Source organism: Ixodes scapularis, unplaced genomic scaffold (assembly GCF_016920785.2).
Source record: "Ixodes scapularis isolate PalLabHiFi unplaced genomic scaffold, ASM1692078v2 PGA_scaffold9__187_contigs__length_104089568, whole genome shotgun sequence".
In the NCBI taxonomy this organism is placed as follows: domain Eukaryota; kingdom Metazoa; phylum Arthropoda; class Arachnida; order Ixodida; family Ixodidae; genus Ixodes; species Ixodes scapularis.
This window is the reverse complement of record NW_024609884.1, coordinates 82,757,946-82,823,323: the sequence shown is the minus strand read 5'-3', so window position 1 is coordinate 82,823,323 and position 65,378 is coordinate 82,757,946. Positions and strand designations below refer to the sequence as shown.

At 47.1% G+C, this 65,378-nt stretch overlaps 1 protein-coding gene across 1 annotated transcript; it reads left to right on the top strand.

The window, feature by feature from the left end:
- The first annotated feature begins 16,808 nt into the window (after positions 1–16,808).
- On the top strand, positions 16,809–33,616 carry LOC8032318. Its single transcript, XM_029992935.4, has 4 exons — positions 16,809–16,917; positions 17,146–17,237; positions 24,844–25,168; positions 33,089–33,616. The coding sequence occupies exons 2-4, from the start codon at positions 17,149–17,151 to the stop codon at positions 33,245–33,247; spliced, it is 573 nt and encodes a 190-aa protein (XP_029848795.3). The 5' UTR covers positions 16,809–16,917; positions 17,146–17,148; the 3' UTR covers positions 33,248–33,616.
- Positions 33,617–65,378: the final 31,762 nt, after the last annotated feature.

Here is a 65,378-nt window from a genome sequence, read left to right as displayed (position 1 = left end):
AATCACCACCCTTTAATCGATTAATTAATCAATTAATCGGTCTCGGTTATTTTCATGCATATTTTTTTTAAATCATTAAGATTTTTTTTTTTTTTTGCTGAATATGTGGTCAAGTGCGCCATATGCAACTTTAATAATGAATCAACCTCGATGTGTGTTTCAAAACATGTTCAAAGGCACTCGCACTCGCAGATTATCACTTCAGATGCATGAGACAGAAGTTCCTTGATGCTCTCCGGCTAGAGCGACCTCCTTTGATTGTTCACTAAAATCTCGGGTGCGCTAAAGGGGCACTCTAATGGCGTTGGAGTGACCGGGACACGTGCGAACTTCTGCGCTAGTCAGGTGCTGCCAATCTTACCCCTACACTTTTTTTAGGCAAACATTTGACCCAAAGTTTTCCTTTCATACAGATGCACTCGTCCACGTCTGCATGGTGAAAACGTGTAATTTTTACTTCCTTTTGGTTCGTCAAAATTTTACCGATGAACCGGTTAAAAAAATCGCGATTACAGCAATAATCGATTAATCGGTAGGTTAATCGATCAATTGCCCAGATCTAAAAGTGGGTCGCTCGCAAAAATCGGTGACTGCATGTGGCAATCTAAACTTTTCGTCAAAGGTATATTTCACTTCGTTGGTTTTGTCTTGTAAAATTACAAAGTGTAGCTCCCTTTCTGTAAAAAATGAGGCAAAAAAAACTTGCAAGAAAGGCTAACGAAATCTGTCAGCAGCAAAAACGGCGTCGTTATGCAACCACGTTTTTTTCTTTTTTTTTTTTCTTTTTTTGCTTCAAGTTTTGTTTTTATTGTCCGCATTTATTTTTAAACCAACGATACATTACAAAACGATTTTGTTAATTATAAAAGACCACGGTCGTCGCGAGTAGCCTCGATAAGGAGGTAGCGCCATCTGTCAATACTTGCGCCAAACGCGTCCCGCCACCCGCCACTGTCGTCTGCGTCGCCGTTCACCGTTGATCCTGGCAAGTTTTTTGGTCCATTTTTTACAGAAAGGGCCACGATTGGCCGAATGCTGACAATGACGTCAGCAAAGGATTTCTCATCGACGGAAATAAGAGGAATGTAAGAACTTCAATTTTGACGGTGTTGGCAGTGCTGCTTTGAGAGCGCTATGATTTGAGACTTCCGCCATGCCCATTTCAAACACCATTGAACTTGTTGTACACAAGGTAATGACGTCACGAAAGGTAACCATACGAGGGCGCCACCGAAACATTTCCCCGCTAATTGCCGCCAGTAAACACTCCCTATTTGCCCGCCCGCCCGCCCCCCCCCCCCCCCCCCCCCCCCCGCCCTTATTTTTTGGCAACAAAGTCAGTGGCGCCGTTTATTGGGTAGCTTCGGCACACTTCCGGTCTGTGTATATTTTTTTAATTTTTTTTACGCGCCATTATTTTAACGTAGGAGTGAATTATGTGTGACAATGGCATAAGCGAATATTTGCTTCAAATTTAGCGTGCAGATTTCATCTCGCAAATATTGCGAAACCCGCCGTTTAGTTCAGAACCGGAAGTGTTTGAGGGCTCTTTGCACACTGGCGCCACCACATTTTACCTCACGCGAGAAAAAGCGAATATGCCACACGGCATAGAGTCATCGGATATTACTACTAAGTGAGATTGTCACGCGTTGACGCCATCAAGCGGCAACGCTCGCAACTACAGTACCCTTGGCCGTGCAGGAGCCCTTGACATCGCGAGCGAGATACGAATTGCGCTTCTCTGTGGCCGGTTTTGAAGCGAGAGCTCTAGAGAGTTTGCGGTGATGTCATTTTCGTCTCCGCACCCGTTTAAAGCGCGGTTCGCACGGTGAAACGTCTTTTACTGCGTTATTCCTGCGATAGCAGTTTAGTGAGACACTTCGCGGGTTTCACGCGAGCCATTTTCGGCACTCCGCCCAAAGATTCCACATGGACATCACGCCGCTCAACACGACTCTGGCGTCACGCCGTTCATCACGTCACCTAAACGATAATAATCCCTGGAGAAGGGAACTAGGGGGGACAAAGGACAAACACCAATCTCCGAACACAACTCGGTGACTGGTGCGCGCCTACAACCGGTCCTGGTATGGAACCAGGGACTTTTTCAATTCCAGTGGAGCGCTCCACCGACTGGGCTAACCAGGAGGACGTCAGTAGAGCAAACGGGTGTTAACAGCTGCCATCAATCTAACACCAACAAGGGTGAACGGCCTGCATTTTAAGGTTGTGATGTTAAGGCAATTAATACAAAGTGTATTATCACGTCACCTGTCACCTTGCGTCAGCTAACACCATGACGTGGCATTGTCAAGTCACGTTGCACAGTGACGCCAGGCGACTTAATGACGTCGGGTGACACCGTGAGTCACGTGATGTCATGACTTGACGTGACAGTGCTACGTCACGTGACATTCAGACGTCACGTGAGAGCATGACCGCATATAGAAACATAAACATGAGACTGCTGATAATGGACGCAATAAAAACAAAGCGTTTTCGCTAATTATGCCAAAAAGGTTCTCGGGCGAAAGAACTAATAAAGTTAGGTGTAAAGCCGGTGAAACCACGGGCGTTTTTAGGATAACAAAATATGGTAGCTTCGGCGCTGGGACTGATTGGAACACCCGCGTGCCACCCCCAAAATCAGTATACCCCCTCATTCACAGGGGAAAATAAAGGTGTCCCTTCGCAAGCGGCCAGTGAGCTCTTGGATCACGCGGAGGACCACGAACGGATTTGCCGTCGACCATAATTGGGTGCCTAACTTACCTTTTTGATAACGTCCACGGGAAAACAGGTCAGCCAAACAGGAGCGTTGCTGGATCCAGATCTGGGGCAGAGCGCGTGATATGCGCGCGCTCACATTCTTTTTTTCGGGTCAGTCGTCCGTGCGCCGTTAAAATTAAAAAAAAAAAAAAAAAAAAAAGTAAAGAGGGCGCGTGTACAGCTTTCATCGGAGGTTAAGGTGTGCGAGCAAGCGGCCGGGCACCCAGCTCATTGCAACATCGAAAGTTCGCCTTCTGTTAGTAGTGTGAACACCCAACATAATGGCGGACAGTACAGATAGAGTGCAGACACCGCCAGAGTTGGAACTCTACAATTCCATTTCACCGCCACCTAGTGATTTTAGATTTGCACGTTCCGCGGTGTCGGTCATTCCGCCATTATGCCGTGCTTCTGACCTTCTGACAATCGGCACGTGACTCTGGAAATGGGTCTATTAGCGGCGAAAAGTTCTGGTGGCGTCCTCCTCGTCGCCAGTTGTTAGGATAACAAAATATGGTTTATAGCTCGCCGGAACAGCAGCACTTGCCAAGCCCCTCTAGCCCCGTCGTCCTTCTCTTCTTCTGGCTCTGCACCAGCTAGTCCCTTCACGTGCGGCTACCGCCGTAGTCAGCTGCAGATCCCTGGTTACAACTGTCACAGGCGTGAAATTAGGTGGAGCTACACGCTTGAAGCTTGAAGGTGCGACTTTGGAAGTGCTCTTCAGGTGACCACAAGGCGGTGTTTGTTTGTGTCCAATAAAATTGCATAAGACGTTCAGGCAGCCACGCCAACGACAGGGAACGGTTCATGCATACACATACAGTTTCGTCGTTCCCTGGATTTCAAAAATTGGGTGCGCGATTTTCGAAGCGTTCTTCAATTACCACGAGGCAGTCCTAGTTTGCGTCCAATAAAATTGTTTAACGGGTTCACGATATGCTCTGTACTTGAGTTATGTCTGAGCTGTGGCGTCGGAGCCGCTAAGGCTCCGACGCCACACTTCAGCTGTCGTCGTGTTTCACCTTACGGGCGTAAATGTGTACCAATTTTTATTTATTTTTTATTAAAAGAAATGAAAAGATGCACACTCAAAAGTAGGTCTGCTAACATACTCCCTGGGTTCTGGGGGATGCTAGAGCCAGCTATCATAGTCGTAGGTAAATTATTTAATTAGATAATTAACTAATAAATATCACCACGGGCCCCCACGAAATTGGTCATGGCGAGATAAAGTGTGCCCTCGGTTGGAAGCTGTTATGTCCCTGCACAATAACGGACAAAAAAAGAAAATGGCCAAAGTTGGAATTCTATAGAAACTTCTAACTTCATTTTGTCGCCATCTAATGTAGTTTTAGACTTGCACGTTCCGCGATGTCTGTTGCTCCGCACTTGTGCAGTGGTTCCGACGATCTAACAACCGCCATGTGCCTTTCGTAACACATATTTGGGGAAAGAATAGAAACAGACAAGCAGACATGTCATTTTCATGTTCGTCCATCCGTTTCTGTTCACTCCCCGCACGTAACACATTTAAATTGCATTTCCTTGGAATATAGTACACCAGGGGCCATATATGCTACATGACGGGACCAAGAGACCGGGACAAAGCCGTCTGCTGCGATTGGTCAGCGGCGTGGCGCTGACCAGTCGCAGCAGACAGCTTTGTCCCGGTCCCTTGGTTCCACTTGGTCCCGCGGTGTAGCATAGGGCAACTCAAACGCACGGCCGCGGGCCGCATGCGGCCCGCGACTCGCTGGGACCTGGCCCCCAAGCGACAAGTGGCTGCGAACCTTCGTTTCCATGTCTTAAGCCGCTATATGCGTCATAAATAATGGTTTTATGTCGTCAGTTTATTTACGCTTAAAACGTAGCTCTGCACGTATAACGTTTTCACATATTTTTCTCTATTCCGCTTCCTTTTGGGCTCAGTATCGTTTTACCTTAATTTTTGCTTTCGAGCTTTCCCTCATATTAATCACCTGTACGACAATCCCACACTCTAAAAAAAGTCCGTGCGTCTGCTTTCCCGCACGACACTCGGAGAGCCAATCACCGCAACTTACGGAGGCAGATCAGCGAATGACGATGCCGAAACATATGTTTAGACCGAAAAACGCAGTCTGAGTTGTGACATTAAGCAATGCAAGCGTGAACTTTAGAATTGCTCAATGACACAACTCAGACTGCGTTTTTCGGTCTAAACATATGTTTCGGCATCGTCATACGCTGATCTGCCTCCGTAAGTTGCGGTGATTGGCTCTCGGAGTGTTGTGCGGGAAAGCAGACGCACGGGATTTTTTTAGAGTGACTATGCTACAAGCTCAAGCTCTTCAGGACTCCCCTCGGCTGCACGAGGTCCCTTCTCAAGAAAATCTGTAATGGGGCACTAAAAAACTTGGCTACTTCGCAAAAAAAAAAAAAAAAAAGTTTTTTTTCGTTTTGTTACAGAAAAAAAAAAAAAAAAAACTGCCGCCCCCCCCCCCCCCCCTCCTCCTTCCCCTTTCTCTTGCGCTTGTCCTCGACCTTTGGGTGGGTGGGATGAGTTTGTGACACGTTGTGTATAGCGCCTGAACTTCGTAATAGACAGTTTCTTCGGGGTTAAGGCCCATTCACACAACAACGCTGGCTTAGGTTTCTTTTACGTAACGTTATGAGCACGGCGTTATGAGTCACCAGTATATCCATGCTTCGAGCTACTCCTTGAACTCGTTGCGACGCTTCATACGAAGCTCCGATGCTCTGGTGATCCCCGTCGTAGCAGACGTAAGTTCCCGTAAGGTCGCGCAACAAGGAAACGGAGTGAGCGGGGCTTGAGGCGTGCGGTGGCCCAAATCGTTGTGCTCAAATGATAATGCCTCTATAAAATTATGCAGGCGTGCGCTGGGACTAATTGGAACACCCGCGTGCCACCCCAAAAGTCAGTCCGTATACCCCCTCTTTCACAGGGGAACCTAAAGGTGTCCCTTCGCAAGCGGCCAGTGAGCTCTTGGATCACGCGGAGGACCACGAACGGATTTGCCGTCGACCATAATTGGGTGCCTAGCTTACCTTTTTGATAACGTCCACGGGAAAACAGGTCAGCCAAACAGGAGCGTTGCTGGATCCAGATCTGGGGCAGAGCGCGTGATATGAGCGAGCTCACATTCTTTTTTTCGGGTCGGTCGTCCGTGCTCCGTTAAAATTAAAAAAAAAAAAAAAAGTGAAGAGGGCGCGTGTACAGCTTTCATCGGAGGTTAAGGTGTGCGAGCAAACGGCCGGGCACCCAGCTCATTGCCACATCGAAAGTTCGCCTTTGTTAGTAGTGTGAAAACTCAACGTAATGGCGGACAGTACAGATAGAGTGCAGACACCGCCGGAGTTGGAACTCTACAATTCCATTTCATCGCCACCTTGTCATTTTAGATTTGCACGTTCCGCGGTGTCGGTTATTCCGCCATTATGCCGTGCTTCTGACCTTCTGACAATCGGCACGTGACTCCGGAAATGGGTCTATTAGCGGCGAAACGTTCTGGTGGCGTCCTCCTGTGGTTCCCTCTCGTGATGTCATGACCTTACGAACAACAAGTACGATGGTATTTGTAATTATCATGATGGGAGTTTTAAATCTTTGCGCTCTCGAAGCAGCACTGCCAACACGGTCAAAATTTAAGTTTTTACATTCCTATTATTTTCGTCGGTGTGAAAACCTTTACTGACATCATTGTCACCATTCGGCCAATCGTGGCAGGCCGACCACACCGACGCTTTTGATCGCGCACGTCTCCTGTTTCCTGTCGTTTTTCGGTCAGGTGGCTTCCGTATCTGGTATTGCGGATGAAAGAATTAATAAAACATTTTAACCTGGAATATGCGAGAAAATAGAGGTGAGTCAAAAGAAGAATGTGTGACAAGCACGCATTTTTCGTAAACACCTTCCAATGAGCAGAAAATGTGTCTATCAGCACGCAGCCGCCCGGCAGATTTACACAGGTTCAACATGGCTGATTTGGAACTTCCGGTGGCAGCATTCGAGGAGCAGTGAAGCGCAGCAAATTTCATCAGTGGTAGGGGTTCACTCACTTCATCCCAAGACACTTCATGCCGCAACAGTTCATTCCGACACTTCATACGAAGGGTATCCCAGGACGTTTGCAATCTCTTGTTGAATCTTGATATTAAACATTTTGGGATGAAATGTCTTCGGTATGAAGTGAGTATCCCCTGGGACGACATTACGCATACCCGCACGCACACCATCACTTCCAATAGGAAAAAAGCAGACATAACTCAAGCCCCGACCAGGGCTCCCCTAGCGGAAAATAGACAATTTTCATCGGTAGGTCCTTTTTAGCTGTTGCACTCAGATCACGTTCACTCACGTTTTGCGCCACGGAAAAGCCTTGCAGAATTTGCAAGAACCTTAAATCCCTTCGTAATAATGACGGATACACTATACTTCGTTCCAGCTTCGGTCCGAGCGCGGCCTATGTTATGAGCCGAAGGGCCAATCATACGGCACAAAAAGCGCAGCGCCCATGGCGCGCTCTCTGCGCTTTCTAGAACTAGCCGGCAGGGGAGCACGCACAGAGAAACGGCGAATACCGGCTGGTCCTATCAACTGCCGAAAGCACGCTATGACGTTGTGCCTCTTTCGCTGTTTGATTGGCCCTTCGGCTCATGACATCGACCGCGATCGGACCTAAGCTGAAACGAAGTATAGTCCTGCGCGCAATTCGTCACAATTGCTTCCCAACAAGTAGGCGGCGACAACCGCTAGGTGGCAGCGAACAATCAGAGAGCCTGTAATACAGAGAATATCCAACTGCTGGGTCGAGGTCACGTGGTTTATGGGCCGTGTTTGCAATACGAGCTACAGGTGACAAACGCGTTGGTCGTCGGCGCGTGAGCTTCTCTGCCTTTCCGCCTACTTTCCTTCTAGCCACGCGATAACGCCGCGCAAGCGCACTTGCAATCAATCTCCGATGGAGGCGTCCGCCATTAAACTGCAAACGCTCCCCATAGTTTGAGTTGGACCCTCTCTATCAAGGAGGTTAGAAGTACTAGGAGGGGGCACGTTGCAATATTGGTGAAGCCTAGTCATAAAAAGTTTAAACGATTTTGTGCCCACCGTGACCGCAGATCTCTCTGGCGATTGGTGCGCGTGACATGTCACGTGTGAGGTGGATGGTTGATTGTACAAGGGCTCCTTGCAGGCTTGCGCGCGCTCCGTCCGGTAGGTTTTATCAGATCGAAGGTTAGACTGTGGTGTATTCTAGTACCCATGGCAAGTCCAAGGCTAGCTACGGTCACGTGATGTGGTCGCGTTAGCATGGTAAGTGAGGAGAGTAAGGAGGAAAATGAGAAAGAGGCGAGGCGTCAAGGGAGCATGGCTTGTGGAGGCTACGCGGCCGACGTCATGACCTCTCCTATTCTTCTATCCTCCTTGCTCTCTATAATCTAGGCTCTCTACGAACAATAGGCGACAGAGGCGCCGCCGCCGGTGTGCTCCTTTCCTATGCCGAACCAGTCAATGAGCAAACCTCCCCCTCCAGCTCATTCTGTATAGCGCCTCGCATCGACAAGGGACCAACAACACGCATCAGGTTCAGGTTCAGAAAGCGTTTATTGGCCTTAGGGAAGGAAGGGTGGGGATCAGACCGGTACCTTACGAGCTTGGGTCAAGGCCGGGGAAGGGGGTTTTGGGTACTTATAGATAGATAGGCTGTCAGCCTCGCCTTGTGGATAAAATCCAAAAGAGTGTTCATGACAGCTCGACGTTTGTCGGGAGGACCCTCAGGATGAGTCCATTCCTCTAAGCTGGTGACGTCTGGTGGTAGGTGTTTCCGTCTGATCTCGTCCAACTCTGGGCAAGCCCAAAGGAGGTGGTACTGGTCGACAGGGATGACGGGGTCGTTACAGAAAGTGCAGTGGGGTGCTGTGTGTCGCGCAGACCAACGTGCCATGCGCGCCGGTGTGCATGCTGTGTTTGTTACAATCCTCCGGAGCAGCACCGTGTTTCCCCTGCCCAACTCGCTCGGGAGCGGATCTACACAGGGAATCAAGGCCGCCCTCAAGGTCTGTCTCGAGGTTTGTTTGGCTATTTGCTTCGCCTCCTCGGGATCGTAGTCTGGTTCATCGCCGTCTTGACCGAGCTCCGGCGCGAGCGAGTACCTGTGGTCGTGTAAGTGACTTTGCACACTCTTCGGCTCGCGGGGGATATCTAGCTGCGCGAAGCCTTACCGCTCATTCACACTGGAAGCGGATCCGCGTTCGCAAAGCGGTTGCGAACGCGGTTGTATAAAGATCCAGTACAATTGCACGCGCACTCTATGACATCAAGTGCGCGTGCAGTTGTACTGGATCTTCATACAACCGCGTTCGCAACCGCTTCGCGAACGCGGATCCGCTTCCAGTGTGAATGAGCGGTTAGAGTGAGCTTGTTCATTGCCCTTTATGTCCGCGTGGGCGGGTATCCATGACACTTTGATGGTTGTTCCGTAAACAAGTAGCTGAGAGGCCATCCGCCGGATCGCCTTAACCCTCTTGTTCGGTGATTGACGGTTGCGGCATTCCGTGAGGGCTGCCGCAGAGTCAGTAAAAATGTGGAGGTGTTTGGGGCGGACCCCCTCATCTATGATGACGCGTAGCGCAAGTTGGATGGCTCCAAGTTCTCCACCCTTAACCGATGTGCCGCCGGGCAATGTCTCCGCCATAGAAAGTTACAGGCGGGGAATTACGACCGCGACGGAGCAAGCCGGCGTGGGGGAGGGGACGAAGGCAGCGTCAGTATGGACTGCGAGTCTTTCACTGGTGTCCGTCCATTCTTGGACGAGTTTGCAATGTTGACGCACTTGGCATGCTTGCTTGTCAGGACGGCTGGGTCCCGCTCCCCTGGGTACCGGTCGGTCGTCCACGATGCAAGCGTCGTCACTCCAGGGGGGATCAATCTCCGGAAGTGAGGGAAGGGCTCGGTTGTCAGAGCCTATCATTTCCAGGATCTGACGTCCGGGGGCTGAATGCTGAAGTCGCTCTAGGTGAGCACGGGCGCGCTCTTCCACGGTTTCCTGAACCGTGTTGAGCCTTGCGTGTGCCTTGAGTATGCTCAGCGGGGTGTAACGGGGAAGGCCGGTGATAACGCGCGCTGCGTTGTTGTTGAGGACTTCCAGTTTCTTCCACTGTGTCTTCGTGATTCTGTTGTGGAGGGCGCCATAGCAGATTCTGGATACGATGAGGGCTTTCACCATTCGGCAAGCCACCTCTTCGTCAAGACCACCTCTGGTGCCACAAAGCCTTCTTTAGACGTTGAGGGCCGCCTGGCATTGCTGGGTGACCGTTGTCAGTCAGGTCTTGGCGGTGCCATCTTCGTGAAAATAAAGTCCTAGAATTCGTACCGAATTCGCCGATTTGATTGGGCGGCCGTCGAGGGTCAAGTGAAGACGAGAGCTGACGTCTGCATCTCTTTCCCTTTTGGGGGCTACGACGACGTAGCTCGTCTTCTCCGGCGAGGCGGTTAAACCTACGCTTTGAAGGCAACTTGCCACGACGTCGAGACCACGCTGAAGGGTCCGTTGTTGTTGTTGAATGTCACCGTGTACTGTCCAGAGTGAGATGTCGTCTGCGTATATAGTGAATCGAAGGTTGGGAACCTGTTGGAGTCGATTAGGGAGGCGCGCCATTGCCAAATTAAAGAGGAGTGGGGACAGAACAGAGCCCTGTGGGACTCCCACTTCGTTTGGCTTGGGCGCTCCAACGTGCTTGCCAATCCGGACCGCAAAGGTACGGCCCTGAAGAAATGACTTGATGAAGTTAAGGGCGTGGCTTCCTACGCCGAGTGCTTGCGCTTCTTGGATGACTGCCCAATTTGGGACGCTGTCGAAGGCTTTCTTCACATCGATCGCGACGACTGTTCGGATGTTGAATTTTTGTGGAATAGGCTTCGGGATGAGATCTCGGGAGAGTTGGAGGAGACTTTCCCGCGTCCCCATGCCTGTCTCACTACTTCTTTCTCTTCTACTACTACCATCAAAAAAGTCAAATTTCGATTGGATGCGGTTGCATCCATGCATGTAAGCGTAGTCATAGGTTACATTTACATGAATGCAGTCGTAGCGCATCGAATCGAGCAGGGACCAATCGCACGCAGCCTGTCTTCCTACTTCTTCTTCTTCTACCCAACTGCTACCAGCCAAAATAGTCGAACCTCGATTCGATGCGCTACGGTCGCATCCATGGAAATGCAGCCATAGTGAAACCTTGGCGATGTCCACGCCTCAAACTTCTCAATATTACTATATCCCCGGGGGGAAATTAGATACAGCGTTCACGTAGCTGAACGCTCCAACCAATAACATTTCTTTCACATATTTTCTTTTACATAAATATAAAAAAGATCTGACCCGGGTCATCATTGCATGAACTGATGTAAAAACAACCTCGCATACACGCCTTGCACGTGACGTCACGCTACGGAAGGACGGAGCCCTGCGCTATGCATGGTGGTGGACTTCACACCGCGCGGATGCGCTTGCCGAGGCGTAGGATGCCGCTAACTACCCGGACATGCGCTGACATGCACCATATTTTCATCGAAGGTACCTATACTCGTTTTCACCTCAAGAAAAAAGGAAGTTTTGCGTATTGTTCATACGCCGCGCGAAATAGTTCTTACGATATTTGCTTGTCAGAGGAAGAAGCGATACTTTTGGTGTTTGAAACGTGTACGTCTTGATAAGATAACATATATCTGATCTAAAATACACTTACACATATCTTAATTCTTTATATAAAGGGGAAAATTAGTAATTCTCTGCGAGAAGTCGGACTTTTTTACTACGGTTCTTGAGGTGAAAACGAGTATAGTTGTGTTGCATGTGAACTTGGGAAAGCATGCCGAGCTAACGATGATGACGTTTAACCAGTACGTACTGCATGTTTCGACAGTGGTGCGATTACGCTACGAGAAGAAAGTTTCGATATGCCGCCGACAAAATTTCGAAGCAAAAAGCTGTCGTGTCGGAAAAAAAAAAAAAAAAAAAAAGAAAAGCTTAATTGCACGTTTTAAAATTTTACGAGAGGCTCATTGGAGTCGTTTGTAGAAGAATTGAACGATTTTGCGAAATACTGGTAAACAATGCAAGGTTGGCGTCATAATCTAAACCCTGATAGAAGGATAAATAAAATAACAGACAACCCTCATTGTCTCAGGGTTTATATTATGATGTTTCCTAACCTGCTCGCAGTGGCGTAGCCAGAAAATATTTTCGGGGGTTTTCCAAGGTGCTGGTGCAAACACACACACACATATACACACAAAAAAAAATATACGTACTATAATAAAGTAAAATTTCGGGGGTGTTCTGACGCCTGAACCCCCCCTGCCTATACGCGCCTGCCGGCTCGTCTTCATACTTTCGCACCTTGCAAATGTTAGCGTCTCGCGGACGGCACAAACCGATGTCCAGGCGGTGGGGTCTCGGCTAGGGAGCGAGAGTTGCGCGTTCACCCCCGGAGCGCCGTCTTTCCTGCACGGCATGCGGAGTCGGCTCCTCATGCGACTGAATTTGGCGAATAGCGGCGCCGCGCGTTCGAGCCGCGCGGCGCGCTCAAAAGCAGGGCTACGTACGCCGGGGCGCGCGCTGCGTCTTCTTTCCTGCACGACACTTGATCCGGCTCCTCACGTGATCGGATCTCTGCGAATAGCGACGCGGCGGCCCGCGGAAAACAGAAGCGGAACTCTGGCTAGTCTCGGCGAGCTTGCACACGGAGGCCACCGCCAACCGATCGCCCCCTGGCCAGACTCGCGGCGTGACACCCGCCCGTACTCGGCCGGGAGCTGCGGGAGCCCCGAAGGTGCGCTCGAAGCGGGGAAACGGCCTGATATAACGAAAGGCAAAGGGCATCTACACGTCCACACCGCGAACTGGCAAAAGCCGATGCAAAGGCGTGCGCAAACGTAAACAACGGTAGAAAAGTGCCGTCGCTCGCCGCTATGAAATGCGTCCCGCAAACTCGATAATCCGCGGCCGTATCCCTTTCCTGCCACTCGTACTTTCACTAACTTGACAGCTACTCTGTCTCGCGGTGCATGCCGACAAAACGATCGTCGGGATACGTAGTAATTGCTACAGCCGAGCGCGGCGCAGTTGCTCTCGCTGCGAAGGGCCGCCGAGTCAACCACCAGCATGGTGGTTACCGGCGTTCGACGTCATCATGTGACCAGTGGTGGGTAAAGTACAAAGTAAATGAGACGTGATGTACTTCAAGTAAAGTAGTAAGTACACTGGGTGCAATGTACTTGAAGTAAAGTACTATAAATACAATGTACTTCCAAAGTAAAGTACAAGTATTTTAAAACAATTTTTCCTGGTGCCCTTTCATTCCCTTTACAGTGATTTTTAAACTGGTATGCATTGCCCAGGGGTAATCAGGGGTGCATGACCTATTCTCAAAAAACAGCGGCGAATATTTGATGAAGCCAAATGGCCATTGAGCAGTTATTTTCAGGAATGGAGCCAAATTCAGAAGTCCCGCTTCTGAATTTGGCGCCGCTTGCCACTGGCTTGTGGCACCCAGGGGGGCTAAATGTACTAGGAGAGAGTATTGACATCAGCCCCGTAGTTTCCGCAAGCAATCCTCCAATAAAGGAGTGTCCTTTTCTTAATGAAAAAACAAAAAAAAACAAAAAAAAACCAGTGAGTTTGCAAGCGATCTGGTGATAATGAATCATATTGTGACACCTGAGATTGGGGTGCGAAAAAATTAAGGAACTTTCAAGTCGAAGGAAAACAAAAAAGAGAATATCTCAAAACATTGTGGCGTTCTCTGTTGTGTTTTTCTTCGACTTGAACGTTTAATTTTTTCGCACCACAGTCTCAGGTGCCTCATCATATTTAATTTTGCTCTCCTAACATTTTAAGCCTCCTCGCTTGCGCTGACCTACCGCGAAGTAGCGATAGTTCAAAAAGCTACGGGAAAGCCGCCCCCAGAACAGAGCGATGCGTCGTCTGCTCACGTTTCTGGTGAGAGTAGAATATCCCTCCCGGTATTTCTTCGGAGTTGACAAGGCGTAATTTCGTGATACAAATTTAACAAAACCAAATTTGGGGAATGTACTTTGAAGTCGGGAATTGTACTTTCCTCGGAAAGTACCAGAAAAAAAAAAAAAAAAAAAAAAAACAACTTTAAGTAAAGTACAAGTATATACTCGGAGAATGCACTTCAAGTACAACTTTCCTAAACCTACTTAAAGTACTACTTTAAGTACACTGTACTTAAAGTACTTCCCAACACTGCATGTGACGTAGGTGCAAGGTATGCATAGAGTGTATTCACTGGTAGCAATAGCTGAGTCGGCGGTTGCTGAGCGCGTTCTGACGGCGATCTTCCACATTGGTTTTGCAACGTGCAATCCACACCATCAAGATTGCCAGTCTTAGTTGATGTGAGCTCCTTCTGAGCATGCGCTGTTAATAGCGCATTCAAATATGACGCCCAGTGAATACCTCCAGTTTTGAGCAGCTCTCCGGGCAATCGCTATCAAATGCAAGGTCGCCGTGATTTCGCCCTCTGTCTCATTCCCACGCGCTGTCGTGCGAAGGAGACACCAAACGAAGCCAGCTTTAGGAGTGGTGGAACGATATTCAACTGGAATGTTTTTCACTTTACACGAGCTTACTGGCACTAGTGGGACTCAAGGATACTCGCACGCAACGCCACTGGCCAAGAAACTCCTTTGTTGCGGTGTAATTTCAAGGACAAAATCGATCATTTTCATTCAATCTCACCTTCGCAAAATTCGATGACGTAACGTGGGGATCGCAGTACACCCCGATGACGATATTTGAATGCGGTTCATGGATTGGACCCGAGCGTTGCGTGGGCACTCGATTCGGGCTCGTGATAATTACTAGCTCGAGGAGCATTCGCATAGTGACCCGTGTCCAATCGCTGAAAAACAATGTCTGGAACTCAGCGCCTGTCCTGTGCTTTGCAAACCCCATAGAGATCATATACTAAATCTAGAGGAAAAGGTCCGCCATTTTCCCATACATTCTGGCTGCCGCAAGCGGCGGACCATGCAGGCAGACCCTTTGGGTCCCAAACACGGTTACATCATCAGAGCAGTTTCGTGAACTTCAACAATCCACGAACTTACCGGTGGAAAAATACTCGCGTTCCTTTCGAAGGTTTCTTTTTGCATAGCGCGCAGATGTACGGCCTCGCGTTAAAGGCCGACCTACAAAATCATTTTCCGCGAGAGAAGAGGTTTCCTCCTTGCCACCCAGAGAGGAGGAAACCCCATCTCCTTTCCACGGAGACTAGCTTCCGGACCCGCCCTTTTCAGGGGAGGAGGAGGAAGGAGTGCGAGAGGGGAGGGAGCGAAGGTCGTTGGGGAGCACTTTCCTACCCTGCGGAAAATGGTTTCGTAAGTCGGCCTTTAACGCTAAACTAAACCATATACCCGGCTTCGCTGGTGGGGCGCGGCTGGGCGCGGTTGAGGAATACGAAACTGCGCAACCACCAGATTTCCGAGATTTCGACAGAAGGGAAGTTAATGCAGCGTGATGACTTTATTGCTTTTTATAAGCGTTAGAATAGCTCAGAATTTAGTTTACAACGTTAAATTATCACTGTTTATATTGCTGAGAGTTTACACTCTTCGCGTTTACCGCGTTTACCATGGCAACGTTGCTTTCTTTCTCTCGTGTTCTGTCGCTCTCTTTCGCGATCGTTCACTCGGGACCCAGGATGTCGGCGCACGGGATTTGCCACTCCTCCTCACCCACCTTTACCCCCCTGGCAAACCCCCAGCGCGTGGCTATGATCAACATTGGCGGCATATAATCGGCTCCAGATCACGTGGCCGCTTGTTCTGGCTGCGAGTTGAGGGGGTGAAGGCTGCTCGTTTTTATTCAATTTTTTTTTTCTGGGACTTCTATTGCGTGGGGTGAAAAACCAACGTGTGTTTTATAGGTCATTAACGTCAGGGATCCGTTCTAAGCGGTATTTGCGCAAAGTACAAAAATTGTTGCATCGCCCCTTTAAGTCCAAAGGCTACAAGCACGAGTTTCGGGATCTCAGTGTCCCTGCCATGCACGCGCACTCGTGCAGTGCAAGCGCTGTTCAGTGTCACATGCTCGCGCTTGTAGCATCGGCTGCGTCTGGACTTAAGCTGAAACGAAGTAGAGCGTTGGAGCCCTGCTGAAACTGATCCTCGCGCAGTGACAGCGCCGTTCGAGGCCAGATTCTCGCGCTTGCACGTTCGGCTTTGATCGAACGCAGAGAAGCTTCCCTTGCAGACAGTCCGAAAAGGGGTGGGGTTCGAACATCCGAGGGCGCGTATTGGAGCACGTCTTTTGCTTCCTGTAGTATTCGAAAGGACGCGCGTTACTCTCAGACTGTTGGCGTTATTTGTGTTTCTGATTTTCTTTTTTTCTCTTTACTCGCCGAACGTGGCCGACAGTGCCATCGCTGGATTGAACGAGAAGGGGTAGCAAGACGAAATCACGCCAAGCACCGAATACTAAAAATCATGGTAAGTATCTCTCGTGGAATGCGATGTGCCGTTTGGACATCGGGCCTTGCTCGCGTTGCAGACTTTGTGGCAGTCTCAAACATTACGGGGAAGCTTCGGGTCGAGCCTCGACGCTCTAAATGAAGGAATTCGATGAAGATGGCCGACTCTGGACATACGAGGAAACGAAATTCGAATCCGAGCTCCGGTTGTTCTCAAACTCAAGTGACGTTTCCCCGCCACGCCGGTGCTTCTTCTTCTGAAAGCGTACTTAGCGCCGCTTCAATTGCCCTTTTCGCACAGGCTCGTCTCTCCAACCAGCCGATGGGCAGAAATCAGGTGAGCCCTGTGCGGCGGCACGAGTTTCCCGCCGAGCATCGCGATGCCGGTTCACGCCGATCCCCAAATCCCCCGCCGAAGCGGGACACCCCGCCGCGGGACGCGCCTCTAGCGCCGGGCCCGGGGTCGAACCCCGCGTTGGGGAGACCGCCGCTGGGAGCGTCTGGCGCGGCGGCCGATCGATCGCCAGCCGCGGAGTGACTCACGAGATGGCTGCTCGAGAGGTTCTGCAGCTCTCGTCCGCTCCCCGGCCTCTAGCCCTAGCGTGGCCTGTCGGCCCCTACACCATCTGACCCCATGAACGAGCAGCCCAGGTAGTACCACGGTTCACCACTTAATCCCCGGGCCCGACACGGTCGGGCCGACGGCTCGGCGCTGGAGAGCCTTCTTCGACCTTTGTCCTTGTCCGAGAGTACGCCGTCATGCCGAGGACGCCCACCCACGCGGCGTGCTGGTATCCCCGAGCTCGACTTCGGGGCTTCTTTGACGTGACCGCGGAATCCGCGGTCCGGACACACGCCCCCATTCGCTTTCGTTCGCAGGCCATGCTCCAGCCGGACTCCATGAAGGCGGAGACGACTTCTCTGCCGGGAAGTCGCCGCAACCCGCTGGAGGTCTTCACCAGCATGTTCAGGTGAGCGGTGTTCGGGAGCAGTCGAGGCCGCCAAGAGCGGACGCCGTCGTCGCGCTACGACTCGCCACGGCTGAGTTGACAGCAACTCCGTCGCGAGGACGGGACGAACAGGCGCAGCGGCATCCTGCCACCGCGGAGGCATGCCGCTGCGCTTGGTCGCGGGGCTCGTGCCCTCACAACCGATGCGTCAGGCTGTGAGAGAGCCGAGCGCCGCCACGGCATACGGCTTCCGACGTTGGGACCTCGAAGGTGCTTTCGAGGCGCGGCACAGCGCCAGCGTTCCCAGCGCCAGTGTTTACGTGCCGCCCACCGAAGATGCGCGATCCCGTTACGCTTTCATTCACTGTGCGCGAGGTTCGCTGCGTGACGTAGCATTCGAACGACGGGGATGGACGGCCGCATCGTATGGAGAATCGTAAGTAGCCGGGTCGCGAATCGGCGGCTCTTTGGGTGGAAATGCCGCTTGTGTCAGAGACGGGGCTCACAGAAAGGCAGGGATTGACGGGCCGAGCGCGTCTGGGGAATCAACGCGCACACTCCGTTGTCGACACTGCGTGACAACGGAGCAGCGCAAACTCTTCGTGGAAGTAGTTAAGAAAGCGGCATTCAATTGGAGCGTTTTCCTCGTGTCTCACCTAGCACAGAGTGCAGTACGTATACACAATGTTGGTGTTTTTGCTTGTTTGATGTTATAGATCCACGATGAATTGTGAAGCGTCACTGGTTGGTGTTTGTAGTTTTCGGAACTAGACTAAATGTGCTCACGAATGAACGCATGGCATTCTCGTGGTGTAGCAAATTGGTATATGGCTGGTATTTTGTAAGCTGTCAGCGATAGCATATATAGGTTAACGAAGTGACGATAGAGTGCATGGCACATAACGTGTTTCAAACATTACGTGCTCGTGCGTCTTAAATAATAATAATAATAATAATGGTCTCAACCAATATAACTTTACTCAAAAATAGCGTTCATCTGCTGAAATCTTGAAGCACAATTTCATTTGATATCTGTTACTTTTTCAGAGGTTAATGATCCCAGTATATTAACGGTAGTTGAATCTCGAGTTATAACTTGATTGTCTATGTCTACACTCTGTTTCATACTTAGTGTGCAACGCTGTCATAGCTACTGGCGCGAGCGTGTGGCTTCATTTATGGTTTTGTTTGCGCGAGAACGCGTGCAAATGATCAACGAAATCAAGCCCCATGCTCGCGCCTGTTGCTTTGACAGCATTGCTCATTAAGTATGAAACAGAGTATACAAGTGTCATCTAATAAGTACAAGGCCGGCTTGCTAGAACAGTACCTCAGCTGAGACTGGGTGAAAGAAAGAAGTGCAAAGGCTGGGGCGCGCGAGCGTCTTGAGACGCGCTTTGAATCGTACTCAGCTTGTGCGCTGGCTTTGGCAGTGCTTTCTTCCACCCAGTCTCAGCTCAGACGCTCTTTGTAGCAAGCCAGCCCAGGTGTCAGTCTACGTTTTCCTAACTCCACGGTAAAATGAAAGTACCGCCAAGCATAAAGTTTTTTTTTTTTTTTTGTATATAATATTTAAGTTATGTCAAATCAATGTAATATTTAAAAACGTGGTTCATAATTGTCGTATTTTCTTCTATTTAAGGCATGATGAATATATATTTATTTATTTTTAATTTCAATGAGACGTAAGTTATATTAAACTTTTGTAGCCTCATTTTTGGTTTAGCTTATTTCCATTTGTTTTATAAATGTTTTTGTATATATATATACATACACACAACTTCGTGTTAATTTTTTTCTTTATTTTTATTTTCTTTTGTCTTCTGGGTTATGAAAAGCGTGTCGCCCCACATTGTTCAAGACAGTCCCTTGTGTAGCTGTTTGATTTGCGTCATGGTATTCCATGTGCTTTTCAGATATTTCTACAATTACTGTTTCTATTTGTTTTTATGACGATGGCTGTCTTGTGATTTATTCTCACTGTGACTTGTTTGTACTGGTATTTGTGCTGTATGAACTGGAGAAGGCAGAGGCGCTGTCAGGCACCACGCCTTTATCTCCTGCCCCCCTCTGTAGATAAATAAAATCCGCAAAACAAACAAAGAAAAAAAATGCGAATAAAATTATTCGGGCGTAACATTTATATATAAAGTCGTTTCGGCAGCAGGAATTAGTACCAAAGGAAAAAAAAAAAAGGAAAACGAAGTCATAACTAAGCTACAAATTGAACACTTCATGAATTTTTTGTTGTGATTTTACTCACAAACTTGACGTATATACATACTGATAAAGACTTCCGTGATTATTTGTTGACAGATCATGCCATGAACAGCAGATAAAACACGCAAAACGAAAACGTAAAGCGAAGTTATATTGAACACTGGATGAGAAACACTTCTAAACTTCCATAGTGTACTCGCACCTTGAACAGTGAACCGCTATTAACACAGTGTAACACTCTTTTAACGTTTTATTGGTTTTCTTTCTTGACTACATATGATATCGCTCTTCGGTACTGCGTTCAACGTGGTAGGATTGCAATAGTTGCTTTGCGTCTTAAAGTTTTTTTGTTTTTTTGTATCGGTTTTTTGCGCTGAAGTTTTGAACAAACTGTGGCGTCCTCTCTTTGGATAGTGCAAGCTCACCTGATTGGGCCTTGCACTACTTGTAACGCCTTCACGAAGTTTTTTTTTCTTTTTCTTTTTTTTTTTTTATATAATGAAGAACGGAAAACACCTCTCGACGTCTGAAATCGACTAGATTCAACGCCGCAGAACAATCGAAACTGTGGAATTCATGTCACCACCGCTATAGACCAGCCCAACTCTCTGACGTCTGCGGTGGCGCTGCTGTCGGGACCGCGCATGCGCAGATGCTTTACTCCTCCCGAATTTGGTTTCTGCCCACGCGCAGTGCCCACACCTGGTGTGGGCAAAGCGGACTTGTTTGGAAACACTGTGTTGGTGTATATATAGGGTACAAGTCTCCTATCTCTTGGTGGTGACGTCAAATTATCTGATCACGATGCTTCCTTTTTTTTTTTTTTTTTTTTTTTACTTTTGTACGCGTGAAACGGCGTTTTTGGCTCACGCTATTATCGTTATTCAGATTTTTGCTGTTTCTTTTTCTTTTTCTTGCGATCGCACTCCGCGCACCGGAACATGCACGCTTCTACACGTGTGACTGTTTCAGACGCGCAAATTTGTGCTACCCAAAAGAAGTCGCTTTTCGCAGCGCCCCCTGGGCAACACAGGACGCCTATAGCAGAATTTTGAGTATTATAAGACCGAGTTATTTTAACGTACGCTAGAGGTTCAGCTGGCGCTAGTGTGCTGTTGCAAATTGAAGCAGACAGCCGAAAATTGACCTCCGCGGCAATGCATTCCTGTTGGAAAAAGCGGGAGCGTTTTTTTTTTTCTACGCTCGATTATCAAAGGAATTACTACGAATAATTATAACGTAGTAAATAGGTTGGAATTTTTTTGATTCACGTAATGATCAGTTACTATGCTTTTGTTTCAAACTCATGGCATTAAATACAGTGCTAAAACAGCTTCATCCATGCATTTATCTGCACTGTTGGACACTGTTAGCGCGAACACGGCGTCGGCGCTTTTCGGCAGGGGGAATGACGTGCAGGACGAACGAAGGACACCTGCAAAATTAAGCGAGACGCACAAATTACGCAGTAACACTGGGTCAGGAACTATCTGTGCATAAAAACAAAATAAAGTGAAGGCCAAGTAAATAGTCAAATTTAGAATAAATAAGTACCCTTTTATTTTCTCTGCTCATGCATATGTGCGAAGATGCATGTTCTGCGTTCAAAATATCACCGCACACTCGAAATCTTTGAAACTAGGGAAAAGTCAGAAAACAGGTGCGCGATAAAAACTCCCCGGCATAGGAAATAATAAAAAGATATCTTTCATATCCTTTGTATTTAACTAATTACCTTTTGAGTGTTTTTAAAGGCCGACGTACAACCTCGGTTTTCTGCAGGGAAGATAATCCTTCTAGCGCTCCCCCTCTCCTAAGCTGCGAGGGGAGCAAAGTTGGGGCAAAGAAAAAAGTCGAGAGGATATAGGAAAGGAGGAGGCGGGCAAAAGTGGAAAGCGCGAAGTGTACGTCGACCTTTAACCACTCGTAGAGATGCACAACGGGGTCATTTTCATATAGTGATAGGACTGGCATTTTAAATATATATACCATAAGCCTCACCGGAATGCTGGCGAACTTTGGACACACTCTACATTCCTTTCTATGAGCGCACCAACCGGGGGGGGGGGGGGGGGGGCAACGGATGTTTTGACCCCCCCCCCCCCCGGGGGTGTCTGGTTTGCCCTCCCCCCCCCCCCCCCCCCCCCCACACACACACACACACTCAAAAGTAAGTTGGCACGCCACTGTTCCTTTCGATTGCCATTTTGCTTAGAATCGTAAAATTACACTTTTACATTTATGATAAAGGTACATACTATTCGGTACTACCCAAATAACAAGCGTGATGCATGTTATTTTCCGGCGAAAAGAGAAAATGTACGCGCGTTTTCCCATCGGAATGCACCGCAAAAGTAGACTCATTGCCGTCTGCTTCAATTTGCTTCCCGGAAGTCGCATAGACACTAGCGCCAGTTAAAGCTCTAGCGTACATTATAATAACTCAATGTTCTCGGAGTCTATGGATTTCGTATATACTAAAATAACTGTTTTTAAAACAACAAAACTTAACAAAGCAATTAAAAAAAAAATGCCACTTTGTTTTATCTTATGGTGGACAACAGAGGACGTTACGAGTCATCGAAGTCAATCCATGGCTGGGTGAGTGTCACGTGACTCCCGCTAGGGTCGCAGCGACGCGTGGGTCGCCTGGTCACGTGATATGTCCACAGCGGTCGATTGACGGGGTTCATTGTAAAGTTAAATTGTGCCTTTACTCGCCTCTCTCTTGTTAGTTGATTTCCATTTAGTGAATTAACAATGTCTGTCTGTCTCTCTCTCTCTTTCTACATATATATATATATATATATATATATATCCCGCCCCCTACTTTCTCACGTGCTTCAAGTCGTTCTAAAAGAGTTGATTTAATGATTTTTGATGACGCTCAGTAAGTTTCTAATTGGAACTATATGCCTATTTTCATTAACTAAAAACTTAATTACCAAATTTTAATTAATTGGCCGACTGATCGTTACGATTAGCCCATATACCATGTCCCCCTGGCCGTATAACTCACCTGCACGAACCGCGTAAGCGTAGCTTACGCGGTTCGTGCAGTAAAAAACTAAAAACATCCTATATATATATATATATATATAATTTAGATTTTATTCTCGTTACAAGTTTTAAGAAATGTGATCCATTTTGCACGATAGATACTCTCAGTGATAGGTATTAACCAACCCAGTTAAGCTTTTTTTTTTTTTTTCAATCCCGTTTTAAAGTTTTTTGCAGTGACCGCGAGGTGCTGTGGATATCTGATGCGGTCACAACAGTGTTGTTTACCTAGCACGTTTCTTTGGGCATGCAATAGTGACAGCACCAATTCACCACAGCACAGGACTGTCCAATAAAGTAGAGTTGTTTATTTGTGATAGCACCAAAAGTTCCTAACGGCCAGAACACAGCGTCGGAAAATGTGCCACTGGAGTGACCGCTTCAAATTTTCTTAAAAACTTTAAAAACTGTAATATAACAATTTTTTATAGGCTTCTAAGTCTAGAAATACTTCGAAGACTGTAGGATTTTGTCAAAAGTCAGGAAATAATCTTTCACATATTCCTCTCTACATCACAGAGTTAATAAAATCAGCGCCTGCTATTACAACAGCACTCACAGAATATTACATGACATAGATGGACGAGCTACAATTTGAGCTTTTCTTTTGAATTAGACTACCGCAATTAATTTATAATGTTGCAAATATTTACATATATAGCTGCGCGTCACACTTGGATTCAATTACTGCAATTGAATTACTTTTCTTGGTAATTTGTAATTGTAATTAATTAATTTTGGCTAAAAGGAATTGCAATTGTAATTTAATTACTTCCTAGCGTCAGTAATTGCGAAATTTAATGCACAATTACTTTTGCAAATCTTTGCGACGCCGATGGAACCTCTCTGAAAGCCCTAGCGCTCGCACAAGCGGCCTAGCTCTCGGTAAAACACTCACACACATACACAAACTCACACACACGCACAAGATGAATAGCGTCGCGTTGTTTGTTGTTTTGTTGCTTACACTACGGGCTTAGAGACAATCCTCTTTGGAGTCTACCTCAACGGCGCCGTGTGGCGCCATCTGCGGTGCGAGAAGAAAACAATAACGTAAACATGCCAAAATATTGAAAGAAAAAAATTGAGCTTCAGCTTTCAGCCGAGGTTGGGAATTTTAATTGTCTTGAAGTTATTTTTCTTTCTTTTTTGCCAGTTTTTTACGTCCCTCTTCCAGTACTGTCTCATATGCGTATTGTTTTATTTTCAAGTTTATTTCGTGTTGGTTTTACTTCGGATATTATTTACATAAGCACTTTGGAGACTCACCTCGTACCTGTGAATATTGCCACCAATGATTCGGGAGCTCCGATTCGGCACTTACATATTTCTGAGCCATTATACTTTCAACTGAATGTAAATAATTTACAATACCAGGATGTTTGTATGTGAATGTGGTCGTATTAGCGCGTGTAGATTTTAGTTTTTTGTAAACACTTGTAAAATAATAATATATGACTAATTTTTGCCTTTTTATTTGTCTGGCTAACAAATCTCTGTCAACCCAATTGTTTTCTTTAGCAATCTGGCGTCTTCCAGCATGTGAACTAATTTATTATTATTTATTGAAAATATAAGAACGTAGTACTTCATTGCCCCCTACAGTCAAGTTCTATCATGAATTTAGCAGAATTCATATAAAGAATGTACAATACGTGAACATTGGAGTAAGGAATGATCAAATACTTTGCAATCTATACAACTCGTTTTAAGTTATAGGGCCCAAGTCGAGTCGCTCTCAGAAATTACTAATTGTGAAGTAATTGCATTACTCTTTAAAAGTAATCTGCAGTTGTAATTATTTACTTTTCACGTAGTAGTAATTGTAGTTAAACTACTTTTGAAGCAGAGTAATTGTAATTGTATTTAAATTACATTTTGAAAGTAATTTACCCATGTATGCTGCGCGTGCACGCTCGAGGCTTCACGAGACGCCCAAGTGTTATCGAAGGTCCCGCACTGGAGGCGAGACAACTGAAACGCCTCCGTGGCCTCCTCGTCCTCCCATAGCCCACCTAGAAGGCAAGGCCTGCGCATGACGTCATCGCTAGTGGATCCATGATCCGCGCCAAGGCACACTGAAGCTCACTGAGAGACGCCACAAAGCAGCTGACGCGTTCGTCTTGGCATCGCTAGCGTCGCACTCGTTGTGAAACGCGCTGGTGACGATGCTGACGCTAGTTAGGTGACGCTATGGGGAACCACTATAGTGGTGACGTTTGGGGGCAGGCCTTGTTTTTTATAGGGATATTGCTATGTCGGAGGCTAGAGCTCCTTTTGGGGTGGCATCTTGCGGACGCGCCCTCTAGCTGAGAGGCCTCTGGAATCACCAAGTGCACATATGCAGGCGGCGGTCCCTGCGTCCCTCCGGCGGGCCCAGCATGACGCAGTCGTCGGACCACATCTGGGACCTGCTGTCGACGTCGCCCGTGCGGGCCCGTAACCTGGAGCAGGACATGGAGGCCCTGCGGCAGTCCCGCCACGACAACCCGTACCTGCAGCAGCAGATGGAGCGCTTCTCCATCCAGGACGACCAGGCCGACGAGCGCCAGCTGCTGTTTCCGGACGAGGACGCCGACTACCAGGACCTGCACAAGCACCTCATCCGCAGTCCGCCGCCCCAGTTCCCGCAGGACGTCGCCCAGTTCGTCTTCCCCAGCTCGCCGCCGCCGGTGCGTGTCGCTGGTTCTCTGCCGCGCTCACGTCCGGTCATCGCTCCGATGCCAATCAGATTGCCGCATTAGCCGATAAGAAAACCCAACAACGAATCGCGAAACAAGAAGCCTCAAGACAGTAAGTCACGCAGTTCTTGAGCTGACTTTGAAGAAAAGCAGGACGTGCACCTTGTGATGCTTCTTGTTTCGGCTGATGCCGCGATCTGATTGACAGCGATGATGAGATGCACGGCGCCCGCCACGCCCTACACTCTACACTCTAAAAAAAGCCCATGCGTCTACTTTCCCGCACAACAGTCGGAAAGCCAACCACCGCAACTTACGGAGGCAGCTCAGCGAAAGACGATGCCGAAACATATGCTTAGACCAAAAAACGCAGTCTGAGTTGTTAAGCAATGCAAGCGTGACGTTTTGCATTGTTTTATGTCACAACTCAGACTGCGTTTTTTGGTCTAAACACATGTTTCGGCATCGTCATTCGCTGAGCTGCCTCCAAGTTGCGCTGATTGGTTCTCCAGGTGTGCGTGAAAGTAGACGCACAGATTTTTTTTATGATGCAAGAGCTATATCTTTCCGATCTACGAAATCAGCTCAGAGAATGATGAGGCAGAACATCCGTTTAGATCTACAAATGAGGTCTGCGCTGTGGCATTACGCAATTCATTCCATCATTCATTCATTCATTTGTTTATTTTTTGTGCTCATGAACAGCTTGAAGCCTTGATAATGATGCACAATTAACATACAGCAAAAAGAAGTATAATTCTACAAATTGACAATAGAAAACTTGAACGCTACAAAGATGATTATAGATTTGTAAGAGAAGACTTGAACGCTGCAAAAGATGGGTTAAAAATATCAATGCAAGAATCATTCAAAGTATTATACAAGGTCTGAATACGTGTCATGGGGCAGGTTCGGAAGAATTCATTAACATAAAATGGAAGAGAAATTCGCAGAAATCTTCTCGCAACATGAATATTTATCGTCATTCGTTGAACTGCCTCCATAAGTAGCGCTGATTGGCTCTCCGAGGGCTGTTCGTGAAAGTGGACACACAGACCTTTTTTAGAGTGTTGTAGAAGACTGCCATTTCCGAAGCGGTGAGGGAAAGCGTATAGTTAAAACAATTTTGCAAAATTCTCGAAAAAAAAAAAAAAGAGTTAGACGTTAATTTTGACGAATCTTTATCCCGTGAATCTGAATATAAGGTTCGTTTTCCCCGAAGATGTAACTAAACGCGAGAAAACGCGAAAAACCTCCGACCAGGCGTGACGTCATACTAGGACATCTGTATCTGGGCCGCCAAGCGCGTGTCACTCGTGTGGGTAGCGCGTGCAATTGCAAGCGTGCCAGGTATATTCTCTGACACCAGTTCTGGCGTCTCTTTTTGACTTTTTTGAAAATTGCAAGAGTGCGCGTACATAGCTTTGACAGGCGCTGAAGATGCGCGAGAGTGGTGATTACGAAAACTCCTAACGTGACGTCACGCCCCGGGAAGGAAGGGCTTCAGGGGTACTTAATTTCTGCCACCTTCGTGCACCAAACTGAAAAATAATCTCGATATTCGTAATCCTTTAGGCCAAATGAAGACGATTTAGGTGTTTTTCCTCAAATGCAGACCCGCTTCAGTTTCCCTTTAAGCGGCAAACAGCAGCAGCCGGCACTGCTGCTGCTATCTCAAGCACGTGCAGCGTGCACGCGAAGATAGACCCCTGGCAGTCTTGCAATCATTCGGCGTTCGAGAAGCGAGCACCAGTGATTGCATGCGACTCTGCCAAAAAACGAAAAAAAAAAAACAACATCATTCGTGTACATGCTGTACGTCCTTGAGGTTGGTCGGTGTCGGTTCGCTTTCGGTTCGGTGTCGGCCCAACTGTAGTGAGCGATTTTCAGGACGGCGAGGCCACTGCACGTGTCCATTGCCCACGCACTTTTGCCGTTTGGCAAGACTACGCTAGGGATTCTGGCAGCAGCCATTCTCGGTGGTGGTGCGAGTGACACATGCTTCCATGCGGCCACTGGCCGAAGTGGCAAGCTAACTAATCCGTCCCCCCCCCCCCATTGCGCGCTTCAACCTTACTTTGTCTACCAGTGAAATTGTCTCTATTGGCGACGTGGGCGCCACCAAAAGAGTTGCTGTGGTCGGCTTTCCGAGACAAGGCCAAACGCTCGCTATTACGTCTTTGGTCTGCTTTCAGCGACGGAAATAAGATTCATGTTACCGTGCATTTTACACACACACAACATCGAGCTTGCCGCTCGCAACTGTTTTTCCTGATTGTGACGTCACGGATAGGAACCATCAGAGGGCGCCACCGATGCATATCTTCGTTAGAGCCACAGAGTTGCATATTCGCCCAACACCTCCTAGATAAGAAAGCCTAAATGTAGACTTTTCCTGCGTCACTGAAGACCACCTATGGCCACATCATAGCGTTATTAACTTATTATAATATACGCTAGAGGTTCAACTGGCGCTAGTGTCTATGCGACTTCCGTGACGCACATTGAAGCAGACAGCAACCAGTCTTTTTTTGTGGTGCGTCTGTGCATTCCCATAGGAAAACGCGCGTGGATTTTGTCTCTTCGCCTTAAAGGGATACTTCAACGAAATTTGAAATATTCCCGTCGTGTTCAAAAATAGGTTGAATATTATCCACAATATCCGTAAATGACAATCGCACGTTTGTATTTTGAGCCTGGTAGCTGTATTTTTCGTTATAACCCCCCCCCCCCCCCCCCCCCCCGTAGTTTTTTAACAATTGCAGCTAGCCGTGGCGCCTTCTCTGACGCATCCTTCGGGGGACCTGTGCAGCGTATACTTATGGTTGCGACTCCGCCGCGGGGCAGCCTTTCGTCTAACACTGGCACCACATGGCTCCTGCCGTCACTCAGAAAAGTTCGCTGCGCGTCCTCTTCGACCTCGCACCGCTTCAAAGAATTTGAGACTGCTGAAGGGGCTCTAAAAAAACTTCAAAGTCTTCACAAGCACATCAAAAACACTGAGTTCCCTAGTTTGGAATTTGGAGTGTAAAGTTTAGGCATCGTTTTCAATCGTTTCGGATAATAATAATAAAAAATGATTTTGACCTTTCAGTGCCATTTTAAACATAGCAAGGTCTCAGCGCCTCCACGCAGAATCATGCATGCGCAAATTTTTTTTCTGCGGCGCGGAAACGTCCGCATGAAAAAGAAGCGCGCCAGTCCAGTCCGGTCGTGCCAGAAAAAGCGGTCACGTAATCGGGTGCCGTGGGCTCGTTCTCTTTACCTGCACCAGCCTGCACCGGCGCAGAAAAGGGGAGTGCGGTGCAAAAAAAGTGCAGGACAATGTACTTCGTGTTGTGGTTTTAGATATATTCTGCACTCGTAAGTGTACACAGAGTGCAGCTGCATGGTGCAGGGGGCGCAGGTAAGTCGAATCCGCCTAATGTTCATCATAGCCACGTTTCCAGGTTGGGAAAGCACAGGGCATGTGTGAGCAACAGACATTAGAGGATTCTCGAATAGGGGGCCCCTGCGCTTTGGGTCCCCCTAGTAGCTTGGGGCTTTACATTGAGCATGCTCATTGCGACGCCCCAAGCTGTTTGGGGCCCCCAAGTCTATAGGGGCCCCTAAAATTGCCTATTGTTAGGGTTTAACTATTCCCGTCATTGCGGCGACTGGACAAGGACAAGAGCTAGAGGTCGCTGCTTTGAAGCGTTCTTCCACAGAACGAGCTCTCGCGTTAGAAATGCATGTCTCAAAGCCAGGAGCGCGGGCTAGCTCGCGCTTGTAGCTTTGCCTGCAGTCTCAGCTTAAAGGGAAACTGAATCGGTTATGCATCTAAGGAAAAACACCTAAATCGTCTTCATTTGGCGTCTAAATCACGAATATCGAAATCATTTTTCAATTTGGTGCACGGAGGCTGCAGAAATTAATTTTCGAAGTACCGCAGAAGCCCCTCCTTCGGGGGAGGGGCGTCATATCCAGAGTTTTCGGAATCTCCGCTCTCGCGCATCTCAGTCAGCGCCTGTGAAAGCTATTAACGAGCACTTTGCTATTTTCAAAAAGGTCAGAAAGAGACGTCCTTGCTGGTGTCAGTGCTGAAAAATATACCTAACAAGCATACAATTGCACGCTCTGCCCACACGAGCGACATGCGCTTGACGGCCCAAGGATCCTAGTTTAACGTCACGACTGGTCGGAGGTTTTACGTGTTTTTTCGCGTTTAGTTACATTTTCCGGCAAAGCGAACGTAATATTCAGATCCACGGGATAAAAATACTCTAAAATGCACCTATAATCCGTTTACTTTTTTTTAAATTTTTTTCAAGAAGTGTTTTAGCTTTCCTTAATGGCCGATTCAGACGACGGACGGATTGACCACGTGGCGACATGTCCTCGGTTCGTCCGTCTCCCAAGCGTATTCACACGAGGGAGACAACGAGCAGACGCCAGCGAGGACGGATCGAACCTGTGCGGCACCCTACAGCGCCGCGAAACTCCAACATCGTACCGTGGCACCGTTGTCCAAGAGAGAAAGCGACGTTTGCTACCGCGGTAAAGAATCGTACGTACGCCGCTGTTACGTACAAATCGAGACAAAACACCGTCATAGGCTTCGCGCGAAGCGCCAGTAGCTTTACTAACCCAAGGCATGGCAGTGACACAGGCATGGTCCTGCTCGAGAAGGGTTCGGCGTAGAAGCGACGAAGCTCTGGGTTCGCGGAGGGACGTTTGGAGATGCTTTTACACACTCCGCGCTCGGGCACAACACTCACAAACACCACAGCCACAAGAAGGTCTTGCTCGGTGAAAGGCTGATTGGGCCGATTGGACGTGCAAGAACTATTGCGGCTTGCTAGTCGAGTTTTGGCAGGAGCTTCTTAACACGGATCCGGAGTACTGGAACCTGCGTCACGGCTGACGGACAAAGTTTCTGCAGTTTCTTTCACGCGTGGAACCTAGAATCACACGACAAAATGAACTAGCCAACGCACAAAACACAACGATGCGCCATTTTTGTTTTGACCGTCCAAAAAAGAAAAAAAAAAACGAAAAAAATATGTTTCGTTGTTAGACTAAACGATTTTCAAGTCAATCTCCCGCCAAAAATCCGCGAATGAAAAAGGCGCTCGACTTTATCAGTCCACGCGTCCGCGGACGGGGCGCGGATCGCAGGAATCAGTGACGTGCCTGCCCGGTGGTACACGGTCCGCGGACAGAAATCGCGATTCGGTCCGTCATGTGAATCGTCTATTAAGGGTGAACAGAGTATAACCAAATGCTCGTCGAGGCATTGATTGTCACAATCCCAAATTCAGTGCTCACGCAGTGCTCGTTCCAATCTATGAGCCACATTTGAAGATCGTCACGCTGGGGTGACTCCTGCGACTGCGTCAACACTGCGATCCTCATCGGTCATCACGTTTTATGGAGGAGAGACTGATGGATAAATTGTGCTTTCAATCCTACAAATTACACCGTGACGAAAAAGCTTTTGGTCAGTGGCGTTGCGTGTGAGTATACTCTGGCCACAGTATAGTGCCGGTAAGCTTGGGTAAACTGAGAAAAATTTCAACCCAATATCATTGCACAGCCCTTAAGGGATACTTCAACGAAATTTGAAATATACTCGTATTGTTCAAAAATAGGTTGAATATGACCCACAATATCCGTAAATGGCAATGACACGTTTGTATTTTGAGCCTAATGGCTGTAGTTTTCGTTATAAACTGCCCACTATGGCAAGCGCTCGGAGAACAGCCAGCGGAGACCACATGACATCCAACGCAATCGTAACGTATTTCGTCTCGGGACGAGCAAAGCTACGGCGAGGCTGATGTCGAGAGGATGGCCTAGTCGTTCCAGCCACCGACGTTTTGTACGAATTTTGAGTGGCGGGTTAATCTTCCATAATCTTGTAGCGGAACAATAGTGACTTCTGGGTAACAGAAAAGGGATTCTTGGGAAGAGGGGAGTTCCCCCTTCCCATCTTCTGTCGTCGTGGGCGGACGCGAGACAGTTACCATCACTATCTCTCAAGGTTCCTAGACGGGTATTACAAACGAGGCGTTAGCGACATCCACCAGGTGCTCTTTGCTTATCGTTTAATTCGTTTTAAAATTCTTTTTTGTGACTTTTTTTAACAAGATATTGGTGTGTTCGATGTGATACTGCTCCTTTGAACACATACTATACAACTATACCTGATTATTCTCTTTTTCGCCAATCTTTGTCTACATTTCTGTTTGGTGAGCCAACATGAGTCATTTTATTTTGTTTATTTTTTTCCGTAAAATATATTGCTTGCCGCTTTTGCCAATGGCTGTGTGTTTTTGATATTTCAATTTCTTGTTGTTTGTTTTTTATTGTTTTGTCAGTTTGTTTTATTTTGCTTTGCCCCTCCCCTCTACAATGCTTCGGCGCTTGAGGGTATGTACAATAAATAAATAAATAAATATAGACCAAAAAATAAGCGCCGAAATTTCGTTGTATTATCCCTTTAAACCGGCTGAACCGAAATCTGGATTCCACAAAACACGGCGGCAAAAGCGAGCAACGGGATGCTACAAACACCAAAACATCACTCATACAGCGATATCTCGAATAAATGACCGTATCTTTCTAAAAAAAAAAAAAGGAGGCGCGTTTGACAGATATGTTGACGTCTTGTTTCTCCGAGAAGAGTCGAGAAGGAGAGGGAACGGCTGCGCGTCTTCTCCGCCTCACCGCCTTGAGGGGCGAAGTGAGGAGAGGAGGCAACGAGATATGTTGACGTCACGCGCCTCGTCGGCCTCGTTCAATCTCAACCTCGTTTTCCAAAAATACGGCCGTCCATTCGCGATATCGCTTTACAAGTAGTGTTGCAGGGATTGTAGCTTCCAGCCTACAGCTCCTGCATTGTTTTCGGAAATCCAAATTTCGGTTCACTATCCCTTTAAGAAGTACGCGCTTCACAATGCTTGTTCCAGAAACGTTTCTCGATCCCTTTCTCTGACACTGAACCTTTGACTGAACTATGCTTTAGGATGTCGCCGACAATCTCATTGCTTATTTAACCGGCGTGCAGGAGATTTATGTAGGATAAAAAAAGGGAGGGAACAGCTTTGGGCCGCCGATCATTTACCTATTGAAACAGGGCACAACCGACACGATTGCAGCGCATTTGTACGTGCAGTACACGCACGGGCGGTAATGTCTTGAGGGAAAAAAGTTTTGTACCTTACACTTGGGACCATTAATTCCATAGCTCCGGGACCACTTCATTTCAGAGTTATTTGCACCAGGACCGTTTTATTCCAGGGCTATTTGCTCCGGAACTATTTGTACCAGGGCCATTTTTTCCGGGGCCCCTGGTACCGGGGCAATTTTATTAGAGGGCTAGTTGTTCCAAGTCCATTTGTACCGATACCATTTGTTCCGGCAACATTTTATTCTATGGCTATTTGTTCCAGAACCATTTTATTCCAGGACTACTTGTTCCAGGACTACTTGTTCCGGGACCATTTGTACCCGTACCGTTTGTTCTTTGGCCATTTTATTCCTGTGCCATATTTTCCAGGACTACTTGTACCGGGACTATTTTTTCGTAAACCATTTTCTTCCATAGCTATTTGTTCCAGAACCACTGGTCGGGACCATTTGTTCTGGACCAATTTTATTCCAGGGCTATCTATTTCGAGACTATTTGTACCGGGACCATTTGTTCGGGGACCATTTTATCCCGGCGCTATTTTTTCCGGGACTATTTGTACCGGGACCATTTGTTCCGGGACCATTTTGTTCTAGAGCTATTTGCTCCGGAACCCTTTTTTCCGGAACCATGCATATGCTCCATTTCCCGAGTTAGTCAGTGTGCCTCGTCGTGGTTTTGTTACGTAAACTGTCACTCCATCTGGTTTCAACGCCTCCTCCTCCGTGTCCCCCAACCAGGAGGAAGAGTCGATGATGGACTCGCAGCTCTTGGGTCGCTCGGCTCCGTACGCGATCCAGGACGGCCACAGCGAGCTTGAGCAGCAGGCCAGAGACCAGGACATGCCGCCTGAGGACGTCTACCGGAGCGTCCTGCCCAGGACGGCCGCCACCCGGTGAAGGCGGAGACCGGCAACTCCTCGCCGCCACCGCCGCTGGCTCGTTCCCGTCGGGCCTCCTGCGCTCCTCCACGGACACGTGCCAAACGAGTGGCACATTTCGCGAAATCGGTGGTGCGACGAGTTCGAATGGAACCAAAATTCGGATCGCAGCTAGTCACCCCCCACGGCCATTGTTGCTTCCCCGGTGTCCCCCCCTGCTCACCGCCGGATTCCGGCTCATCTCGGCTTCAGCGTCGCCGAAAGCCGGCCACCCTTGTACATAGTCGCCAGCTACGCGCCGCCGGTTCTGCGAAGCTTGTACAGGCACCATTTGCGGAGCATCGAATAAACGGCTGCCCGAGCTGGTTACGCGCGCTGGTCGACCCGCCTCCTGTTCCTCTTGTTCTTTGCGCCGGGCTGGAGACTCGAGCAGGGGAACTGAATATGTCCTCCAGAGTCGGTCACCTTTACTCGCTTTGATTTGACCCTCTCGACCCCTTCATGCCCATTTCTTTTCAATTCTATCGGTATTTCATTATGAAGGATAAAAGCGCCGTCGCACAAGTAGAAGAATGGCTAACACCACGGAGAGTGCTCTGTTCTCTGTTCGTACTGCTATCAACGTGCGCTCTGCGGTGTTCGTCATTCTTCTACTTGTCCGTCGATTTTTGAGCGTTTTTATCTTCTAAAATGACTAAAAGTAGCCCAAGTACTTTCTCAATAGAGCGTAGACGCAAATTTGAGGGCCACAGGGATGAAAAATATAACTAACCTGGTCTTCTAACGTAATTCGGTCTTCTAGAATTAGTTAAATTAATTTTTTTTTTATATTTTGTTTAAGTTTCAAAAGGAATAAAATGACCAAACTCGTTTCTTGCACCACTTTTTCATACTGAGGCATTTTTGCGCGAATGTTTAGCACATTATAGAATGAAGTTTTTGATGTGGAATTTTTCGTCCCGAGTATTTCACGTTTAAGAAAAAATATAGAGGTGTATTGTAAGTATTTTTTGCATTTTTCCCAAAATTTTTTTTATAAAAAAAGTCAAATTATTTCTTTCGTTTTTTTTGCAATAAAAAAAAGTATTCCTTGATTTTCTCCAGACTTCACTTGATAAGCCCTTGAAAACCGGTAATTTTAAGTCTGCGGAAACATGTTGGAATATTTTGTTTTAGTTGAAAAAAAAAAGTAAACGCTTAGCCAGGCCTATGTTGTAGTCAATAGACTACTTCCATACATCGGTCACCGCGCGCGTGGGATTCTGGGAACCTGTGGGCCAGGAGCGGAGCGCGTATGAAGTTTGCTGCCCACTGATTCCCACAATTCATAACGTGCCAATACGCCGCGATGAGGCGCTTCGAGTTTTGGAATAAGTCTATTACCGTTAGAGGGTATTTATTTCAACGTCAAGTGGTGCTCGAGCACCGCATTCTCTACATCCTTACGTATACTCGGTCGTATTATCGCACGGACACCCCCCCCCCCCCCCCCCCCCCCCCCCATGAGTACCACAAAAAACTTGCGAGCTTTTTTTAGAGCGCAGCTCTTAGGCACCTGTTTCCGCCTTGAGCGGCGTCGGCGTAGTGAAGTCACGTGACCCCCGTGATGCCATGGGGGTCACGTGTTAAGTCACGTGACCCCCCTCCCCCCCAGGTCACGTGGCCCCCATGAGACCATGTGGCCCCCGTGGTGGAGTGGCAGGCAGGATGACGAGGTGAGGAGGAGGGAGAAGGGGTATACCCTCCCCTCAGTACCCTTCCATCCTCCTCCTCCTCAAGAACTGCGCTCAAATTCAGCGTTATAGGGAGTTGTGAACGGCTTTCGTTTTTTCTCCTTTTCTCTCTCATAAATTATGCCACATCCAAAGGGCCAGTAAGCTTGTGTAAGGACAGAAACATTTATACTAAATATGTCGAGTGCATAATACTTTTTACGAACCGTAGATAAAAATCATGTATTTAGCTCTATATTTGGACTAGGTTTTTTGTACGGTAACATGATGCTAAACTACCGATGTGCCGTAGGTACTTAGAAGAAAAGCGAAGCGTGAATTTTATTAGGGAGCTTAGTGAAAGGTCTCTTGTCGAGCGATCAAGAAATTTGGGCATCCCTCGCGTCGCTCACCAAATTCTGCATAACGTTTTTTTTTTTCCTTTTCCACTCGGTAAAAAAAAGAAAGAAAAGAGTTTGAAACTTAGTAAATAAAACACTTCTAAAACTGTGGGATTCCACTTACCTGACTGTACAGCGAAGTATCCCACACCGTAGCTCGCGCTTGAGGACTGCTACTGCCGGCTCCGTCCAAACACTGCTGTAGGCTCTGATAGAGAAAAGTCACTCCGCAACACAGGGATCCCGAAGAGGCGGGTTTTATTGGTGTTTCGCCACCACGCGTTGCCCGTCGGCCAACAACGAAAAGACTAAAAAGATCGGTTTTGTTGTATCAGACAGGTCCACCTGGAGGGGCCTACGCTACCGTATTAGGTATATTCGTGGGAAAGAGGAAGCTGCAAAAAGAAAGTAGAGGCTCCGAGGACCAGAGCCTCTCCCAGCGAAAGTCTCGGCCACCGTTTAGGGGCCGGCTTATTTAACCTGTGGGAAATGGACACGCCCGGTGTAGCTGGTCTGGCTTAGCCCGAAGATGGGTTGCGTCCACGATTATTCCCAAGAGTGTACTCAAGGCACATTCACGCAAAACGGCGAGGGAGGCACCGCCCTCCTCGAGGAATGCGGCCTCGCCTCGTATCCCAGAAGCCGCCGCCGATTCCACTGAGCAACGTTAGCACGTTAGGACTAGCGTCCCTAGTTAGGACTAAAGCGGGAGACTCCCAGGGTTGCCGCTAATCGCCAAAAAACCACTTTGCTAGGGCTTGAAGTGGACTTTGTTATAATCACTCGACTAAACTCGTCATTCTGTCTTTTTTTAATGATTGTTTGCTTCAGAAAAACTTACAAATTATTTATATCGACAAAATAATATTTTTTTTTCTGGCTTGAAGATGATTTATGCGTTTGAACCAAGCTACGAGACTTCAATCGTTGTAAACATCGTCTAAATGACATTTACTTGTGCTGTCTGGCACGGCAAAACGTAAAGGTCATTTGAAAATCCTAAAGGCCTTTGGCGTAAAGGTCCTTTTAGGTGCCCGTCTGAAAGAGGTATTACTCTAACATGTTTCATCACTTCCAAACAAATATTTTTTGTCCAGTTTCAACATGGCTTTAGGGCAGGCTTCTCTTGCGTCACTTAGTTAGTCGAATTTTCGTACGATGTGTTTTCTTCTTTTGATTCTGGGAAGTAAGTTGATTGTATAATGTTAGAATTTAGTAAGGCCTCTGATACCGCGCCACACTCTTTATTGCTTTTAAAACTCGCAACTTTAGGTCTACCTCTTTCTGTCCTTGGCTGGATAGCAGACTATCTAATCAGTTGCTCCCAAAAAGTAGTCATGAATGGCTCAAAATCTTACTTTATTTCAGTAATGTCGGGTGTTCCCCAAAGGTCCGTACTTGGTCCGCTTCTGTTTTTAACCTATTTAAATGATATAGGCTACGGAACGACCTCAAAAATAAGATTATATGCAGATGATTGTGTGTTATTCAAAGATATAAATAACCAGAACGATGCTGCCGCTTTACAGACTGTTCTTGATCAAATACTCTCATGGTGCAACAAATGGAAAGTGAAACTAAATCTTGTAAAGTGTAATTGTATCAGCTTTAGCAGAAAGCGTCTAAACATACAGGCGGATCTAGATGCGGATCAGATTACCTTGACGAAAGATGTGAAGTATTTGGGTGTTATTTTTTCATCTAACCTAACATGGGGATAGTCATGTTTAATCTATAACAATGAAAGCAAAACGTGTAGTTAAATTTATAAAGAGAAACTTTGAACACGCACCTCGTGACCTCAAAGAAATACTACACGTTTCTAACGTACGTTTCCTCTTGAAATATGCGGTGTAGTATGGGATTCCGACACTAAGACCTTAATTAATAAACTTGAGGCCATCCAAAATCTCTCTGTCCGTTTTTTTTATCAACTCTTAACATTTTGATATCAGTGTCACGGCATTAAAAAAGTCATTATCATGGGACTCGCTTGAACGTCGCCGAAGGTTATCAATCAAGGTACTCTTTTCTGAATAAAGTGATTCGTGAACGTACCGGCATTGATAGGAAGATGCAGCGGCGTAGACTTCCCATTTCCCGGAAAGGGGGGGGGGGGGCTTTGCCCCCCCCCCCCCCCCCCCCCCCCCCCGAAGTCTATGCCTATGGGAACATGTACCTGAAACCCCCTACTTTTGTTCCCCAAAGAGTAGACCACACGAAGAAAATACGATAAATAGCGTGCCGCACATCGTTTTTTCAAGCGTCATTTTTCCCACGCACAATAAATCACTGGAACAGCCTCCCGGAAGCTGTGGTTCCGGCTTCGAATGAAACTTTTGATTGTCTCTTTCAAGTCATTACTTACACGAGATTAATCCATGACCAATGTATTGTTTTTCTTTGTGCTGATGTTAGCAGCTTATAGTAGATACGTGTATGCCGTGTTCAGGTTTTTCTTTTTTTGTGTGATTGCGTATTGTATTACTTGTAGCAGATGTCACCATGTATTGATATGTTTTGCATTTCCATTTGTGTATTTATTGTGTTTATATGTAATTTAACCCCCCCCCCCCACAACAATGCCCCCTGGGCGAAATGTAGGTAACGTAGGTAACAAATAAATAAATAAATAAATAAAGTCCCATCGTCCACGATAGTTTACGTGAGCGTTTGGTTGGATATAATGAGTTTAAAAAATTAAGCAACGAACTGTACAAATAATGTAAATTTTAAAATAAAAAATGAAGTTTAAAATGGTAATATTTTACGGTTTTATGAAACGAAATCATATCAACTAATCAAAATTACGATACATTAAATTACGAAGCATCCTTCAATATTAAATTTTCCAGAACTTCCATATCACACATGAAGAATATTATTAGATCTCAAACTTTCAACATTCAGTTAAGGCAAGTTTCAGTTTCTTAATATAAAATGCAAATGGCGACACGTGTTCAAGGATAGCTTGATGTGCATTTGCCGTCGTGTGCCGCTAGGAACACCACTGAAAGACAGAAAGAGCGACTTGTGTTAGGGTGTCAGATGCCTGGATGCCCGTAGTGAGAGTGCCAGAGATGTCAGAACAACAAGCGCGAGACTGCGGGTGCACCACAGCTGCTTTTGCGCGCGTTCTCCTGTGCGTCCGTACATGTGCCTGACGTGATCCAAATGAAATGGGTGCCATGAAAGCGATTCTGACAGCAATTGGGATTCCGCCACGTATGCAAAGACAGGTGAATGTTTTCTTTTCCTTGTTTTGTTTTGATCAATTGCAGAAATCATTTTAGCAATCGAACTGTACTTGTCAGAGTGGTTCGACAATATTTTGTTTCACAACCACCTTTGTGGCGTTTAGGTGGCAGCGATACTAAAACAGAACATTAAAACGACTCAGTGGTTTTGATCCAACGCGCTCGCCTATGAATCCCTATTTGTCGGGTTTGAATACTGACGGAAGTGCATAGAATCTGACGGAGGTCAATCTGAGATAAAGTGGTTAGTTGGGCGAGTTGGTAATGATTGAACATGGTTAAAATTGCGCACAAATAGAAAGGTACAGAGAAGAGGGAAGAGAGAAGAGACAAGCGCAAACTCACAACTCGATGTATTGATGGAAGATAAAAGAACAGCCCTCGGTATCAGCTCGAGCCGAGGCCACACTCGCACGGGGGCACCCGAGCACGCGGAGGACATACACCATCAACCACACTCGAACGACTGCAGAAAGGCTATTTCCTTGTCGGTTAAAGCCACAGAAGGATGGCTGACACAACGCTCGCCTAAGCGGAGTATACTAAAGGCTTCAAAAATTTCGCGAGTGTGTTTTTCGGTGAATCTGCCAATTATCGAGGTCTTTTGTAAAGAAGGTGTACACTTACACGCTTGACAATGCAGAGGTAGGTGACCCCCCACTGTTGAATTTAGAGAAAGATTGTGCTCCCTTAACCGGTCATTAATACACCGTCCCGTCTGTCCTACGTAGGATCTGCCACAGGAAAGGGGAATGCTATAAACCACTCTGGTTGAACAGGGCACGTAAGGGCGGACGTGTTTTGTGCGGCACCTGTGTTTTGTAATATTTTCTATTTTTGCTCGAACTTTACAACAAATTTGACCCATTTTTTGGGGTGCTGACATCACTAAGGGGACTCCGTACCTATTGGCTACCTGTTTAAGATTGTGGGATATTCTGTGTATATACGGAACCACCACCACTCTTGTTTTGTCGATATCACGTGCAGCTTTTTCGCATCCTTTTACTTTTTTTATCAGAGTTCCTACCACTTCGGTTAGCACCTGCGCTGGAAAGCCAGACGCTGTAAGCCTCTCAATTTGAGCATTAAAACTGCTTTTGATGGTGTGGAGGCATGACTTCTTTAGGGCTGAAGTAAGGCAGGAAAGAGCTATGCCTCTCTTTACGACTTTTGAGTGCGAGGACGTATAGTGCAGTAAACCTTTTTTAGAACGGGGTGAAAATGACCAGCACAGGTGGTTTGTTTGCAAAGATAGAGAAAGGTCTAGAAATTGCAACACACCTTCCTTAGGAGTTTCACAGGTAAAAATAAGTCCTGAACCGCACTTGTGGAATATGTCCATGATGCTACTAATTACATTATTGTCCAATGTCTTTTGGTACACTAGCAGAAAATCGTCTACATACCTAAACACGTGAAGAACTGGCATGGACGCTATGGCCGTCTTAATGGCGCGGTCGACCCCCGCAAGAAAAATATCTCTTAGGACCGGTGCAACGCAAGAGCCTATACAGACTCCCGACTTTTGCAAAAATACCCCGTTTTGCCACCCAATGAATGTCGAATTAAGATAGAAATGTAGCAGCTCAAGAAAACTTTCTATAGGTACACCACTTGAGTTACGGAACGAGAGCTCACCGTGGGACTCAAGACAGGACTTAACAGAGGCAAGTAGATGTTCGTGGGGAAGCGAGTAAAGGAAGCATAACCTCCCAAAAAAGAAAAGATCTGTGTCAGCTGCAGGACGATTTACCAACCTCGGAAATGTAGCGGTTCCCCAGAACCTAGAAACAACCTTGGGTCTGGGTCCCAAGTTTTACCTTCAACCGAACCTGCGACCACCGGAGCTTCTTACTCTGGCAAGGAAGGTTGCCTACAGAACCAGTGAAGAGGTTAGACCAAGATGTGTTTCCGAATGTGTTGATGCTCTATCTGGCTCAAGGGGAGTTCATGCCCAAGATCCTAGACAACTTGTTAACTTTTTGGTTGACAACCAGCAGCGTGTCTTGGAAGCGGACAAAGAAGGCTCTTTTGTGATACTGCCCGAAGGCATGAATAATGAAAAAGCATGCGCAGTGGTTCAGAAGAACTTCCGGCCAATGCAGATAGTCCTGAAGAAGGCCAAGAGCCAGGCACTCTCCCTTTGTCAACGTTTCACGTTGAGCCAATTAGCAAGCAACATCAAAAAAGCTGAAGGGCTACACCTTGAAGTCTTCTTTAGTGCCAAAACACACAAGGAAGCCTGCCCTTTCCGAGCAATTGTCACCGAAAGAGGGTCATGGCAACGGCAGATGTCGGCCTATCTTCAAAAGCACCTTTCGGGTGTGAAGATCACGGATCCCTTTAGAGTCTGCAATTCCGAAGCCGTCGTTGAAGTACTAAGGTCAAATGAACTGTCCAGTCACAGTGTTTTCAGCGTGGACGTTCAAGATCTTTTTTACTCGCTTCCCCACGAACATCTACTTGCCTCTGTTAAGTCCTGTCTTGAGTCCCACGGTGAGCTCTCGTTCCGTAACTCAAGTGGTGTACCTATAGAAAGTTTTCTTGAGCTGCTACATTTCTATCTTAATTCGACATTCATTGGGTGGCAAAACGGGGTATTTTTGCAAAAGTCGGGAGTCTGTATAGGCTCTTGCGTTGCACCGGTCCTAAGTGATATTTTTCTTGCGGGGGTCGACCGCGCCATTAAGACGGCCATAGCGTCCATGCCAGTTCTTCACGTGTTTAGGTATGTAGACGATTTTCTGCTAGTGTACCAAAAGACACTGGACAATAATGTAATTAGTAGCATCATGGACATATTCCACAAGTGCGGTTCAGGACTTATTTTTACCTGTGAAACTCCTAAGGAAGGTGTGTTGCAATTTCTAGACCTTTCTCTATCTTTGCAAACAAACCACCTGTGCTGGTCATTTTCACCCCGTTCTAAAAAAGGCTTACTGCACTATACGTCCTCGCACTCAAAAGTCGTAAAGAGAGGCATAGCTCTTTCCTGCCTTACTTCAGCCCTAAAGAAGTCATGCCTCCACACCATCAAAAGCAGTTTTAATGCTCAAATTGAGAGGCTTACAGCGTCTGGCTTTCCAGCGCAGGTGCTAACCGAAGTGGTAGGAACTCTGATAAAAAAAGTAAAAGGATGCGAAAAAGCTGCACGTGATATCGACAAAACAAGAGTGGTGGTGGTTCCGTATATACACAGAATATCCCACAATCTTAAACAGGTAGCCAATAGGTACGGAGTCCCCTTAGTGATGTCAGCACCCCCAAAAAATGGGTCAAATTTGTTGTAAAGTTCGAGCAAAAATAGAAAATATTACAAAACACAGGTGCCGCACAAAACACGTCCGCCCTTACGTGCCCTGTTCAACCAGAGTGGTTTATAGCATTCCCCTTTCCTGTGGCAGATCCTACGTAGGACAGACAGGACGGTGTATTAACGACCGGTTAAGGGAGCACAATCTTTCTCTAAATTCAACAGTGGGGGGTCACCTACCTCTGCATTGTCAAGCGTGTAAGTGTACACCTTCTTCACAAAAGACCTCGATAATTGGCAGATTCACCGAAAAACACACTCGCGAAATTTTTGAAGCCTTTAGTATACTCCGCTTAGGCGAGCGTTGTGTCAGCCATCCTTCTGTGGCTTTAACCGACAAGGAAATAGCCTTTCTGCAGTCGTTCGAGTGTGGTTGATGGTGTGTGTCCTCCGCGTGCTCGGGTGCCCCCGTGCGAGTGTGGCCTCGGCTCGAGCTGATACCGAGGGCTGTTCTTTTTTCTTCCATCAATACATCGAGTTGTGAGTTTGCGCTTGTCTCTTCTCTCTTCCTTCTTCTCTGTACCTTTCTATTTGTGCGCAATTTTAACCATGTTCAGTCAATCTGAGATTTCAGTTGCACGTCAAAAGATCTCGATTTAGTCAAAATAAACCCACAATATTATTTTTTTTTGTTTATTATTTTTTTAGGGGGGGGGGGGGGGCGTGCGAATTGATTTTTGCTAGGTTGGCTTGTAAAAACCTAAGATCTGAATATTTGCTTCGCTTTACCTTAGATCAGAGCGCAGAAAACGCAACGTTAAGGACTGTGAAGCCACTGAAGTAGCGCCAAGAGCGCAAGGTCATGCGGTTCGTTCTCTTTTTAAGCCCGTGCAGTCGCGCTAAACTAGAGCCACTAAATAGGCTACGCTTCACAGTAATAACAGTTCCGGATATTGGTGCTTAAATTCATGGTTGTCAGTTATTTGAAGCTGTATCTGAAATCACCAGGAAACTCTTTTCCGTCCTCTACAAATTTTTGAACAGTTCACAGCGAAGCAAAGCAATATGCTTACATGAGCCTCCCAACAATAAAACTAATGCTGGGGAAGTCACACTTTTGAATCATGGCGATCGGTAGTTATGTCTGCTTTGTACTAAGCACAAATATGGCGGTGCCCACAACAATATCGGGAAAAAGAGTGCCGATACTTTAAGCATATTTCATTTAGTGACTGTAGGATAAACCAACTGCGGTAGGGGATCATTGGCCGAGTATAGAGGGTTTCACATGCAGCGATTTTGGCCCTAGAGCGGCGCGATTTCTGCCGTCGCGGCGCTCGTGCCGCTCAACCGCTGGTGCTGGCCAGAGCGCCGCGACGGCAGAAATCGCGCCGCTCTAGGCCCACAACCGCTGCATGTGAACCAGGCTTATGTCGGCGCGCCGCATATCAAAGCACGTGGAGAAATGTGCGAGTGCGAGTTCAATTCAAAGCACGGAGCTCACGCTACAGAACCTGCAGGGACTCCGGGTTCAATCGCCCATCTGCATTTTACCGGCGTGCGATCGTATATCACTACTGCGCGATGCACGTTAAAGACCCCGAGCTAACGCTTGTACTGCAGTGGGTAAATTTATAATATACAACGGGTAACAATGTAGCGGTACAAAACTCCTGCTGTCTGATAACAAACGACTAATTTTGAATGCGCCGTGACATTTCATGTTTAATGTGAGCCCCACCCCTGCCCGTTTAGATCTGGATGAGCGTCGTACCGGCGTGTGGTCGTGTATCACTACTGCGTGGTGCACGTTAAAGACCCCAAGCTATCAATTGTACCGCACTGGCTAAATTGCTCATCTACAGCTGAGACACCAGACGCCCTCTGAGGCAGACTAACTTCCGGCTGTATAAACGTACACACAACAATTTGTTTTTTGCTTGAGCTCGCGTGTTTGCGCGTTTCTTCTTTTTTTTTTTTTACCTTTGATTATGCGGTAATTACTTATGATGAAACAGAGTAAGTTTTCGGACTTGAGAAAGAAAATATTATATGAATAAGAAAAAAACACGTTAACGCAAAAAAAAAAAAAAAAAAAAGAAGAGAACAGATGGGCTCACTCTTTTTTGAAAAAGGCAATAATATGATTGATTACAATTGCCTTCTAAATTTGGCGAAAGCACTTCACGCCTTAGTGAATTTATGTCTGAGTGTACCAAACGCTGCAAAAGCGAGCTCTGCTTTGAACGGCTCTATCGAGCACGTGCGCTTGTTCAATGGAAGAGTAATTCATGCTCCCGTTTGTAGGTTCCGCTTCTCGCGCACGGTAAAACGAAATACTTTACTGGTAAAGTAATTGGTGGAACAAAGCGTACCTTTTGCATATGTGCAATTCTTCAGTTTTCACATCACTACACACTTGCTTATCATTGTTGTTTTCGTTTTCATCTTCAATCTAGCTCATGCTCTTTTGTGTGCGACATGCATCAGCGACCAAGGTAACCCAGGAGCAATATATTTCACGGATTGCAAAACACCCATGTGGTCGCTTGCGTGGGTAAACAATGTTGTGTGTCAATAACAACTGGATTGTATGAAATGACGCGTGGAAAAAAACTTGTTGTCAGCACACGACCTTTGGCAAGCAGTGAATACTTATAATCGGCGCCGAGATGATTGATAGCCTTCAGCAGGAGGACGTTTTCTATCAGCTCAGAGTTATAATATTTCCTTCTTTCTGTTGTAAGGTATAAGGACAAAATCTAAAGGTAATGAAGTATTATGAACATTGAAACATCACGGCCTGAGCAGTATATGTGTAACAAACTTTAATTTTCGATTCATCCTTAGCTTCGGTATACGCTCAAAGTTATTGAAATATGTAGCGCAGTTTCAGTCTCAATCAGCGTGTGATCTGCGCACTTACACCATATTTAATACAACGACACACTCCACCTTTTTCATATTTTAATTTTTGCACACCACTGCTCAGGCGCAAAAATCACGAAGATAAGACTGTTACATTACTTGAACTCTGTGCAAAAGCTAGCCACAGACACAGAATCTTTGCCTGGCCAGTTACTGAATTTATTACCGTACTGATATAAAAATTAATTCTTATCACTCAATGCTTTCAGTGAATTCTTAACCTTGGCATTACTCTATTAAGTGCAAGACTCCCGCACCAGTCCTACTTTGTGTTTATCAAACAATACATACACCTGATTGTCATTTTTTTGTTTTCTAATCTCATATGGTTTGGTCAAAATAAACATCAAGTTACCTAAATGAGACACCCGACCACCCAAAAAATAGTTTATTGATTTAATTTTTGTGGTATTTAATCCCTCAAGCTAATATTCTGGAAACCCGCGTCTATCACGTCATCACGTTTTTCTGGAGATTCATACAGAGCCAAACACAAGCACGACAAAAGGGCCGGCCCGTTATGTAAATTTAATCACATCGAAATATGTGGAATTGGCCTCCGAAATCCGCGGTGTATTAATTACGCACAAGAAATCTTATAGTTTTCACGCTCGGTTGTTTTGTCGTGTACGTGTCTCACCATCAGCTCAGAACCATTTGCTCGTTTTGTTCTGATCACACTTGTTGGAGACGAGAGCTCGGAGCGTAGGCAACTGGCTCAGTTGCACGAGAACTGGCGCATCCGTGCGCGTTCCACAGAAAGCTCGCGCAGAGAAGACAAGCAAATGACCAGGGGTGTCAATTTCAGGATATAGACAAATACTACACTAGGGTGCCTACATGTCTGTCTGTCTCAGGGTGAAGACATCCATTGGTGCCCTGAATGCTCCAGCGCGTGACGATCTCGCGCACTCGGTGCGTGACTTGGGCGGTAAAATGGCCAAAGCAAAAGCTAAGCGCTCGAGCTGAGTTACATCGGATTGCACGCACTTCAAGACGCATAAAAAAAAATTAAAAAAAAAAAACGATTGGGCGGAAAAATGGCTGAGATGTCACCACTCAAGCAAAAGCGCGCGTGTGTATGAAGGCACTGTATACTACACTTTTTTGAAGCGCCACCACACGCGATTTGTTGCACTGATGTACAGGTCTGGAAGGCGATCCCATCGCCATCTGTTGGTTCAGAATCGGCCTAACAAAGCGTGGGGTTGCACCTTAAAGGGGCGATGCAACAATTTTTGTACTTTGCGCAAATACCGCTTAGAACGGATCCCTGACATTAATGACCTATGAAACACGCGTTCGTTTTTCACCCCACCCAATAGAAGTCCCAGAAAAATTTAAAGAAAAACGAGCAGCGTTCCCCCCTCAACTCGCAGCCAGAACAAGCGGCCACGTGATCTGGAGCCGATTATATGCCGCCAATGTAGATCATAGCCACGCGCTGGGGTTGGCAAAGCACAGGGCACGCGCTGAGTTCCAGATTTTGTTATGGCTCGGCTGTTGTCGTCGTTGCAGCGATTGGACACGGGCCACTACCCGAATGCTTCTCGAGCTAGTAATTATCACGAGCCCAAATCGAGTGCCCACGCAATGCTCGGGTCCAATCTATGAACAGCATTCAAATATCGTCATATGGGTGTACTGCGATCCCCGAGTTACGTCATGAAATTTTGCAAAGGAGAGATTGAATGAAAATGATCGCTTTTGTCCTTGAAATTACACCGCAACAAAGGAGTTTCTTGGCCAGCGGAGTTGCGCGCGAGTATCCTTGACTCCCACTAGTGCCAGTAAGCTCGTGTATAGTGAAAAACATTCCAACTGAATATCGTTGCACAGCTCCTTTAAGCTCAGACTGCAGCCACTGCCGCAAGCATGAGAACACGAGACATGGCTTTGAAAGGTTCTTCTGCATGCAGAACGAGTGTTCCCGTTAGAAAGGCATGTCTCAAAATCAGAAGCGCGGGCTAGCTTGTGCTTGTAGCTTTGGCTGTAATGTCAGCTGGAGGTTGAACGGAGTAAAAAGGCAGCAAAATAATGGCCTAGACTCCGACGAATAATACGGCCGTTGCAGAAAAACGTTCACAGTCCCTAAGACACTGGCACAGTCTTTTCGATCTGACGCCAACATCGGCACAATAATGGGTGCTACTGGGGACATTACGCCCGATCTGACGCTCCAACCAACCATACAGCTGCTTACTACACACTGTTCGTTTTACGTGGTTCGATATAAAAAGTGGTCTTACGTTTGTTGGTATTGCAGGGGTCAAATATCATGTAGGTTTTTACCGGCGTATATCTTTCGCTTATTTCCGGAACTCGCTTCGATCTGCTTTCTGTAAAGGCGTTTGCGGCTACAACCGGTATAAAAATGACCGCTACGAACATGTTGAGAATTCCTGTCAGCGGTTCAGAGAGTCTCAAAAGTCGTAACTAACGCTTTTAGCCGGTTCCTTCCGTCTTATATAGCTTGAGAGCGTAACAGGGAGAAAATAAAATGCAAACTTCTGTCATCTAAAAAGGTACAACAAAAAATCTACTTGAAGAATGCCTTTGATGATATACGTCGTGTTAAGACACAATGGAAAGTTTCATCAGATCACTAACGTTTGCTACGGTAGACGAGGCAGCACTCCGAGTGCGCGCCCGCTGTGATTTTAAAACAGGCTTTCTATATCGCGGAAGATGGCTACTGCCCAGGCTGAAAACGCATTCCACAGCCCAGTAGGGAAAGATGGCAGAGCCCAGAAGGTGATATTTGGAAAGGTCTATACGCGACTCCAGCAAAAACGAACGACACCTATCGGGAAAACACGTAACTGGCCGATACAGGTCATTTCGAGATTTCTGCTCGTCTCTAATGGCTTCCATGATTACATGGTGTCGGTGGTTTGCGCGATAGAACAGTTGTCTCGGTAAGTGTGTCGTAACTGTGGTATCAGCTGCACTCTAAAAAGAGCCCGTGCGTCTACTTTCCCGCACAACACTCGGCGAGCCAATCACCGCAACTTACGGAGACAGCTCAGCGAATGACGATGTCGAAACATCTGTTTAGACCAAAAAAAAAACGCAGTCTGAGTTGTGACATTAAGCAATGCAAGCGTGACGTTTTGCATTGCTTAATGTCACAACTCAGACTGCATTTTTTGGTCTAAACATATGTTTCCGCATCGTCATTCGAGGAGCTGCCTCAGTAAGTTGCCTCAGTAAGTTGTGCGGGAAAGTAGACGCACGGGCTTTTTTAAGAGTGTGGTTACTCAGGTAGCTCTGAAGGCAACCCACGCAACCGCGTGAACTAGACATTCCGCGTTTATCGACGTTCATCAGCACCTTGGAAGGAAAGAAGGCAGTCCTTTCGTCGCTTCCTCGAAAAACGTCAAGCCTCTGCAAGCTCGCTGACGCCAACACATCGCCGCAGGTTCGAAACGTGGAGGATAAAAAGCGGGGCAAACCATTTTGAGTCTGACGCGTGCTTGACGATGCCCCAGCGATGTGCGTTGCTCTGGCTCTTGGGCACGGCACGATCTGTTTTAGACTGCCATATTTGCCCGATAGTGAATCTCCTATAGGTTGCTAAAGTCGAAAATAAACCTCTTTTTTTTTTTTTTTTTTTTTTTTTTGTGCCGGACGTTACGTTGGCTCCTTAATGTAGCTGATATGGGGCAAATAGCAGATCACTTAATTTGCCGATTGGAAGTCGCTAGAATTCTCGGGGTTCGTGCCAATAGTTCAACCTTTTTTTTCATGGCGATATACTTTTTTTTTTAAATTGTAGTTGTGATTTAACTATATTTTTTTTTTGTTGCCTAACCGAAGTACGTCATACTACGGCAACCGTAATACGAAAACGGTTTCTCTTTAAAGTTCGAATGCAGCCGGCGCAAGGATCAAATGAAACCAGTCAAGCCGCGCTAAAGGACATCATCACGGTGATCGTTGTCCTTGTGTTTTTTTTTTTTTAGAGCGCAGTTCTTAGGCGCCGGTTTCCGGCTTGAGCGGCGTCGCCGTCGGCGTAACCGCGCGGTGCATTATGTGCATTATGGCGTAACCGCGCGGTGCATTATAATGCACCGCGCGGGGGGGAGGAGGAGGGAGGAGGAGAGGAAGAGGAGGGGGAGAAGGAGGAAAAGGAGGACGAGGGGGAGGGGAGAGGAAGAGGAGGGGGAGGTGGAGGAGGAGGAGGAGGGGAGGAGAGGGGAGGAGCTTGAAGGAGGAGGGAAGGAGGGAGGAGGGGTATACCTCCCCTCAGTTCTCTTCCCTTCTCCTCAAGAGCTGCGCTCCAATTCGGCGTTACAGGGTGTTGTAAACGTCTCATTTTTTTTAACAACGGCTAGACCAAACACGCATAAAAGAAAAGCGCAGAATCGAAGCGTACTTTCTGTGCGTAATAGACTTTTTCCGATATTCAGTCTGGCCACTTTGATCACTATCATCATCTGAGGAATGGCATATGTGCGGTCTTACTGGCGGCCTTGTGTTAACTGTTGTTCAAACTTCTTGAATGTGCTCCGAGCGGTTGAAGCGGGGCCTATACATACGAGACGTTACTACGATGCGACGCAGGAATGGAATACAAAAGTCTCGGAAGCGTCTCTTTCTAAATCGGGTCCAGTCAATCTATTAGCGGCCGATAATAGGCGCTAAATTCCCTTGTTATATAAAATATTATCACAGCGTAAGTGTTAGCTTTGAGGCCACGTTCTTTTCGCTTATATGTTTGTCATAGTCGAAATTTAGAGATCCATAAAAAGTTAACTAAAAAAAAAATAAAAAAAAAACATTCTCGTTTGTGACGAAAACGAAAGATATGGTGCCCGGCAAAACACGAAAGACCGCAGGTCGATTGCCGCCATTAATACGGCAAAACGCGAACTGTCATTTGAGGCACAAGATTGCAGGGAATTTGGAAAGGGCCTATGGCCTCCGTTTAATGCAGTATTGCATTGTATTATAATGTATCCTGCGGCTAGGTCTTTTTGAAACAATAGTCTAAGTTCGACGCGCGAAAAAAGATGAAAAAAGAAAGAAAAAAAGAATGGGGATGGGGGGAGGTCGTCAGGACAACCATCTGTCACAGGTGAGCCCTGGTGGGCGAAGGGTAATAGCGACACGATCACAGTGATTCAATCGATAGGCGCTAACTTCTAGGTGCGCACATCACCGCCGCACTTTTCACCACGCTTCCAGTCTTTGCCTAGAACAAGCCACGTGGTCATATTCATTCGTGAAGCCTATACTCCGTTTCACGATAACTTGACGAACGGTGGAGGCTGCGGCCCCCGCGACCAAATAAGGGCACCGGAGTAAGGCACGCGATAACACTCCATGGTCGAGGCCACCGGGGCCTCGTTACCGCCCACAGCAAATAAGCCCTCCGCGACAAAAACTAGTTCTAGGCTTCTTTTTCTTTTAATGGCAGTTGAACTCGCACGATTCTATTTATAGGGAGAAGATATGAGGAATAAATATAAATAATCACAAATGTTTAAAATTTAATTATATTTAAGTTTAAAAAAAAATAGCGCCACCGAAGCATATTTATAAGTGTTTCATGCATTCGTGCTACTTTGCTGGTCATGAAACCTTCGGGAGTCAGCCCAATGAGGAGAACAATGAAGTACACTCTTAGAAAAAAGGGTATGGATAGTCCTCCCTTTGGGGAGGAACGGTCTTGTAACCTATGTTCCTTTAGAAAGGGAGAAACGTTCGTCCCTGAAGCAGGGGAGCAACGTTCCTCTGTCGCTTGCATCTCAATATGGCGGCCCCGAATCGAGCAAATCGAGCCCAATAAGGCTTAACCAGGACGCTACGTCTCTTGTACGGGACGAGAGCAGCAGCAAATAAAAGCGTCACACGAGCTTTCCGCAAACTGTGTTTATTTCCGAAGCCAGATTCCCCCCACAGGTACAGAAACTTGCGTTTCGAAAGCAGTTACTCAGTCTTCTCATCGACAGCACTGCGATGTTAAACGGAGACAACCGATACCCAGTTACTTCGCGCACTTTGAGTCTTACCTTTGGTGTTCTTCGAGTCACAATTCCTTCGTCAACCGCACATCACAGAGAAGGGCAAACTCAATCCGCGAAACCAAAAGCCGCTCTCGAAAGAACAAACTCGAAGCCGCTGTTTATCGCGTAGCGTGAAAGGTTAAATCGCTAGCCACCAGATGGCGGGGTCAAGCAGAGTAATTGCAAGCAGCTAGGCTAGGTGGCGCTTGGTACCGCCCAATTCATGTTCTACAAAAAATAATTAATTTTTTTCAGACCACTACTGCGCTTCAGAGCCGCTCTCCTGCGCTTGGGGATCCTCTACTATACACACACATTACACTTATTACATACATTAGGTGAACATACATTGTGTACATACGCGGCACACACACATATATCAATACAACGGAACACCACACTATTTTTTTTTTCTTTATTGGACACAATGTGCAGCATACAAATGCCATGTCAATATTCATACAAACCGGCCAAAAACTCATGGGCTAACTAAAAGTCCTTCATATTTTTACACAATTCAAACAAGTGTGCCCAGTCAGGCGCTGTGTCAGGAGTCCTGCAGTACACAGACTGGACCTGAGTTACCACATCAATAAAATGAAAACGTGCCTGTTTAACGTGCAGGTCTGCATGACGCAGTTCCATTCGGGTTTTCCATAGACTAAACAGACCCAGGACTATAAACATATCATAGGGGACCGTATCCCCTTTATCTACTGGAAGGAAACGAATTGTTTCGTGCGTTATAATCAAGTCCTTTTTCAACGTTCTCTGTAGTATGTCCCAAAAGAAGACCGCGTCCCAACAATAAATGAAAATGTGCTCTATTGTTTCTGGCGTCTTGCACAGGAGACAATCAATCGACCAAGGAACGAAAAGACCCTTTTCCTCCAACCATGGTTTGACAGGCAATGTACCGCTATGAAGTTTAAAGAAAAATGATTTGACAACTGGCGGGACGGCCATCTTTTTGACGCGACACAACACATCTTGTCCCGGACAATGGCTATAAACTGAGCGATACAGGGGCGTGGGAAAAAGAATTTCAACTAAATCCCTTGACAACTTCTTTTTTTTGACGCTGTTAAGGTATTCCAGAGAAAATCGCGATTGTAAAAATAAAGCAGCATCCTTCACTTCTTTCAAAAATCCGACCAGACTCAGAGGTTTACCACAGTCACTGGTAACTAACATGGCGGGCAGGGAATTAGCTAGTTTCATCTGGATAACAGTGCGCAGAAACGGGTGGTTTTGATCACGCAGAAAACAGAAACGTGAAACTAGTTGTCTAACGTACAAGTGCGTGAGTCCCAGTCCCCCGGTCTTGACGCGGCGAAAGAGGTTGTCTCTTCGCATCCTCTCCCAGCTGGATTTCCATATAAAAGTGGCAAAAACTCTATGAAACTTTTGGATGCTTATGCGTTTACATGCCAGAACCTGTAAAACGTACCATAGCTTCGCTATGAGGAAGATATTGCATACCGTGGCACGGGTGAAAATAGATATATCCCGAGTAACCCACGTGGCGGTCTTTGATTTTAAATCCTCCAAAACTTCGGTCCAATAGGGTGCGCTGTCCTTGTAGTGTTGTAACGGCACCCCGAGATAGGTGGTTGGAGTGCTTGTCCAGTCAATTCTTGCAAAAGACAATGGCTTTGAGGTCCAATTGCCGTGCCAGAACCCGCAACACTTCCCCCAGTTGACCGCGGCTCCTGTGGCATCACAATACTCATTTGTGATCTTCACAGTTTCCTCTATGCTTTCTTTATCACTGCAAAAAACGGCAACATCGTCCGCATATGCTGATAGTTTAACTTCCACCGTGTTTAAGGTGAAGCCTCGAATATTTTTGCAGGCTGCAATTTTCAGGCAAAAAGGTTCTAAGTATAATGAGAAAAGTAGAGGCGACAAAGGACAGCCCTGTCGCACCGATGTCTTGACTTCTATGCGTCTTGATAAAGAATTGTTTATTACCAGTCTTGTACCACAGTTATCATAAGCCATGGTCACGCCTTCCAAAATTACGTCCCCAACATTTACGTGTGATAAAATCCGCTTCAGCACGTCGTGCCGAACCCTATCGAAAGCTTTTTCGAAATCCAACTGAATCATGGCCACGCGGCTACCCCCCACTGTTTCTAAAATACTCCTTGCTACGTGTATGTTTGTTTGTATAGACCTCCCTTGTATGCCACAAGTTTGGTGTTCTCCAATAAGGTCAACGATGACTTTCTGAAGGCGGCGCGTGAGGACTTTTGTAAATATTTTATAGTCTGAGTTGCACAACGAAATAGGCCTATAGCCTGTTACACTGCGTTTTTTGACTTCGTCGTCCGACTTCGGTATAAAAATTGTATGGGCCTCAGAAAATGAACGTGGTAATTTATGCTTTTTGTAGGCTTCTTGAAATACCGAAAGCAGTAAGGGGCTGACAGATTTTTTGAAACATTGATAAAATTCCGCGCTAAGGCCATCGGGCCCCGGCGTTTTCTGTCGCGCTAACGAATCAATAACTAGCTCGATCTCTCCTATGGTTATGTCTCCTTCTAGCCATGTTTTCGCGTCCTCGCTTAGTTGGGGCATGAGAGCAAGGAAGTCATCTAGATTTTGAAAACCTTTAGGAGGCGACCGTTCGCCAAAGAGCTTGTTATAATAGTCGACAAAGCCTTGCTGAATGACCTCTTTATCCCTGCTTATTGCTCCATTAACCTCAATTTCACGGATTTCCTTTGACAACGCATATTTCTTTTCATCGGACAAAGCTCGCTTGGTGGGCTGCTCCCCCAATAGGTACTTCTCAGACCGTGAACGTATTACTGCCCCTTTGTACTTTTCTTGGTATATTTTGTCTTCCATGCTTGTCCCTGGTGTTTGGCTCTCTAAGCGGTGAAGTGCTTCCAGGTTCCGTTTTAGTTGTTTTTCGCGCTCCCTGCGTTGAAAAAGAATGTTGCTCGATCTTTCGATCGCTACCAATTTCACTTCCTCTTTTAATACTTCCCACATTTCGCCTAAGTCGCCGCCCCTTTTGCTAACGTCACGCAGTAGTCCGTCTACAGTATCAATGAACTTTTCGTCCTTAAGTAGTGTTCTGTTGATCTTCCAGAGGCCCCAATTGAACTTTGAGGCTGCGCTTTCTTTTTTCCCTATTTTAAAGCTTACGAGGCAATGGTCCGAGAAAAAAACTGGTTGGACGCTATACTCACGCACTTGTTGTAATAGGTCACACGATAAATAAATACGGTCTAGACGAGCGTGGGAAGAAGCCTGAAAATGGGTGTAGCGCAGACTATGCGTTGGTGCGCACGATCCGCCTACGTCATCCAGGCCACAAGAGATTACCATGTCTCTCAAAACGCTCACGCTGTTATCACTTATCGCTGTCTGCGAGGACTTATCGCTCTCATCGCAAACACAGTTAAAATCACCCATCAGAACAACTGTTCTGTCACAGTATACGTAACTGTGTAGAAACTGAAAAAACTGTTCTCTGTCTCCCGCATTATTCGGTGCGTATACACATATAACCCGCCACTGAACACTTGCCAAATTAAAATCGCATAAAATAAAACGTCCGCGATCATCTGTAGTCACATGTAAGTTCGAAAGATCGATGGATTTTTTCAGAAAAAGGAAACATCCCGCCGAAAAACCAACCGCCTGACTCACGCACACTTCATATTTGGAAAGAAAAGGCTTTAGCGCAATCGCAATGTCATTATCACTTTCCATTTTAGTTTCTTGCACTGCAAGAAAATCCGGATTCGCGTCAGATAACAAGCGTTGCAACTGGTACTGCTTCTTCCTCGAATTTAAACCACGTATATTGAGGGTGGCAAATATGAGGGCTATATTAAAATTTGCGGAGATTAAAGCAAAAACCGTGCAACTACACTGTCATTCTGACAAAGAAAAAAAAACCCACTCACGACCCTAGTGTCCTTTTTTCTGGACGCCTCACCGCGGTTCTTCCGGAGGCTTGACCTCCGCCGAGGTTCGAGGCCTTCCTCCTTGGTATTTGCCCCTCTTGGACATGACCGTTCTCCACCTTTCGAGCACCGTGTTCTGGAGCCCCGCTGGGTGCTCGTCGTCCGGTGTAGCTGATGGCGGGAGAGGCCGCTTGGCTGAGCCGTCCACGGCCTCCATTTGGACGCCATCGTCCTCGCGGTCCGCCTTTTGGGCGGGGGCTACTGACACCCGGTGTGCCCGGTGTTCGTCTTCTTTGCCGTCGGGTTCTTGGGGCGGCAGAGGGTGAGTAGGCCCGCTGCCTGCCGTTTCTTGCGTTGGAGTGACGTTCGCTTGGGTTTTCACCTCAGCTGGGAATACCTGGGGTTGGGCTGAAGAAGTACTTGCGGATGTTCCACCCTGACCCCGAGGTTCGGGGTTGATGGTGGTCCCTCCGGCTTCTGCCGTCGCCGCCTCCGCCTCGACCTGGTCCATGATGTGTTCCGCCAGGTCTTCTTCCGCCCCCGCGTGGGCCACGACGGCGTATGTCCTGACACACTCGCTTCTAGTGTGCCCGAAGCGTCGACAGCCTTCACAGCGGGGCACACGACACTCCTTCCGGATGTGGCCGGTCTTGCGGCACCGAAGGCAGAGCGGTGCCCGTCCTGGCGCCAGGACCAGCGCAGTGCAGCCAACGAGCCGGAGCTGATGCGGCAGGTGCTCAATGGTGACGCCCTCTTTTAGGGTTAGTCTCACCGTCCTCGTGGTCGACTGGACTCCCTCGAATCCGCCGACGCGCCAGGTCTCTCGGGAAACTTCCTCGACTTTGCCGAAAGGTTCCAGGGCTCGCTTTACGCAGTCGTCGGGCAGGTAAAAGGGAATCCAATGCAACTTGAGGCGCACCTCCGCCCGGTCCGGGTCGAGGATGATGCACTGCCTGCCTTTAACTTCGAAGGCCTTGACGTCAGCCAACTTCTTTTTGGCAGCGGGTGTCTTCAGGGTCGCCAGCCATACGTGGTTCATCTGAAATGAACCAAACGCAGCTATGTCCTTGAGCACTCCTGCGTTCTCCAGCCCGGCCTTAAAATCTTCGATCCGGTACGGTCTTGCTCCGATATCGGCGTGCAAAAAGACAGAATTTAGCAGATGCTCGCCCGCCGGGATCGGGGGCATGATAATCCTGTAGTCCTCGCTGCTGCGTTCATCCTTGAAACCACGGCTATCAGCGGCCGTTGATACCGCTCCGACGGAGCTCATTGCGATACGTCTGCTCGCCTCGAAAGCCAAACGACGAATCCCCCCGGAACACCACACTAACCCGAACACTACACCCGTGCTCTGCGTTTCCGTCTTTTATACTGGTCGTTTTGAACGTACGGAACTTTTCGGTGACCCCCTAAGCAATAAAAAATATTCCCAGCATGTTGATTTTTTCCCAGCAATGTCATACCTCTGAAAGTATTTTAAATGGCTCAAGGGATGAATCTCTTATTAAAAGTAAACGCTCGATCAAGCCGTAATTATTTGAAAGCCAATAAATCGAGCCGCCCTAATGCGGTTCGAAACCATGAGTTTGTTTCCCCACACGGCACGTCGTAGCCTGTATTTCTATTGGTTTTTCTATTTGTGCTGTTCGCGCAAAGCTGCAATTGCCGTCTTGAATTAATCTCTGTAGAGCGGATATTCACTCAGCTGGAAGTGATGCTTCACATGCTGAGAAATCGCTTTTCAATCAACTTGAATGCAGTCAAAGCCGCGACTTGCGGCAAGTGTTCAGTGTACGGAGCTACGCCGTGGCGAGCCCAAAAACGTCTAGCGCTCATCCCAGCGCGCCACTTGGAAGGCAGTTTCTCCAGGAACCGTAGTATATTTAAACAGCAAAATAAAGGGCAGCTTTTTTTTTTCGATTTTACCTTCTATTGTTTTTTAATGCCGAAATTCCATACTGTAAATATACGTACTTTCCGTCACGATTTCGTATACTGTTCAGTCCTTGCCCCAGAGCGCAATCGCTCTCGGGGACGAGACAATTCCGAGTCATATTGGCCATTGTACGATAGCGATAGGAGCTTCTACTGTTCAGACCAGCATTCCAACATGACTATCCGCACGTTGATCGATTGCACGTAATCCCTCAAGTGGTATTAAACTTTTTAATGTAAAGCGGAATGTCAACCTGCGACACCCCGCCCCCTCATCACGGCCCGACCAACGGCATCAATGCCCGACAGTTTACGATCTCATCTTGTTGTTACACCACTGATACGCGAACACACGGTCACATCGGCGATAATTCCAGTCTTCTGTTCACAACTCACAACACTGCCATCACGATGTTGCAGCTATGTTGCTCACACGCACAAATACAGAACCACGTTGAACGCCGGTTGCACTCGGCATCGGAAAACAGAACCAAACTCAGCGCGAAGGCACCCAGGCAGCCGGCAGCAAAACCTGCCTGTCTTGGACGCAGTTCCTGCGGTTTCGATAACGTCGAAAACGTCGACACAGTTCCGCGTGGTTTCGCTACTGTAGCGACTGTAGTTCCGTCGGTTCGCCGCGCGCGCGAGTCCCGCAATCCGGAGACGGCCATCCCCCAGTGTACGTGGCACTGCTGGCACTGCTCCGCAACTTCGCTGTTTCTAGCGGCTTCGTTTGCTCGTTTGATAAAATTAGTGATAAAAGCCTCAATGCAACCGAAATGTTCTGCACGTTTAGACTAGAAAACGGAATTACAGGCGGCCTTTACTGCCGCTGAAGCTCAATGAACTCAACAGCTATTTATTAAACAACGTGCGCGACCTGCTCGAAAAACGAAACCGAAAGAAGATGAGTCGGGAGGGCGAAAGCTTTCTCCCGTCTGCCTGGAGAAGGAGAAAAACGTTTCGTTCCTCCCCTTTTCTCGTGTCCGGTTGGGGGCGCGTCAGTAGAAGGGAGGAAGACGCGCCGTTGCTACTTTTTTCCTCCATTTTTTCTTAGAGTGTAGCAGAACTCAAAGTTGTAAGTGCTGACTTCGGTAGAAATATGAACACGCATTCATTTACTTTTTCAATGTACAGACTCTATAAGGAATCTGTTCATTATTTCTACGATTTATGTTAAGACTGATTGTGTTGAACGTACAGTGCGATTAGAGCCTTCCTGTGCGGTGGCCTCTCCTGTTACTGTACAAGTCTTGTGCTGTGTCTCGAATGTCCTACAACGGAACTTTGACCTTTGTCTAGCAACCCATGACGTATGCCTTCTTGTGCTATCTTCTTTCCCTTCCCCCTTCCCATGCGGAGTAGCCAGCTGGAATGCATTTTCTGGCTAACCTCTCTTGCATTTTTTGTTCCGAATTAATAATAATAATAATAAAAAGAGTTGTAAGTCAGCGCGTGTGTTTTTCCTCCTGTGTGTCGTTTTGTGTGGTTGATCTTACACTGTTACCTTAAGATAGGAATCCCCATTTCGCCCAAGTTTTCATTTGATCAAGATTAGAACAGATCGAGAGTCGACCTCGTGCCGTCTGCGCGCATCGTCGTCGTCCTCGGTGGGTTCTGCCAACCGCCTCTGCAGCACCGCTAGACCAAGACGAAGTGTCCGTTGTCCCTTTGTCTTAAGTTTGTTATTCTTTCTACCGTCTTTGTCCAATAACCAACACGCTCCCAAGATTATATTCTCATTTTCCTTCTGAGTTTTTTTAGGGATGTTCCTTTCTAGGGTTGTGGTTTATTCTTCTACCCCCTCCCCCCTTCCCCGACACGTTCCATTAAAGATGGACAGTTCTTTTCGCAAGTGTCGTTGCCGATGCTCCGACGCTCGTCTGCACGCTCACGAATTAATCTCACGCCAACGTCACAGTTCCTCCGAAAGACCAAAATCCTACAGTTTGGCGCTTTTTGAAGTTTATGCGCGGAGTCGTCACATGGCCGCCGCTACCTTCTGTTTTCGTCACCCCTGGTGACATGTCTGATCAGAACTCTGATGCCGGCACGAATCGTATCGGTGCAAAACATCACTGCACATTTGCACATTTCGGAAATCAACACAGAAAATGAAATGCATCGGTAAGGCCAAAATCCAGGGGAAGATAGAACGTTCTGTTAACATTGCTGCTCATGACCCACCGAATGGCCACAACGACAGTCAGAAGAGCATTCAAGTCCAACGCGCACTTCCGCGCCTCGATGGCTTGAAGCTCTGAGATGGTGGCCATCGGCCAACGCAATATTTTCATTTCACGGCCCAAAAAGAGTCGTGAGAAACAGCTTCAAGCCATCGAGCGCGCACTTATGCGCCTCAATGGCTTGAAGCTCTGAGATGCAAATGTGGCCATCGGCCAACGCAGTATCTTCATTTCACGGCCCAATAAGAGTCGTGAGAAACATGGCGAAGTGGTAACTTGTCCGTGGGGTACCCGGCATGAGGATTTGCGGCTTCAGGCAATCCAGCCGTGATCCTTTGGCTCCATGAGACGCCGGCGCAAACCACGTTGCAGGTGATGTTCTTCGTCAGAGGAGGCTTTTCGTTTAGCATGATGGTGCCTCAGCAGCCCCACTACCTTATTTTACGTTTTCGCTGGTTGGTCTCACAACCCACAACCGAGCAATGGTACCCTGATGACTGGAGGGGGGGGGGGGGGGGGGGGGGGGTGTCATCAAGTCTAGTAGCTTTAATTAAATCGAGGGAATCATAAACGAAGAGGAAACTTTGGAAGAATCAAGCAACCGTCGGGCATCGCACGCATCCAAGGGGCACATCCGAAGGCTTTCGTCGCTTCGCAAAGTTCAGCGAGGAGGAAAGCGAGCCGGTAGCCCTCTCCCAATTCTTCCTCGGCCTTTTTCAATGAAACAGTGTAAATATGCCATCCGCCCCCGACGGTTTTGCTCCCTCCCTCATGCCACCCCTTTCTTTTCACCTGCTTTTCGCAAACACCGTACGATTCGAGCTGGCCAAAAAACGGGAAATACCACCTCCTCTCCTACAAGGGACGAATAAATGCGTCTCCCGGGACAGGCCGCCGACGGTCGCCTGCGGACAATGTTTGCTGGACAAAGTTTACTCGCCGTCGACGGTCATCTGCAGACTAATGGTGAACTCCACTCGTAGATCCGGAGCACTTTCCAAAATCCGCGAAGGAGGCAAAATCCCGCTCCGAATCAACGAGGGGAAGATAAACTTGCATTTTTAGAGCGACCTTCCTCACACCCCTCCCCACCGCTTCCCCGTCCGCCGTTCAAAATGGCCGCTGCTCGAACTTGACAAGCCCTCCAACGCCTCAGCCGACTGATCTTTCCGACGACAAGTGACAACTGTCACGGCTTAGCTGCAGAAATAACACGCGACATAGGCCGGGCGAAATTATGCGTACCACGGCGCCCATGTCACAAATAACGAAGACGTCCGCGTTCGGCACCGTCACATGCGTACCTTTCGGCCGCCTCGAAGCGGCGGGCACGGACAGCGATTTCCAGCGGTGGAGTTCAGATTTCTGGTACGACTTTGATAAACACAGAGGTAACAAACCATCACTTGCACGCTCGTTGCCCAATCCCTTCTTGCTTTATTGCACGGGTAAACACCGGCGGAATGCAGTGTAAAAAGGTAAAGAATCATTGGCTGCGGAAAGAACAGGCCTAACCTTGCGTCTGCCTCCGGCTTTTCTGTCGTTCTTTTTCTCGTTCTTCCTCTCACGATCACAGATATCAGCGCTTACAATTTACCACGCTCCCCAGTCCCGGCTTTGTATCCCTGATCTATGCGAGGTAGAAGCGTTCGAGCCGTCACAATCCCACGTAAACAACCGACGCACCCGAACAGATCCAACTCGACGACCCGACCGGCCCGCCGACCTCTCCAACCTCGCCGCGCATGCGCACTGCCGATTTAGAAGGAAATCACGGGGGCCGCTCTGTCAACTTCCGGAAAGATCTGTGAAATCCCGCAGAGCAAGTTTAGTAGGGTTTGAGGCGTTCCGTGGAGCGGGCGCTGCCAGAGATCTACGAGCGGAAGATGACCAACTCGAGCCAGATATGCGAGCGGAATATGCGCACTCCAAATGGAGCGCTTTTCGAGCGCTCGAGACCTGCGAGCGAAATTCACCATAAATATAACACGCCGGAGACTGTCGCCTGTGGACTAAGTATAACTCGCCTCCGACGGTAGCGCCTCCGGGCAAAGTATGCTGGACTAAGTACGAATCGCCACCAATATACCTTCCAGCACACTAAGTATGCTGGACTAAGTATGACTCGCAGCCGATGGTCACCTGCGGAATAAGTATGCTGCTGGACTAAATAAAGCCAACTACTGTAGCCTGTGAACTATAATGTATGCTAGACTTAGTATTATTCGGCGCCGACGGTCGATTGCGTGCTAAGTATGCTGGACTAAGCATCACTCGCCGCCGACAGTCGCGGGCTACCGCAGGCGACTTTTGGTGGCAAGTTATAATTAAACCAGTTGCTTGTGTCTTCGTTCATCTACCAGGCGTGGCGCCAAGCAAAAATGTCAGACAGCTGATTTAATGGCCCGGGTTTTGATTACCGCTCAGCTCCTTGATGAACTTATCTGCTGTCGGTTGTTTGTTCCTAGTTCTGATTGTGTATAAATTATTATAACAATAGTTATAACCTCCATATGCGTTAATTCTTATGAAAGGACTGCTACGATCATCCCTTATATTGCATTGACCTGTGTGTGCCGCTTTTTGGTCACAGCCGAGGGTTACACTTTTCTATAATGTGCAGCCCACAAGCACATTCCGTGTTAAGAGCATACACTCTTTATGCTGATCGGATATTGAGACTTATCAACATTCCCGTTTCGATTCCCGTACGGAAGACTCCAAGCGCAGTGCAGTGTGCTGCACGGATGGCCAGGATCGCGATACGAATGTTTCGCAGCCGTATTGCTGAAATACATCGTGTAGTCGTACTCCCGTAGTGCGATTTCCTATCCTGGTATGTTTTATATTATTTTGATAGAACTGGACGTTTATATACGTTGTTTTTTTTTTGGCGTCATAGTCGATTTGGGGTCGATGTGACGCCAGAGAAATTTAAACCTGCGATGGGCTCGAAATAAAAATGCTGGCTCGGTTTTATTTTTAATAATTTTGGATTTGACTTGATTCAGCATACTGAGACATGGTTCAGGCATTAAACGTGTGTTCAGGTGGCGATGCAGGCGAGTTGGTTCGTGACTAAATTGAGAAAACAGCGCAACAAACATAGAGACGAGCAGAAGAATCGAAAGAAATTCAAAACATCCTGCACGACATCACCAACAGACACACCAACAATGGTATTCAGAATCGCTCAAATAGTCTAAGAACATTACTGTCCAAGAAAATTGTCCGGCCAGACTAGGCTAAATAAATGTCACGAAGGACAGGGGCAACGCTGGAGCCAATTCAGACACCTTCCTTCTGCACGTGGTAATTCCCTTCAAACGAAACAAAGATAGACCGCAAGTAGAAATTTAAGATCTCAATAAAATCACCCACACCGCACCACAAGCATTCTGAAAACTAACCGCTTCGTTTCGTTCAATGCACTCACCCATAGCTACCATCAAGCTACCCCCAGGGAACCGAGTAAACAAAAGTCATCTATATCCATACAAACGCCATTTTTTCACTTGGTGAATCCTTACTGAGGATATCCACAACCGACATTGAATTGCAAGCCAGACAGTGATCATTGAGCTCAAAACCAGGCAGATTTATTACTATTTAAGTCATTGGCAGGGGGTATGATGAGACTGCACACAAATTGCTTGAGGCCTTTGAAATACAAGTACAGATAACTGCGTCAACCAGGCGTCTGTTCATTTCCACTCAAAGAATATCGAGTTCCTTAACCATGTCGTTTAACGCCTGAGGCTGTGGTGCAGAAAAAGAAAACACACGTAGTCTAAGGAACAAACACAGAAGGGAATGTCTCTTTTTAGAGACGTTCCGGCTGTGTCTGTTCCTTTCACTCAAAGTGTTTTCCTTTTCTGAACTACAGTCTCGCGTGCACATGATTAGCTATCACCAGCTCGCCTGCGCACTTACAGATTCTTCACGAGTTCCTTAGTCTTCCGTGACCCTAAGGCCTTGTGCTACTTCTTTTTATTTTACCTTGTCATTCCCGCGTGCTGCCTTAAGGCTTCTATCTTGTTGTTCTTAAGTGCTTTGTTTTTATAATTTTTAGAGGTGGTTGCTGTGGCTGGTTTTTAGGTGTTTCACCAAAAACTTTTAGTTGTCGGTCAACGCTTGTCCCTTCCACATCTTCTACTCGTCTTTGTGTTTCATGCGCTGTTTTCTCGATTTATTAAACGCGTGTTTCACAATTCGAAAACTATGTTGAATTTTCTTTAAATAATGGCTGAATCTGGTGGACATTAAACGTATCTGAAAAAATATTTAAACTTTTTTATATAACTGAAATTGACGAAACCTTGGACGTGCAACCTGGTAAAATGTTCTTGCGAAAATGTATAGATGCTTTGCAAACGCGCCAGATTAAAGCCGGCATTGTTGATCTTCACTTGTCTTAACGAGATGTTGAGTCACTGAAGAGGGCGTTGACGAGGCTCCACAAAGAAAAATGCTAGTGAGAAAGGCACAGTGAGAACTAAAATAAAAATAACCGGTCCTTCTGTGGTAATGATGAAGTTAAGTGAACAGAATCAAAGGAAACAAAAACGAAAGGTCGTTTATGACGGCGCTCATGCACAGCTGTTGCAAAGCGTCTGTAGACATCCCTTTGGTGATCAGAAGGATCAAGAGCCACTAAATGAGCTACGCTTAGAGCGTCGGCACTATGCATGTTGAGATTTCTTGGCTACGCGTGTTGTGTAATGTGATAATTAGCTAAATATTAAATTTCAAATTGAAGTATATATATATTCAGTCATTTTACGGCAAAGCTGTTTATGGCTATGGTCCCGTGGATTTTTCGCGTGCGTGACCAAAAACTCTACGCTCGCACCGCACCCACGCGCCGCACCACACCCACGTGCTGCACGTGCCGGCGTCTGCAGCAATAATTGTTTTAAAGCAAAAGCTTAAAACAAATGGCATCTCGCACGCGCGTTCGTCAACGCTTTATTTTGGTTATTTACTTCGAATCTTTTATACGGGGAATGCGTGCGTGTGCGGCGCGTGGAACAACATTGCTTGCATTCTCCTTGAAGCTTGGGTTGCCGTTTTGACTAAATTTTTAGGTTTTTACTCAATTCAAAGCAATGTGTATTCGCAAACTTCTATCAGCACGCACAATATACTACCAGGGATTGAGTCAGTGTGGGTGCATAGACGTTTTTCATCCCCTTACTGAGGCCCTTCAGTGTTCAATCAAATTTTGCGCCTTAAAGGCGGTCGTTCTAAAAAATAACGTATCTTCGTTAAAGTATCTTCGTTTACCATCAAAATTAATACTCCTGGAGCAGCCGAACTCTTTTTCTGTGCTTCTTAAGGTAATGGGGAGTAGATTTCTTAGATTTTGTTTAATATGGTGAAGCTCCTCAAGATATTCAAAAGCACCCTGACGTGTTACTCAGTCTCGTATCTAGAGGCTCGGAGAAGTGTAATTACACAATAACAAGAGGAAAGGTTTAACGACGAAAATCCCACCAAAAAATTTCGTAAGTTAGACTGTTCATTGTCCAAAAATCTCTGAATCGTTTTTTTTTTTTTTTTTCACCAGTGTAGTTATCTCAAGTCAAGCACAACTTTGGGGTTGGGTTTTCGCTGTGACAAAACAAAGCAGATGTCTATGTGCTAGAGGCACTCCTTCGAGTGAACGGAGCGGGAAAAGCAAGTTCCGCTCCCTAGCCGCTCAACGTCTAACAGGAGAGGGCGCTGCGGTCAAATGCGTATATAACCGCGTTAAACTTTGCATGCATTGGCTCAACGTTTATAGACGAGAGGGCGCTGCGGTCAAATGCTCAAATGCGTATATAACCACGATCCATACCACATATTCTCTTTCTGACACGGACCGTTGACTTAAAGGAGCGATGCAACAATTTTTGTACTGTGCACAAATACCGCTTAAATCGGATCCCTAACGTTAATGACCTATGAAACACGCGTTCGTTTTTCACCCCACGCAATAGAAGTCCCAGAAAAAAATTTAAGAAAAACGAGCGGCGTTCACCCCCTCAACTCGCAGCCAGAACAAGCGGCCACGTGATCTGGAGCCGATTATATGCCGCCAGTGTTGATCATAGCCACGCGCAGGGGTTGGCAAAGCGCAGGACACGCGCTGAGTTCCAGACATTGTTATGGCTCGGCTGTTGTCGTCGTTGCAGCGATTGGACACGGGTCACAACCCGAATGCTTCTCGAGCTAGCAATTGTCACGAGCCCAAGTCGAGTGCCCACGCAATGCTCGGGTCCAATCTGTGAACCGCATTCAAATATCGTCACTTGGGTGTACTGGGATCCCCGAGTTACGTCATCAAATTTTGCAAAGGAGAGATTGAATGAAAATGATCGCTTTTGTCCTTGAAATTACACCACAACAAAGGAGTTTCTTGGCCAATGGTGTTGCGTGTGAGTATCCTTGAGTCCGAGGTGTGCCAGTAAGCTAGTGTAGAGAGAAAAACATTCCAATTGAATATCGTTGCACAGCTCCTTTAAGCGGTGGAGATGCGTTCCCACGGCTTCTA

Coding starts and splice junctions, on each gene's coding strand:
- LOC8032318 (XM_029992935.4), top strand. CDS start 17,149: ATGCTCCAGCCGGACTCCATGAAGGCGGAGACGACTTCTCTGCCGGGA. Junction 17,238..24,843: donor GTCTTCACCAGCATGTTCAG/GTGAGCGGTGTT, acceptor GCACATATGCAG/GCGGCGGTCCCTGCGTCCCT. Junction 25,169..33,088: donor TCCCCAGCTCGCCGCCGCCG/GTGCGTGTCGCT, acceptor TCCCCCAACCAG/GAGGAAGAGTCGATGATGGA.